Source organism: Haliotis rufescens, unplaced genomic scaffold, assembly GCF_023055435.1.
Source record: "Haliotis rufescens isolate VD_foot unplaced genomic scaffold, xgHalRufe1.0.p SCAF_7, whole genome shotgun sequence".
Taxonomy (NCBI): domain Eukaryota; kingdom Metazoa; phylum Mollusca; class Gastropoda; order Lepetellida; family Haliotidae; genus Haliotis; species Haliotis rufescens.
The window spans coordinates 35,402,314-35,474,402 of NW_025964361.1; positions in this window are offsets into that span (position 1 = coordinate 35,402,314).

The window sequence follows — 72,089 nt, forward strand, 5'->3', positions numbered from 1 at the left end:
TGACATCATGAGCATCGATCCACGCAATTTGGATACGATGACATGCAACAACCAAGGCAGCGAGCGTGACCACATGATCCCGTTAGTCGCCTCTTACAATAAGAATAGTCGCCTTTTACGGCAAGCATGGAAGACCTATTCTACCCCGGATCTTCACGGGTCCATTTCTTGTTATTACCTTAACAAGAATCTCAACGCAGTACTGTTTATTCATCAACGCTGTTTCATGATAACAATGTATTGTCAACATGCCCCATTTTCGCGCAAACGCCTTCGGAAATGATTTCTCAAGAACGGGGGGATTTGTGGTAATGGAAGCTCATTAACTCACTCACTCATACCACTCTCTATCACTCAGACGGATGTAGATAACATCGTTATCGCCCGGATCATATTTAATTAGATACGACCGACTCCAGCTCCATCCCACTACAGATATTAAAACCATAATGTCCCTTTTACCAACATCCTTCTTGTTCATTAACCGACAGTCCATGGCATGATGTATGATAGCACACTGACGGGAGAAATACTTATAGCAAATCATGCCCTAAATCAAGACCACTTTGGTTCGAAATGTTTCAGCTTCCTAAGGCTATTTGTTCTTTATAGGAAATATCTGCAAAATCAACAGTAAGAAAACCTCTTCAGAATTTTCCAGGCACGCAACTTCGACCTGACCGATAATCACTTCAATCACCGATAAAAAGACTCCTCCATACGCGAATTATCGACCCCTAGTTCCTAATAAGCGCCACCTACGCTGCCGTTAGAACCTCGTCTCTTTACGTAAAACCACGCGAGATTTGTGTACAGTAATTCTCGTGGTGTAATTGACTGAGTATCTCGGAGCTTCATTACGTCAGAACCGCTATCGTTTTCCTTCCCAAACCTATTTCCATAATCCTATCTGGTGAAAATCAAGCGGTCTGCTACAAGCTCTCATTCTGTTTGACACTCGCGATAAGTGCTTGTGACGTCACTGATCTGTGACGTCACGTGCCCACGTGCTCCAGATCGAAATTTATTGTCAAAGCTTTCAGATGTTTTATGGTCAAAAATCGATATTTCGCTGTGAAATGAATGTAAATCCCCCTCGAACTGCTAACCAAGTCTTTCATGTGTTCATGTGACCCATATTTCTGCAAAACCGATAGTGGGGGCGGTGGTTACGGAAATCGATCAGAGACCAAAGATTTAGGACTTAAGTTCATGGCCGTACTACACTATGTCAACTGCTTGCTCAGAAACAGAGACAAATGTCACCTAGAGTCATCCCGCGGCAGCAGGCAGTGCGTCTTTATCCCTGGAGTCATAATTTGATCTCAACCGAGATGAATAAAACGAATTCATTCCGAATCCATTTCGTGAATACAATGATTAGTCAAGTGTAGAATTCTATGGTCTCGATATTGATCATCCTGATTTTTGCATTTTTCGGATCTTAGTTCTCACGATTAATTCTAGAATCAATGAAAACACTTCGGTATTTAGTATGGATTATTTTTTTTTAATGAAAGAGGTTTAAAGTAGAAGAATAAGTTAGCACCAGGCAGCATCAATATGTGACACAATTGATAGAAATAGAACGGAAACAGAAAATGGGTTGGGCTGCTCTGTCTCGACAACTGTCGCCAGTGTTTGTATTTTTATTTCGTTATCTCAACCCACCTGCCGTCTCACACACAACCACTCGCCTGATTCCACATGCCGGAGTGTCCACGCCATCTGGCGGGTCAAAGATGGCCACTGGCCAATGGTCATTTGTATTTTTTTATATAAATGTTAATCAAATACAGTAGCCTGAATTTCGCTGTTTGTCCTTGGTTTGTGAGTACCACAGTCGTGCTGGTGGGTTTCACAAAGGCGACAAATGTATCCGATCTGAGGCCTTTGGCTTTCCTCCCACGTTAACCTGACAGCGATATTCCTGGAACACTGTGTAAAGACTACTACTACTACTACTACTACTACTACTACTGCTGCTGCTGCTGTTGCTACTGCTGCTGCTGCTGCTACTACTACTACTACTACTACTCCTTCTACTACTACTTCTACTACTACTACTACTACTACTAGTACTACTACTACTACTGCTGGTGCCGCTGCTACTACTACTGCTACTGCTGCTTCTGCTTCTACTACTGCTGCTGCTACTACTACTGCTGCTTTTGCTACTACTACTACTATTACTGCTGCTGCTACTACTACTACCACTACTTCTGGTGCTGCTACTACTACTGCTGGTGCCGCTACTACTACTACTACTACTACTACTACTGCTGCTGCTGCTGCTGCTGCTACTAATTAAAAGTATTGTCAGAAATGCTAGAAAACTGCTTTTTGCCTGTTAAGGATATAATTTTTCATAGACTGTTGTTATTGAAATATAGAGTAACTACCGATCGCCCTACCTGTGGTTTGAAGTATTTCAGTCACAAGGAGTCCTATCGACAAGTTTACAGGAGACATATTCGAACGAAAACAGGAAGTTCACATTTATTCTAAGTCCAATGATGACAGTCTGAAACGGACTATAGAAATATGCGAATGTGACACCGTTATAATGATAATAATGTAGACTTCATAAAACATCTAATCCACTCACAAAAATCATTTTGAGAAAATTCTAGATGTGCATCTTCTAAAATAACAAAATGACGCTGCGTTTGTTTTGTTAAAATTGCTCCCATGATGCATATTACATTACTCTTGCATAGCCATAGCCATGGTACACGATATGGAGTCTGTACTGGGAAAAGTTCTTTACACTTCAGAGAGATAGAGGGAAACCATTAGTTAATTTAGACAGGGTGAATTACCGAACTGCACAAGCTATGGGGTTTTCAATTCACACCATCAAGTCTACGGTATGATAAGAAAACAAAACAGGTATAGGGGTGTTCTCAAAAACTAAACTGGGAAGTAAAAGGATATTAGACAGCTTTGTTACAGTGTGATTAGGCGTATAGTGTACAAGCTTTATGAGCAGAAGGTAGCCCTAACTTGTAGTAGAATTTGGGAGGAATTAACGATACAATTAATGTTTCCCGGTCTGCACTAACTATTGTTCTTCAAGAGATGGGATTTCGATACACTGCGCGTTGTGATGACCGAGCACTTTTCAGAGGGAAATATTCCATCCTGTCTATGAGGTCACATTATGCGAATGAGACACCGTTATAATGATAATAATGTAGACTTCATAAAACATCTAATCCACTCACAAAAATCATTTTGAGAAAATTCTAGATGTGCATCTTCTAAAATGACAAAATGACACTGCGTTTGATTTGTCAACACTGCTCCCATGATGCATGTTACATTACACTTGCATAGCCATAAGCATGGTACACGATATGGAGTCTAATTGGGAAATGTATACAAGTTCTTTACACTTTAGAGAGATAGAGGGAAACCATTAGTTAATTTAGATAGGGTGAATTACCGAACCGCCTAAGCTATGGGGTTTTCAATTCATACCATCAAGTCTACGGTATGATAAATACGGTATGTGATCAGGTGCAAAGTGTACAGAAGGTAACCTGACTTGTTGTAGAATTAGGGAGGAAATTAAAGATACTGTTAATGTTTCCAGGACTGTACTAATTATTGCTCACCACGAGATGGGATTTCGATAAACTGCGCGTGGCGATAACCGAGCAGTTTTCAGGGGATAATATTCCATCCTGTCTATGAGGTAACATTATCTCCGGACCATTCATTACTATCATTGTCAGGGCGTCCAGATGAATCATTCCACTGACTACATGTGGCTATTGGCAGATGGACAAAAAGCACCCATGGTACCATCAGGCCAGGTAAAGGCAATCGTGTCATTGTTTTGCACGCTGCAACCAGTGATATGGGGGTTATTGATGGATGTGTGCTAGTTTTCGAGGCAAAAAGGAAAATTGGTGATTTTCATAAGGAAATTATAGGAGGTGATGTGTTCATAGACTGGTTGGAACTTCAGCTATTGTCCATTTTAAACAACGCCAGTGTTATTGTCATGGATAACGCCAGTTAATATAACGTCCGGGAATCAGATACTGTCGCCCAATCCATGAGTAGTCTGAAGGCGACCATACAGGAATATATGACATTGTCGACTTCAGACCATATGAAACGAAAGTTCAACTCATGGAGAAAAATCGGCTGAATAAGAAACCAGTAAAGTACAAGACATATGTGCTGGCGGCACAACACGGTCACGTTGTCTTACGTACGCCAGTCAGACCCTGTGAGCTCAACCCTGTTGTGCCCATCTTGGCTAAGTGTAACGGGTTCGTAGCAAGACATAACACAACATTCAAAAGTACAGATTCATCAGCGGAGATAAATGCTACCTCAAGAAACCATATGTAGAACAACAAATACTTCTGGATTCTAAAACCGCAACCTTGAGTTCCAATACTCATCCCGTTTCATAGCTCTTAACTAGTCCACCATTTTTCCAAGCAAATATAATGCAGTACATATCCTAAATTGCCATCCCATCAACGCATGTCAGTTAAGTGCAATAACAGCAATATTTTGAGACCACCCCCAACTCGGGTGACATTTGCACCTGTGAGAATGCACGGGACGGTGTGAGGTCATCACCTCGGGACAGGGGTTAGGTAGTTACCTCAGATTATAGGCTATTTCATATATGCATGACAACACACGAATATTTTCTAAGTTTATCATCATTTTACCTGTAAAAGTACATTTGAATGGTAATCACAGTGTCAGTTAGGAAAGGCTAGATTAGGTCAATTCACGTTATTTTGATATATGCTCTTTTTATAGTCATATGAAGCCAGAAAAGCAGTTTTCTAGCATTTCCGACAGTACTTTACTACTACTGCTGCTGTTGCTACTACTACTACTACTACTAGTGCTGCTGCTGCTACTACTACCACTACTACCACTACCTCTACAAGTACAACTACTACTACTACTGCTGGTGTTGCTACTACTATTACGACTATTACTATTACTACTACTACTACTGCTGCTGCTGCTACTACTATTACTACTATTACTATTACTACTACTACTACTGCTGCTGTTGCTACTACTATTACTACTACTACTACTACTACTGCTGCTGCTACTACTACCACTACTACCACTACCTCTACAAGTACAACTACTACTAGTACTGCTGGTGTTGTTACTACTGCCACTACTACTACTACTACTACTACTACTACTACTACTACTACTACTACTACTTCTACTACTACTACGACTGGTTTTGTTACTGTTGTCACTACTGCTGCTGCTGCTACTACTACTACTACTACTACTACCTCTACTACTACTACTACTACTACTACTGCCACTACTACTACTACTTCTATTACTACTACTATTACTACTACTGCCACTACTACTACTACTACTACTACTACTGTTGCTACTACTACTACTACTATTGTTGCCACAAGTACTACTACTACCACTACCACTACTACTACTACTGTTGCCACTACTTCTACTATTACTGCTACTATTGTTGCCACTACTACTACTACTACCACTACTGCTGTTGCCACTACTACTACTACTACTACTGCTACTACTACTACTACTACTACTACTACTACTACTTCTACTACTACTACCACTACTACTACTGTTGCCACTACTACTACTACCATTACTACTACTTCTACTACTACTACTACTACTGTTGCCACTACCTCTACTATTACTGCTATTGTATCAGTAATCACACTGTGTTCCACTGTTGTACTTAACTCGGCCCCGTGATGCAACAGGTGAAACACACAACTCAGTCTGTCAATTAAAGCAGTAAAAATTTAAAGGTGCAACACAAACGTTGACTATGCTTTCTTAGCCAGAGTGTGAAAGCATGCATTGTGATGCTATTTTATTGTAACGATTACTCATAGGAGACCTTGTCTCATTCAAGCAATATCTCCCAGTTTAGGATGAATGCGATCGTATCTCACTAACTAGAACTAGAAACTTGATTCCTAATCCACTAAACCTTAATCCTTTATGACGTAAATGTAAAGCGAACAGCCATGCACTAAATGCCATTGGGGAGGGATGCAATACTCAGTACGTCACAAGGTTGTCATGAGGTCATGCGCATGGTAGAGTTCGTGAGTGAGCGAGTTGGGTTCAACGCAGCTTTGAACAATATTACAGCAATATGTATATAAGGGGCGGTCGGGTAGCATAGTGGTTAAAGCGTTCAGTCGTCACGCCGAAGACCCGGGTTCGATTCCCGACATGGGTACAATGTGTAAAGCGCATTGCTGGTGTCCCCCGCCGTGATATTGCTGGAATATTGCTAAAAGCGGCGTAAAACAAAACTCACTCAATCACTACAGATATAAAATGTCACGGAAGCTTTATGTGGGAGGAAAGCCCGAAGTGAATCTGGGATTCAAACCAGCAATCATGGCGACTCGGACTATCTGTTCAGCGCTTGGTAGAGGCAGTATCCCTGAGTAATACAGGAGTCCGGCATTGCAGTGCTATATTATCAGTAAGCTTGGCGGTGTACTAAAGTATACGCAATCCTACACAGACAGGTTTGGTTGTCTTTTCGCTTCACAAATTAAATTTTCGTGTTCGATGAATATATTTATAACCGATATCAATACCGGGAAGTTATTTCTGTTGAAAAGGAACAGGCTAATAATCTATATTGTAGGACTTTTGGAAAATTGAAAAAAAAAAACTAAAACATTTTTACAAATTTGTAAATGTATTCTTGTACCTTTAAATGTCTGTTGAGCGCGTCATTAAGGTGTATGGTATCAGGACAACAAGGCAGGCTGTTGTCTCCCAACGCTAATCTACGTCGTGTAGATCAAAATAAACAGATCCAGCGCAAATTGAAACTTGTCTAACAATACTCTCAGACATTCTCAGAAAAACGAGACAGCACGTGATCGTCGTATTTGTTTACAATTGCAATGTACACGACATCCGCTAATTGAAATCCATTTGTGTCAGATTTTTTTCTTTGCTTCTTCCATATTCCAAAATAACATGTTACACAACGTGAACCCTGGAATCGGGATCCGTAGTCCGATTGGAAAAGACGTTTTCGTCGATATCCCAACCATATCAATCATACATTTAGCATATTTCACTTCACATAAACAACTTATATGTAATACGTTCCCTTGTGTTCGATATATTTGAATATAAAACGTCAACGCCAGAGAACAATCAATCTTGATTATCTGCCTGAACAGATTCCAATGGGCATAAAAGATAAACTAGGGGTGAACATTATATGAATGGATCACTGAAAATTAGTGATGACACTAGGTGTTCGCGAAAAGGGTTATTGTGTTTTGTTCTACCGGAAGTATCCGCCACCAAAACAATTTGCATGAAAAGAAAGTTTTTTTTGCATCATGCCATCAGCAGTACTCCCGCCCTACTCCTTCCATATTCCTGCCATACTCTCGCCATAAGCCTGCCATATTCCTGTCATATTTCTGCCATACTCCTACCATACTTCTGCCAGACGCCTGTCAGTACTCCTACCATACTCCTGCCACACCCCTACCAAACTCCTGCCACACTCCTACCATATCCCTACCAAACTCCTACCATACTCCTGCCATATTCCTGCCATACCCCTACCATACTCTTGTCATATCCCAGCAATACTCCTACCAAACTCCTACCATACTCCTACAATACTCCTACAATACTCCTGTCATACTCCTGCCATACTCCTACCAAACTCCTACCATATTCCTGCCATGCCACTACCATAGTCCTACCATACTCTTGTCATATCCCAGCCATACTCCTACCCTACTCCTGCCACACTCCTACCATATCCCAGCCATACTCCTACCACACTCCTACAATAATCATGTCATACTCTTGCTATACTTCTACCATAAGCCTGCCAGTACTCCTGCCATACTCATACTCCTGCCAGTGCTCCTACCATACTCCTACCATATTCCTACCATACTCCCACCATACTCCTGCCAGTACTCCTACCATAATCCTACCATTCTCCTACAATACTCCTACCATACTCCTACCATGCGCCTGCCAGTACTCCTACCATATTCCTGCCATATTTCTACCTAAGTAATGGCACCAGCAGCGCAAGGCCCAACCACAGAGGATGCATATACCAGATCCCCTGCAACTGTGGCCACCAATACTTTGGAGAAAAACCCTCAGCAACACCAGACCTCTGTCAACATACAAGACCTGAAATCCGCACTTTCCTCAACAACCAAGACCATAACATCATGTGGGAAGCCTCAAAAGTCCTGTCTACCAACAACAACACCAACTGGCGACAAAGAAAGCTACAAGAAGCCATTGACATCAGGAGACACCAGCCAGCCATGAACCGTGACCAGGGAACCTATCTGCCTAGTGTTTGAGACTTATTGCTTTGATTATTTATTGTCTGTGCTAACTATCCAGCTGGCTTCCTTTTGTCCATTGTCATTTTCATTCTGTTACATATCAGTGCCAATTATCCCCGGTATCCCCGTTTGACCATTGTCCATTACCTATTACCAGTCAGTGATAATCAAAGTCCTGGCCTACAGTCATCGTTATCACCTAACGCTAATTAACCGTTAAGAGTTGGCTTCCAATTGTCCATTGCTTATCACCTATCAGCGTTGTTGGCTTCCCTTGTTAAGTTTCCACCTTTGTTATCTTATAACTTTTGTTGTTCTTACACGTACATATAAATGTTCTATGTTTGATGGCATTTATTACTCTGATGAAGGAGTAAGTATATTTACCGAAACGTTGTATTCCTCATAATAAAAAGTTGACATCCAGATATTCTTTTCCATTTGTCTATCACTTCTAAATGCCACCGAAAGACTTAAAACACTTATCACAGCATATTACATCAATCTTAAGTCCCAATACGACGCTAAGTGCAGTAATCGTTAATCCTGATGGCACTTCCAGCTTAACAACATATCCGGATTAACGAATCGGTTTTACTGTTATGTATTTTCATAGATGTAGAATGTTTAAGCTAATCACCAGAGGTTTTGGATAAACGCACACAAATCTACCCCCATTTCGCATATAACACTGAGAGGGTCCTGAAACATTAGAAGGTGAAATTGGGTTTAACGTCGCGTCCAAGATTATTGCACTTATATAGCGACGTGCATGTACGTGTGTGTGTTTGTGTGGCTGCTTGTTCTAGTCCGGACTGATGCCGATTTATATTGCTAGCCCACTGAGATACCATGCCGCAGTTTGACATGAATACCCACTCAGACACAGTATACTGACTCCGAGCCGACCAGTCCTTGCTTTAACCCCTTAATGCCGAGCGCCAGACAGGGTAACAACAAGTACCATCTTTTAACGTCTTTTGGTATGACGCGGCTGGGGATCGAACCCTGGACCTTCCGCTCTTCGGGCGAACGCTCTACCACTAGACCACGGAGGCGGTCTGAAACATTAGAAGGAAACAAAACATTTTGAATTAACTTTTAAGAAAGTAACTGTTACATGATATTATAAACATCTTTCACCCAAGTATTCGTCCTTGGGTGAAGCAATCTGCTGTCCTTGATTCTTAACAACAAAACAAGATCTCACGAGCACGTTAATCTCGCGTTAGCTTTGGACGAGAAGGAGAGTGGTTTGTTGGCCCAGATTACAGATGATTCGACCTTGTGAAGGTGAGGACTAATCAGCCTTACAGCACCGTGGTTCACGTTGCATTACTGCGGACCCAACGTAATTTACATGATTATCGACAACATGATTCACGTTACATAATTCTTGAAATGAGTGTGATTCACGTTACATCACGAGTGAATACGGCGTGATCAGTGTTGCACACACTTCGTCAGACAGAATCACGTTGCGACCGGTAATTAGTACTTATTTATCTCGTTACGAAATAAGTACGCGTGAGTGAATGTCTGCATTACCCCGTGGATTTAACGTTAGAGACCTAATGGCTAACTCACGCTAAAATTACATCTCACTGAAAATACAGGCAGACCATATGGACCGTATTTATATTGCGTTGTTGATGGCTTGTTTCAAAGCGCGAAAATAAACCACTAGCACGAATTCATTTATCTGTTGTCGAAAAAGGAAATCTTTACAGTTGTTTCAATTACAGGTTACAGTTGTGATCATTGTAAATATTTCCGGACTGTTGGTCACAAAAGCAATGTTTATGTTTACATGTGCGATTTTGGAGCACGTGTTGCACGTGTTGAACTTATGGCCAATCCAGGACCGGAAAACAAGGTTTCCAAGCTCAGGAGTCTCGTGCTTGTTTGTGAATCGAACACAGAATTTGTATATGGTGTGTACATTGGGAAGCATTAAGAGAAGTCAACTGGTAATCCATGATAAGTTTGAGGAAGGGGTTATGCGCAGAATTACAGGTAGAGAGGGTGTACGCATGTTGTGCTCGTGCAGCCCATGACGATGAAGTTGACACCTCTCCCGAGGACACACGTGCAGCTCATACGATTATTCAGAGGTCGGTGTGACAAGTCGATACTGGAATTCCTATCCCAGACACGCATATGTACATCGTACTACTTGTCGCGGACCACCCGCTACCCCTTTCTACTCAGTGGTACGCGCCATACTCATAAGGGGTTAATTGTCAGGTTACAACTCAACTTATCCTTGCCTTCCATTAAATTGTGTGTTAGCACACACAAATCGTGTGTCGGCATCATCTATACATAAAGAACGTGTGTTATTCCAATGTGGGCCAAAATGTGGTGAACAGCCTCCCACCAATTGCATCGGAAATGATCCGTGAAGATCCGAGGTCGAATATGTCTTTAACTAAACCACCGAACAAAAGAAAGCATAAACTTGAAAATTGGATTTAACTAACAAATTACAATGTTATCAAAAAGGTTACAAGGCTGAAAAACAGTCACCAAAAACACTGCAAACGTTAGGTCCAAAACACAACTATGATACTCGTATGAAATGCATCACCATTGAATAACCATTTCTTGATTGTTTCATTTTTAGCCACCATCAAAAATGGGTGTATACTTTCTTTTGCCCAAAAATTTATTAATGATACAGGGCACGATGACACACATTAAGTCAGGTTATACATTTTAGCCGCCCAATCCTCATTTAGGTTACATACCAATGTTCTATCTATCATCTTAATTTCACGGACCCGTGAAGATCCGGGGTAGAATAGGTCTTCAGCAACCAATGCTTGCCGTAAAAGGCGACTATACTTGTCGTTAGAAGCGACTAACGGGATCGGGTGGTCAGGCTCGCTGACTGGTTGATGCATGTCATCGTATGTGGGTGGTCCAGTCGTTTAAGGGTTACGCAATTCGCTGTGCAGAGTTGCGTCCCTTGGGCACGCAAGAAACCTATGATTGTGGGTTAGAATTCCGGTTCGCCCCGATTATGTTTCAAGGTTTGTCAGCACCATACCCGTGCTCGTGGGTTTCACCGAAGTGGTAAACGTCTGATACCTGCATCACTTGGGGCTTTCCTCCCACATTAAGCTGGCACGCCGCGATATAACTGGAATACTGTTAAAAGCGGCGCTAAACCCAACTCACTCACTTAAAACACTTACACATCACAGCATCTTAAGTCTCAATATGAAGTCCCAATATGACGCTAGGTGCCATAATCGTTAATCCTGACGGCACTTTCCTTGTGAAATCTTCCATCTTAACAAAAATATCCGAATTAACGAATCAGTTTTAATGTAATGTACTTTCAAATACTGGTATTTGATAGAATTTGATAGTGATTGATAAACACCTGCTCATGTTATAGTCGGAATCAAAACGCCGACTTCTCATGGATATGGAAATACCATCCACACATACATAGAGATAGGCTGAATTGTTGGTAGAATTAGTGCTAGAAGAGTTCGGACTTGTAATGTGATTGCTGTTGTTGGGGTAGGGAAATAGTAGGAAAGTTGTAAAACTTTAGATCCTTTTAATCTAACATCATACTTTGCCAGGTACAGACAAATAAACACCAACAGCAGCAGACACGTCGTACCGCGTGTGAAGACATGGCCAAGTTCACCTCCAGCACGTCAGGCATGTTTGAAAAGATAGAAATAGATCTAAAGCGCCATGACACTGCATGGAAGTGAGTTGCTGAGATCAAAGCATCATCCCTACGAGAGGAAGAGTCGGCCCGACACCAAGAACAGGCAGACCAACATCTAACATGCAACCTGCCCTTGCCCGTCCATTACACACGTTTCTCCCCCGTTTGAGAGTGAGTGAGTGAGTTGGGTTTAACGCCGCTTTTAACAGTATTCCAGTTATATCACGGCGTGTCAACCCACGAGCACGGGTATTGTGCTGACAAACCTAGAAACAAAATCGGGGGATTCGAACCAACAATCATAGGTTTCTGGCGTGTCCAAGGGACGCAACTCTGCACTGCGAATTGCGGCGCCTTAGACGACTCGGCCACCCGTGCCCCCACCCCTTAAGGAGCGAGAGGATGAACGACAAACCGGTGTCACGAGTGAGTGAGTGAGTGAGTGAGTGGGTGGGTGAGTGGGTGAGTGAGTGAGTGAGTGAGTGAGTGAATGAGTGAGTGAGTGAATGAGTGAGCTACCCACCCTGACTGATACTCAGCATTAAGGGGATAAAATTGGCCTAAGTACAAGCAGCCACACATACACATGCATACACGTCGTAATATAAGTGCAATATTCTTGAACGCGACGCAAAACCCCATTACACCTCACCTCATCTGATATGGAGGTCAGTAAGTTTGCCACCGTCGACAACAGTTCAAGGCGTTTAGTCACACATAAACAATTATTCAGTAATAACTGCCTATCTTAACGCCATCAGTACCCCGTGTGCCAAATGTCAAGAGCTCCACACGTTCCGTACTCCAATCACATTTTATCGCCGCGGCCTCGAGTCTGCCTCCGGGTTTGTTTTCTCCGATGGTTCTGCCCCTGGCTGTGTCGTAACAAGCCGAGGCGGGGACATGGCCATGTTCTTTGATAATTAGTATTTAGGGTCACTGTTACCCCCTGGGTATGATACAATGAGCCTGACCCACACTCCTCTCTGCCGCGGGGTAAGAGCAACATATACCACCATGCAGGTCTAACCCTTAATGTGGGTTAGCAGATAACTGAAACTCAGAATTAACCGATTTTACTTTTTTAACTGGACAGCTGCGAGTAATGTTTTATGTTCTATCATCTTCGCCATCATCAACATCATCCCCTCCACTTTGATAGTGTACGGATATTTAACCAAGGGCATCTAACTCTAACCACTTTACCCCAAAACAAAATGACGCACGGCGCCCTTGTCTTTGTACATGTTTCTTTTTGTAGTTCTTTGCTTCTTGTTGGGGGAAGGGCTAGTGGGGATTAGGGGGGGGGGGGGGGGGGGGTGTTACGAGGGGATAATTAGTCCTTTTGGGCATATCCATAACAGTTGCACGCTAATGAAATTGTATGAATCTTTACAAGGGAGCTTAAATTCAGAAAGAAACTACATTTTTGGATTGTGTTTGCCCAAAACAAGCCACCTCCTTAAGGCCAAACCGAAAGACCAGAAAAGGAGCTGGCTGACCTAGCAAAAAATTGTGTTTTTATTGCAGCTTTAAGGCCAGACTGTGCATATATGTAAATGTAATGGCTGTTGAATGCCTAGTTATTTTTTAAAAAGATATAACGTTACTATAGAAGTCTATGGGAAAACATTTGGTCGTGTGTAACCTTGAACAGCATTTCGGAAACATCATAACAAGTGAGGTTGTTGTGGGTGAAGAGCCAGAATGATGTGATGCAGGTGGGATATGCAGGGTGGGAGTGATGCAGGTCTCAGACGTTTACCACTTTAATGAAAACCACGAACTCAGGTATGGTACTGACAAATCAAGAATCATATTAAAGTCTTGGATTCGAACTCTCGCTCTTCATAGGCAAATGCCGCGCCTTAGACTAGTCGACCACCCGAGCCCCCGTTTAACCATGAACTAATGCATTTGTTATAATCTTCATTTGTCTAAGGTTGGCATATATCAATGGAGAATCCCATCAAATGTCTAACAGTGAGTGAGTGGGTATGGTTTTACGCCCCTCTTAGCAGTATTCCATAAATATCACGGCGAGGAATACCAGATATGGACTTCACACATTGTACTCAAATCGAACCATACCGCCCCCAAATGTCTAGCAAAACCATAGCAATACCTGTACATATATCAAGGGAGAGTCCAATCAAACATCCAACAGTCATAGTAACCCCTGCTTATATATCCAGGGAGAGTCCCGTCAAATGTCCAACAAAACCATAACAACGCCTGTACATATATCAAGGGAGAGTCCCGTCAAAGTCCAACAAAACCATAGCAACACCTGTACATATATCCAGGGAGAGTCCCGTCAAAGTCCAACAAAACCATAGCAACACCTGTACATATATCAAGGGAGAGTCCCGTCAAATGTCCAACAAAACCATAGCAACACCTGTACATATATCAAGGGAGAGTCCCGTCAGATATCTAACAAAACCATAGCAACACCTGCACATATATCAAGGGAGAGTCCCGTCAGATATCTAAAAAAAACATAGCAACGCCTGTGCATAAACTACCGGGCAAAAGAAAGTTTTCACCGACTTCACTTGACCAAACACCAAAAACAAAGGCATATGTGAGATTTATGATGATTAATTCATAAACAGAAATCATGTTCCATAAATTAGAATGAAAATGCATTGCAATGCCGATATTGCATTCTCCGCAATACACAAAGAAAGAGTCAAGGGGTCCAAATTGAAAAAAATACACAAATCAGAGTTCATTGAAAAAGTGCATGCAGAGTCCATTAATGACACAGTAGTCAGGTAACACGTCATCAATAGCGAGTGTGACCACCCTGGGCATTCATGCACGCCAACACACGCCTCCTCATTGACGTCGTCAGTCGGCGGATAACGTCAAAAGGAATCCTGTTCCATAAGTTCAATAGAGTATGTTCAAGTTCCTGTCGGTTCGCTGGAGGCGGTACATGTTGTCTCAGCTGACGATCAAGATGATCCCAGAGATGTTCAATGGGGTTCATGTCTGGAGAACAAGGTGACCAGGGCAATACGTTGACGTTACCGTTGTTCAGGTAGTCTTGAACAATTCGGGCGGTGTGAGGCCTTGCGTTGTCTTGTTGCAAAATTAATCCTCTTGGCTGATGTTGAATAAAGGACACCACAACAGGTCTCAACACTTCATCCCTGCATCGCTGAGCATTCTGGTTTCCTCGGATGATAACCATCCGTGTTGTAATCTGGCCACAAATGCCACCCCATACCATGCCGCCTCCACCTCCAAACGGGTGAACTTCTCTAATGCAGTTTGGCGTCAGTCGCTCTCCCCTTCGTCGAAAAACTCGAACTCTGCCATCGTTCCTGAACAGACAGAACCGACTTTCATCTGTAAAGAGCACTCTCGCCAAATCACGTCGCTGCCACCGACGTAAAGTTCGTGCCCATTACAGTCTGCGTTGATGGTGTAAACGGGTCAAGGCCATTCCACGGAAGGGTCGGTAGGCTCGTATACCAGCCGTACGAAGTCGTCGAAGGACTGTTCGTTTGCTGATGGCATGCCCTAGTGCTGTTGCCGCCGTTGACGTCGCCGTCACACATCTGTTTCGGAGGTGAATCTGCCGGATGTATGGTCTTCGGCCGGTGTTGTCACTCTCGGTCTTCCCGATCTTGGCGGTCTTGAGTCTGTCCTGTCTGTTGGTAGCGGATTATCAACTTGCTGATGGTGGTCTGGGAGCAGTTGACGGTTCTGGCTATCTGACGTTGATTAGCCCCCATATTGGCCATACCGATCGCTCTGTCTCGTTGCGCTTGTGTAAGTCTGGGCATATTCTTGGTGGTTTTTTGCTTACTGAATGCCCGCTCTTTCCAACGTCGGTATTTATGCCACAATCACGCACGTGCATTTGGACCAATGTCTCAAAATCACGTTTTGCACGTTTTGATCAATGGATGATTTGGAAAGCTGCGTTCGGAAATCTGCGGTGTGGTTGTGGTCATGTTGCATTTGGGCGAATGTTTTCTGCGGGGGTTCAAACCTGTACCAGCTTTTTTGCTTTTTATACAACTATGTTTTAAGTGAAAACTTTCTTTTGCCCGGTAGGTTATATCCAGGGAGAGTCCCGTCAAATGTCCAACAAAACCATAGCAACACCTGTTCATATATCAAGGGAGAGTCCCGTCAGATATCTAACAAAACCATAGCAACACCTGTACATATATCAAGGGAGAGTCCCGTCAAATGTCCAACAAAACAATAGCATCACCTGTACATATATCAAGGGAGAGTCCCGTCAAATGTCTGACAAAACCATAGCAACATCTATACATATATCAAGGGAGAGTCCCGTCAGATATCTAACAAAACCATAGCAACACCTGTACATATATCAAGGGAGAGTCCCGTCAGATATCTAACAAAACCATAGCAACACCTGTACATATATCAAGAGAGAGTCCCGTCAAATGTCTAACAAACCAATAGCAATCTCTGATAAAATATATCAAGGGAGAGTCCCGTCAGATGTCCAACAAAACAATAGCAACACCTGTACATATATCAAGGGAGAGTCCCGTCAAATGTCCAACAAAACAATAGCATCACCTGTACATATATCAAGGGAGAGTCCCGTCAAATGTCTGACAAAACCATAGCAACATCTATACATATATCAAGGGAGAGTCCCGTCAGATATCTAACAAAACCATAGCAACGCCTGCAAATATAGCAAGGGACAGACCCAACACTGTCCGACAGTGTAGCATTTATTCGCCGACGAGAGAAATTATTTAAATACCAAACACTATGAAGACTTAATAAGGCGTCTGTTCTGAACAGACCCTGAAGGGCACCATAGCACGGTGTTATTATATAACACCACAGTACCTATCAATTCTTATACCATCTCCTCAGCGAAAGGATATGCAGGGTCTTTTATATTCCCGATGGCTATTTCTCAACTGGAATGTTTCTCTGCGAAGACTGAATGTCTTAGATTGTATATGCAATTGAACGTCTAGACAGTGTAATAGCAGAAATGTATTTAACATGGTGTATTCTGTTCGATGGTAATCTTTACTGAAATACATACTACACTATCTTCTAGCATCTGGTCTGGTATTCCTGCCATTTGGAGGATTACTTACAAAGCTCAATTGGTAGTCGTTGTATAATTTGTGATCTGGTCGAAGCTAAGTGCCTACATTCAAAATGCTGCAGACAACATACTATAACCTTATATTAATTGAAGGTGGTAAGCTTTTACGAATGCGCATATTTTTGGGGAATATAGTATATTTGATAAATGATTATCGATGTCACATAAGTAGCTTTAAATCGTTGGTATGCTTGCGTGCGTGCGGATATCTAGGTTGATACGTGCTTGCACGCATACGTATATGTGTATGTACAAATGCCGTAAAATCTTCAAGGTATTATACACTACGGCGGAGATGGGATGTGCAGAAACAAGCACGCATGTGTTCGTGTGTGTTAAGCTACAGTGGCCATTGCCATTTATCACAAGAACTATCAATTTACAGACTTTGAGTGTAGAAGAAAATGGTATGGATATTCACAAACACCAATTCGAACAATTACCGCCATTTGTAGACATGTGAAATGCTGAAGCGCTTGTGATTATATCGATGGCTTCACACGGAAACAGTTTAGTGCACTTGGCGCTTCTATTTTGAACTATGGCTAGACAGCAGCGAGAGCAAGCTTCGTCTTCGGGGACGTGGTGCGGATAATCCCACGTGGTCGTAACGGATGATGTTGCTGCAATTGGTATCAGCTACGTCTGCAAGGGCTGGTGTATCGCCGACATTGACGAAGCCGTTAGAACAGAGTAAGGGTGGGGTGTGGGGTGTGGTTAGGGCTGGTGGTTCGGGGCTGTGGGTATTGGTGAAGGATGCTGTCTAGGTGTGTGTATGGGTGGGGTGTGTGTGTGTGTGGGGGGGGGGGGGGGGGGGGGGAGTGAGAGTAGGGGTGGAACGTTTTCGTTTCTTTTATAAAACATGTTTTGCACTCATTGTGCCAGGTGTGAAATAATCACCAAAGAATCTCATGCAGCAAGAATAGTTACAACCTAAACAACGAACGTGTTTACTTGATCCCAAAGTAGAGCAAATTGTTTTTTCATTCACCGGTGGTTTTTCCGTTTCATATAAATATTAACGAATGTGAGTTAACTTTGACCAGCCTCCGTTTCACATAGAGGTTCCATGGGTATGTTCATATGTGCTTTTAATCCCGATGGGGAGATAGAATTTTAATTTACAACATAAAACATTACTCACAGATGCGTATGGCGGTAACCCTCCGTTTTATTTAATTGTCAAATCTGACGTTTTGTAATTATTTTGAGAAAACTACTAGGCCCACAGCTATGTTTTTCTTTGAATCCCTTTCTATACAATTAGCCGTAGTAGTTAGTTGAGTAAAACGCAAGATAATTCTCGTCCATATTCCATATAAATACCGATTCCGACACAGTAGCTACCAATTATGTACTCGATAACAGAATAAAACGTGCCTCGAGAAATATGTCAGCACACAATACACACCTGTCCGCAATGCATTGTGGGAAGGGGACAGGTGGTCAATCAGAAAGTGACACGTCCAGCTGAAATTGACGCTGCCTGGCAGGTGTCTTTAACAAAACTAGGGCACGGCCGTGAAAACGAAATAACATTTTAAAATCTTTTTATGGAACTTTGCTTCAGGTAAATATTATCAGAATAAAACAGAAAAAAGACTGATGTATATATCAAGACTGGGTCACTTCATGCAAAAAGAATCCTGACTGCCCTCAAGGACAGTGTTGAACTAACTAAAACAACCGGCCCAACGACACAGCAGTTAGCAGTAACAACGGAATAACGTTAAACTAAATCAGAATGTTATTTTACATCAATTAGGCCTATCAACCTTATTATCATGCAACGGTTTCCTTTAGGTTCGTTCTGTTATTCGATTTAATATGAGATCTTTTCAGACATGAGTTGGTGTTAATATGACATTGCAATTTCCAAGCACAGGAAATCATCGTTCCATCAAATAGTCTTCTTTCGATTTTCTTTCTCAGAAAGCCGATTTTAAAAAAATGCTTCAAAATGCAACCCCTTGCACACAGAAACTGCCGGGTGAAAGAAAGTATACTCTTGAAAATTTGATTTGTCCAAACAATTACAAACGTTATCAAGCGTTACTAGGCTGGAAACAGACGCCAAAACACTGCAAACGTCAGGTCCAAAACACAACTGTGATACCCGTATCAAATACATCATAATTGAATACCCATTTCTTGTTTTTTCAGGTTTATATACCATCAGACATGGGTGCAGTTTATATTCTTCCGTATATTGATTAGTTATAATGATAATGGAATTAGTTTAAACGGTAACATAAATTCCTGATAAATACATTCTTTAAAGAACATCGGATTCTTTACTTAAGTTTCTGAAAACGGAAATATTGGCTCAATATGTTGCTTTTCTTTTACCCCCCCCCCCCCCCCCCCGTTTTAATGAAAAACACATGCAAAAGAAACTGCGGGCAAGAGACAATGCATGGCCAGAGTGATGCTGGCTGAAGTGATACGGGTATCACAGTTGGGTTTTGGACCTATCGATTGCAGTGTTTCGGCGACTGTTTTCAGCCTAGTACCTTTCTGATAAGGTTTGTAATGTTTTGGTAATCCAATTTTCAAGTTTATGCTTTCTTTTTCTCGGCAGATTGTAACAGATAACTTAAAATATTAAAACTTGACGACACTTTCTCATGTAAATGCACGGTGACAATAAACTTGAGAAGTCTTCAGTAAATTCACTATTGAGCGAGTGAGTATTATTTTACGCCGCTTTTATCAATATCCCAGCAAGTTCACGGCGGGGGACACCAGAAATGGGCTTCACACATTGTACCCATGTGCGGACTCGAACCCAGGTCTTCGGCAAGACGAGCGAACGCTTTAACCACTAGACTACCTCACCGCCCCAAAGTCACTATTGAATTAGGTAAGACTGTCAAAATGGTCTTGAAATATCGATCGCTTTTTATCGAGGTGTGGCGTTGATATCAAGACATACTCATTTCTGTTGTGCGGCTTCATTAAAACCATGTAAAACTCGAGTTTAATCCCGTCACACCAATGCAAACTCGCCATTTTTATACAAAGCGCCAGCGTTCGATCTTGACTATATTAAAGCTTTTGTACAACATTGACATGTCAATGAAGAATAATGCCTGTGATCACAGTAAGGTCGGCGTGGATAGCATCATCATACCGTCTCCTACAGCTTTCAAAGCAGATAAAATGACTGGTCTCATCTATTGAACTCTGCCAGGGATCACTATGTATTAAGTTAGTGACAAGCACGGTTTGCAATTGTCTCCTATCTCATTTGAACACGAAAGAGCGATTAAGGGGCGACAAATCTTCCGACAACAATAACAGAGTAATCAAACCTATGTAAACACAGGCCGAGGGTGATACCATCTGGGAGTTGTGCGATGGTTATCTCAGACGTTTCGTCCGAGCGGTTGCGTTTCTGTGAGTTGTTCGTGTTTTTCTACACGGTGTTCTTCACCTCATTTTCAAATGTACATGTGTTCATTAGCGTGGTGAATGTAGTTAGGATAAAGCCTAATACAATAGCTACAACCTAATACAATAGATACAACCTGATACAATAGCTACAACCCAATACAATAGATACAACCTGATACAATAGATACAACCTGATACAATAGCTACAACCCAATACAATAGATACAACCCGATACAGTAGCTACAACCCAATAAAATAGCTACAATCTACTACACTAGATAAAACCTAATACAATAGCTACAACCTAATACAATAGCTACAATCTACTACACTAGATAAAACCTAATGCAATAGCTACAACCCAATACAATAGATACAACCTGATACAATAGCTACAACCCAATACAATAGCTACAATCTACTACACTAGATAAAACCTAATACAATAGCTACAACCTAATACAATAGCTACACTCTACTACACTAGATAAAACCTAATGCAATAGCTACAACCCAATACAATAGATACAACCTGATACAGTAGCTACAACCCAATACAATAGATACAACCTGATACAGTAGCTACAACTACTTCTACTACTACTCCTACTACTACTACTACCACTACTACTACTACTACTACTACTACTACTACTACTTTTTCAAACCACTCCAACCGCTACTACTTCTTCCAGCCCACATCACCATATGGCTGAAATAATGCCGACGCGACGTTAAAAAATAACTAATTCACTCACGCTTCCACTGCAGCAACTGCTACTACGTCTACAACCGCCAGCACTACTGCATGGTCTACAGCCTGGTGTCAACACTGCGTCTGTGATGCAGCAAACTCGCAAGCATTGAAGTATTTTCCAAATCCGCAAAAAACTCAATCTTTTTAATTCATCATGTGTACGTACCCACATCTGTTAAATATAACTGTAGATAGACCAACACTTCGTCAATCTATCTATCTATCTATCTATCTATCTATCTATCTATCTATCTATCTATGTTTTTTGTGAAAGAACCGTCCCTCTTCTTCATTTGTTATCAAGCAAACTCTTCTTCATGTGGAATCAAGCAAACTAGACTTAGTTAGTTTGATCTGGAATTGCCTAGGCTTTTAGTAAAAAAATACCTAAAAAATATAAATTCCACAGTCATGGTGCAGGACTAACAGTAAGAGAACGTTGTTCATGTGAAAAGCAGGCAACACAACCTAAATGCACATTCAGAAAAAAATGACCCAAATGTGTTAATACAATATGATATGCAGGAAGTCAGTTGACCCAGAACAGCGTTACCTGCCTGCAACAATACAGAATGACCCCAAGCCGAGTGCAGGATAACCAGGGTAATTATGCCGGAAACAGGGATTTTCTGAATGTCATATGTCGTAATCACACAATACATTCTTGCAACTTGGCAAGGTCGGTCTACGAGGCTAATCACGATTTTGAAACAAGAATGATCTTGTATGGGATAATGTGAAACATGATTAATGTACCTGTTGCCTTCTCGCGGAGGTAGGCATCACGTGGGTCAAGTTTCCGCCTTGTGTAACAACGAGCGGATTTTACGCCGTTTTGAACACTATTATATTACATTACAGCAGGTTCAAGCAAGACTGACTAAGTTGGGTTAAAACAACTTTGAACAATATTTCAGCGTGTCAGCTTAATGTGGGAGGAAGTCCCGAAGTGATGCAGGTCTCAGACGTTTACCACTTTCATGAAGTCCAGGTGTACTGGTATAATGCTGATAAACCTAGTGTCATAATCAGTATGAACCTTGCAATTGACCCCACAATCCGCGGATTCCGGCACCACTAAGGGACACAACTCTGCACCTAGTGTAATAACGAGGACAGTGTAATTACATTAAACTACGGTTATAACAAACACGCTTATAACGAACTGACGGATATAACGAATTATTTTTTTGGTCCCGGCCATTTGCTGTATAGATGCTGTGTGTATGCTTATAAGTAACTACGGTTAGATCGAACTAAAATTAGCCGGCCCTTTGAGTTCGTTTTAACCGTAGTTTACTGTATAACTGAAATCTCGTTTATTGTAGTCTCACGCTGGATGGAGAAATCGCTTCTTTTAAATTTGGATACCAAATTGTTAAAACAAGACCCAACTACAAAACATATTCACGTTTATCTCTGCAAGACCGAACAATAATGATATAAAATGTTACCTATAAATTGTATGTGTGCGCGTTTGTGTTTGTTTGTTTGTTGTTTAACGCCGCACTCTGCAATATTCCAGCTATATGGCGGCGGTCTGTAAATTATCGAGTCTGGACCAGACAATCCAGTGCATCGATCCAGGCAATTTGGATCGATGACATGCATCAACTAAGTCAGCAGCCTGACCACCCGATCCCGTTAGTCGCCTCTCACGGATCTTCACGGACCGTGTGTGTGTGTGTGTGTGTGTGTGTGTGTGTGTGTGTGGCTGCTTGTACTTGTCCGGATTGATGCCGATTTATAGTGCTTGCTCACTGAGATACCATGCTGCATTTTAACATGAACACAGTGTACTGACTCCGAGCCGACCAGTCCTTGTTTTAGCCCCTAAATGCCGAGCGCCAGACAAGTACCATCCTTTAACGTCTTTTGGTATGACGAGGCCTGGGATCAAACCCGGACCTTCCGCTCTACCACTAGACCACGGAGGCGGTCGGAGGTATTTAGGATTTGGAATGAATGCGATAAATGCAGTGGACACAAGTACGGGTCGACTCATGTCGCCGGGGCACGATTCTACACTCACGCTGTTTGCGGCACAGGTCGCCCTGTCGTCTAATGCACCGCAATTCGCTGTGTAGATGAGGCGTGCGATCATCATATGATCGTGGTTCGAATCCCAGATTCGCCCTGATTAGGACTAGTTTGTCCGTACCGTACCGCACCGTGGATTTCACCACGAGAATTCATCACGTGATTTCACCATGAGATTTCACAACGGGATAAAGATCTTCATCAACTTGTACTTTCGTGACACATCGAACTGATACAACTGCAAGTCGCAATAAACTCACTCACTCAATCTACTGTGAATTGGTCTTTTTAAGATATTAACCCACTTATTGCTACAAAGCCCTCTTATCATTTGAACACCGATTACAAGTCATGGGGGAATTAAGCAACCGTTCGGGCAATGACAATCGCCGGATTTGACTAGTTTAGTCTCAGTGGGGTGATATCTCTCACTGCATTATCAAACGAACAGAAGGTGTGTGCTTTTCCGCGAACAGAACCGCAATTTGATTTATGGATCAATCGTCAAAACGCACCTCGTGAAGATAAATGTCCTCTTTACTTTGATTCGTTGGTCCTTGGGGACGGTCATGTTTACCGTGTATCAGATGAAAGGGGTCAGTCTAATAAATTGATACGGATTCCAAGATTTGTCGAGATTTGCTCCAATTAATTCTCAAACATCTCCAAGAATCGATCATGGAAACTAGTTTGAAGTTTGAAATAATGGGTTGTCCTAATGATGATGAAAACATTGATAAGGTCGCCTACCCTCACGGCTTCGTGTTTTTCGCTGATGAAGTGCCCTGAAATCAGGACAAACAACCCAGATTTATCATAATCACACATCACTGTCTACGTGCACAGCATCCGTGTCATGGTGGATTATTAACATGCACTTGAAACCTTCTTACAGGATGAAGAAATACTTTCCGAATGATGAACTTGTTATATAAGAGTCATCAAACCTGCATCAGCATCAATCTGTCAGAGTGTGGGCTTACTATGCAGCCTAGTAGTGAAAGCGTCACGTCAAAGAATCAGGCTTGAATCATCCCAGTTCTACCAATCCTGGCTTTGTTGCTAAAATAATATAGCCGGCACGGGGTTGTAGTTAAAAATGCACGATAATGTGCTCAGAGAATAACAATGAAATATACATCAAAGCCAGAGAATAACCAGTCTTGATTATCTGCCGAAACAGATTCCACTGGGCGCAAAAAGGCAAAATAGTGGTGAAAGTTTTATGAATGGATCGCCAAATATCAGTGATGACGTCCAGTGTTCGTGACAAGAAGAAACAGGTCCAGCCATACCGGTAGCACCTGCCACAAATACAGTTTCAATAAAAAAAGGTGTTTGTTGTCTGACCCCGCTCATACTACTTCTCGCAAATCAAAATGTACTCAGATCAAGGCCAAATAAACCAGTGGTTGATAGTGTGAGCGTAGACAACTCCCTCGGGTTAAACCAGGGAGGCTATACAGAGTAGCCCATCAAGGCACATGTTGTTTTTCATAATAAGATATTGTGGCAAACCGGGGCCCACTTGCACAAAGCGATCTTAGCGCTACAACTATTGTAAGCCTATGTTAAAGTATGAGAGTTACGATCATCTTAGCGCTAAGATCGCTTTGTGCAAGTGGGCCCTGCTCTCACCGCGACCACCTCTGTTACTAGTGACCTTTGGACCCCGAAATGTTACAGGAGGGTGGGGGAATCTACCCGTAGCTGTTAATTCGGTTTGAAAACATAGAAGAAACTATTTGGGATTAATCAATAAGGCGCCGAAATGCGAACACAATTTGGGCATTATTTCAATGCATCAGGAAAATTGAATGCTGTGGTTTGTATTGAAGTTTGACAGACTCGATTAAAGTGGCAGTGTATCATCAAAGGAATATTCCGACCTTGGGTTGATGGTGTTATGCGCAGATTTATTGATTAAATTCCATAACTTTATGCATTATTAAAACGTCACGACGACAAGCACGAGATACATGGGTTGTACTTTAAGTCAGACGTTCACAGTGCTAATAGCATTAACAGTCAACACCAGCACACAGAGCACAACATATGTTAACCGACACAACCAACACAACAGTAACAGTCAACACCAGTACACAGAGCACAACATATGTTAACCTACACAACCAACACAACAGTAACAGTCAACACCAGCACACAGAGCACAACATATGTTAACCGACACAACCAACACAACATTAACAGTCAACACCAGCACAAGGAACACAACATATGTTAACCTACACAACCAACACAACAGTAACAGTCAACACCAGCACACAGAGCACAACATATGTTAACCGACACAACCAACACAACATTAACAGTCAACACCAGTACAACAGATCTCAACCGACACAACCAACACAACATTAGCAGTCAACACCAGCACACATAACACAACAGATCCCAACCGACACAACCAACACTACATTAACAGTCAACACAGCACACATAACACTACAGATCTCAACCGACACAACCAACACAACATTAACAGTCAACACCAGCACACATAACACAACAGATCCCAACCGACACAACCAACACAACATTAACAGTCAACACAGCACACATAACACAACAGATCCCAACCGACACAACCAACACAACATTAACAGTCAACACCAGCACACAGAGCACAACATATGTTAACCGACACAACCAACACAACATTAACAGTCAACACCAGCGCACAGAGCACAACATATGTTAACCGACACAATCAACACAACAGTAACAGTCAACACCAGTACACAGAGCACAACATATGTTAACCGACACAACCAACACAACAGTAACAGTCAACACCAGCACACAGAGCACAACATATGTTAACCGACACAACCAACACAACATTAACAGTCAACACCAGCACACAGAGCACAACATATGTTAACCGACACAACCAACACAACAGTAACAGTCAACACCAGCACACAGAGCACAACATATGTTAACCGACACAACCAACACAACAGTAACAGTCAACACCAGCACAAGGAGCACAACATATGTTAACCGACACAACCAACACAACATTAACAGTCAACACCAGCACACATAACACAACAGATCTCAACCGACTCAACCAACACAACATTAACAGTCAACACCAGCACAACAGATCTCAACCGACACAACCAACACAACATTAGCAGTCAACACCGGCACACAGAGCACAACATATGTTAACCGACACAACCAACACAACAGTAACAGTCAACACCAGCACAAGGAGCACAACATATGTTAACCGACACAACCAACACAACATTAACAGTCAACACCAGCACACATAACACAACAGATCTCAACCGACTCAACCAACACAACATTAACAGTCAACCCCAGCACAACAGATCTCAACCGACACAACCAACACAACATTAGCAGTCAACACCAGCACACATAACACAACAGATCTCAACCGACACAACCAACACAACATTAACAGTCAACACCAGCACACATAACACAACAGATCTCAACCGACACAACATTAACAGTCAACACCAGCACGCATAGCACAACACAGCTCAACCGACACAACCAACACAACATTAACAGTCAACACCGGCACACAGAGCACAACATATGTTAACCGACACAACCAACACAACAGTAACAGTCAACACCAGCACAAGGAGCACAACATATGTTAACCGACACAACCAACACAACAGTAACAGTCAACACCAGCACACATAACACAACAGATCTCAACCGACTCAACCAACACAACATTAACAGTCAACCCCAGCACAACAGATCTCAACCGACACAACCAACACAACATTAGCAGTCAACACCAGCACACATAACACAACAGATCTCAACCGACACAACCAACACAACATTAACAGTCAACACAGCACACATAACACAACAGATCTCAACCGACACAACATTAACAGTCAACACCAGCACGCATAGCACAACACAGCTCAACCGACACAACCAACACAACATTAACAGTCAACACCAGCACGCACAGCACAACAGATCTCAACCGACACAACCAACACAACATTAACAGTCAACACAGCACACATAACACAACAGATCTCAACCGACACAACATTAACAGTCAACACCAGCACGCATAGCACAACACAGCTCAACCGACACAACCAACACAACATTAACATTCAACACCAGCACGCACAGCACAACATATCTTAACCGACACAACCAACACAACAGTAACAGTCAACACCAGTACACAGAGCACAACATATGTTAACCTACACAACCAACACAACAGTAACAGTCAACACCAGCACACAGAGCACAACATATGTTAACCGACACAACCAACACAACATTAACAGTCAACACCAGCACAAGGAACACAACATATGTTAACCTACACAAGCACAACATATGTTAACCGACACAACCAACACAACATTAACAGTCAACACCAGTACAACAGATCTCAACCGACACAACCAACACAACATTAGCAGTCAACACCAGCACACATAACACAACAGATCCCAACCGACACAACCAACACTACATTAACAGTCAACACAGCACACATAACACTACAGATCTCAACCGACACAACCAACACAACATTAACAGTCAACACCAGCACACATAACACAACAGATCCCAACCGACACAACCAACACAACATTAACAGTCAACACAGCACACATAACACAACAGATCCCAACCGACACAACCAACACAACATTAACAGTCAACACCAGCACACAGAGCACAACATATGTTAACCGACACAACCAACACAACATTAACAGTCAACACCAGCGCACAGAGCACAACATATGTTAACCGACACAATCAACACAACAGTAACAGTCAACACCAGTACACAGAGCACAACATATGTTAACCGACACAACCAACACAACAGTAACAGTCAACACCAGCACACAGAGCACAACATATGTTAACCGACACAACCAACACAACATTAACAGTCAACACCAGCACACAGAGCACAACATATGTTAACCGACACAACCAACACAACAGTAACAGTCAACACCAGCACACAGAGCACAACATATGTTAACCGACACAACCAACACAACAGTAACAGTCAACACCAGCACAAGGAGCACAACATATGTTAACCGACACAACCAACACAACATTAACAGTCAACACCAGCACACATAACACAACAGATCTCAACCGACTCAACCAACACAACATTAACAGTCAACACCAGCACAACAGATCTCAACCGACACAACCAACACAACATTAGCAGTCAACACCGGCACACAGAGCACAACATATGTTAACCGACACAACCAACACAACAGTAACAGTCAACACCAGCACAAGGAGCACAACATATGTTAACCGACACAACCAACACAACATTAACAGTCAACACCAGCACACATAACACAACAGATCTCAACCGACTCAACCAACACAACATTAACAGTCAACCCCAGCACAACAGATCTCAACCGACACAACCAACACAACATTAGCAGTCAACACCAGCACACATAACACAACAGATCTCAACCGACACAACCAACACAACATTAACAGTCAACACAGCACACATAACACAACAGATCTCAACCGACACAACATTAACAGTCAACACCAGCACGCATAGCACAACACAGCTCAACCGACACAACCAACACAACATTAACAGTCAACACCGGCACACAGAGCACAACATATGTTAACCGACACAACCAACACAACAGTAACAGTCAACACCAGCACAAGGAGCACAACATATGTTAACCGACACAACCAACACAACAGTAACAGTCAACACCAGCACACATAACACAACAGATCTCAACCGACTCAACCAACACAACATTAACAGTCAACCCCAGCACAACAGATCTCAACCGACACAACCAACACAACATTAGCAGTCAACACCAGCACACATAACACAACAGATCTCAACCGACACAACCAACACAACATTAACAGTCAACACAGCACACATAACACAACAGATCTCAACCGACACAACATTAACAGTCAACACCAGCACGCATAGCACAACACAGCTCAACCGACACAACCAACACAACATTAACAGTCAACACCAGCACGCACAGCACAACAGATCTCAACCGACACAACCAACACAACATTAACAGTCAACACAGCACACATAACACAACAGATCTCAACCGACACAACATTAACAGTCAACACCAGCACGCATAGCACAACACAGCTCAACCGACACAACCAACACAACATTAACATTCAACACCAGCACGCACAGCACAACATATCTTAACCGACACAACCAACACAACAGTAACAGTCAACACCAGCACACATAACACAACAGATCTTAACCGACACAACCGACACAACATTAACAGTCAACACCGGCACACATAACACAAAAGATCTCAACCGACACAACCAACACAACATTAACAGTCAACACCAGCACAACAGATCCCAACCGACACAACCAACACAACATTAACAGTCAACACCGGCACACAGAGCACAACATATGTTAACCGACAAAACCAACACAACATTAACAGTCAACACCAGCACACATAGCACAACAGATTCCAACCGACACAACCAAGACAACATTAACAGTCAACACCAGTACAACAGATTCCAACCGACACAACCAAGACAACATTAACAGTCAACACCAGTACAACAGATCCCAACCGACACAACCAACACAATATTAACAGTCAACGCCAGCACACATAACACAACAAATTCCAACCGACACAACCAACACAACATTAACAGTCAACGCCAGCACACATAGCACAACAGATTCCAACCGACACAACCAACACAACATTAACAGTGGTTTTTACACGTGTAAATGTGTGTACGTTATTTACTCATAATGTGTGTGCGGTTATTTCACATGTAAATATGTGTACGTTATTTACACTTTATGTGTGTGCGGTTTTTACACATGTAAATATGTGTACGTTGTTTACTCTTAACGTGTGTGCGGTTTTTACACGTGTAAATGTGTGTACGTTATTTACTCATAATGTGTGTGCGGTTTTTACACATGTAAATATGTGTACGTTATTTACTCATAATGTGTGTGCGCGTTTTACACATGTAAATATGTGTACGTTTTTTACTCATAATGTGTGTGCGGTTTTTACACATGTAAATATGTGTACGTTATTTACACTTAATGTGTGTGCGGTTTTTACACATGTAAATATGTGTACGTTATTTACTCATAATGTGTGTGCGCGTTTTACACGTGTAAATGTGTGTATGTCATTTACACTTAATGTGTGTGCGGTTTTTACACATGTAAATATGTGTACGTTATTTACACTTAATGTGTGTGCGGTTTTTATACATGTACATTATGTGTGTACATTATTTACTCATATAAAGTATGTGTTTTTCCACACATGTAAGTATGTCTATGTCATGTACATACTGCAATGGATAATTTTCTCCTCAAAAGGAAACACATATTTCCAAATGAAGTCAAGACAGGACTATTTTACGTTGGAGTTGAGGAATCCCTTGGGACAATGCATGAAAGTGCACCCAAAATATATTCTAATTAGTTACATCAATAGTTATCATACAAGGGGTGGCTGAAAAGTCCTGAGCCAAACTATAATTAAGTTGATGGAGACGGTTGCTAATCATATCTAATCCTAATTGCCTCTCAGGTCCACACAATCCTGCCAACGATGCTGGAGTGCACAGGTCAGGTGCATTGTCCTTGAGGAACAACACGCACATTAGTGATTGTCCATGACGTTTAGCCTTATTCTCACTCAATTTGCCTGAACGGATTAGAAAAAATATTGACCATCAATGGTCTGACCCTTCGGGGGGTAGCCTACCATTAGGATGCTTTTGGGGTCCTGGAAACCCGGAGCCATCACATTGCCAGCTGATGAAGAGACTGTAGACGTGCACACAAACATAGACACACAGACACAGACACAGGCACACACACAGACACACACACAGACACACAGACACACACACACACACAATAACAAAAAACAACCCCAAAACCCCCCAAAACCACAAACAAACACAACACAAAAAAACCCACACAAATACAAGCAAACAAACAAACAAACACAAACAAACAAACAAACACACAAAAACATAGAACACAAAAACAACAATCAAACGAACAAACAAACACACACATACGTACATGCACATGGATGTACAACTGTACTAATCTTTTTTTTTTTTTTTTTTTTTTTTTTTTTTTTTTAACTAAGGCGACCTTTAAATCCCATTTCACCTCACCTTGCCTCGGTGATGGTAGTTGAAGGTCTTCGAGGCTCTCTCTTCCCTTCTTGAACTTCGCTGTCCACCTCTTCACAGCTGCAAAAAAGGAGCATCACCCCTCTGCAGCTGACATCCTGTCCGCATGGATGGCTTCCTTTCAGTTGCAGATACCTGATGACAGCCCGGCAACGAAGTTTGTCCATTTTCATCAACAGAGAAACTATACATGCAAATTGTTAAAGGTGTACCATGCATCCTTTGTGTTTAGGCCCAGAATCTTTCATCTACCCCTCAGACAAATGACCCATACTGCACCTCTTCGGAACTACAGCATCTTCGGAACACAAAAAAGGGGCGGTCGGGTAGCCTAGTGGTTAAAGCGTTCGCTCGTCACGCCGAAGACCCGGGTTCGATTCCCGACATGGGTACTATGTGTGAAGCCCATTTCTGGTGTCCCCCGCCGTGATATTGCTGGAATATTGCTAAAAGCGGCGTAAAACCATACTCACTCACTCGGAACACAAAAATATAATTGACAAGCTTCAATTCATATTTATAAAAGAGATACAGGACATCACATATATCGATCTTCACTAGGTAAGCTGACGTCAAACGTCTTCAAGACGTCATAGCCCCAAAGGATCCTAGCACCCGTAAGGTCCCCTTTCTCCTGGTGGGACCCATACATTAACGTTTGTTTAAAAAGTTTAATACTCCGAGGGGATTGAAGGGGAGTTTTAGTCTTTTATCGACGAGTGTTTATTTATAATTTCATATCAAGAGACAGGAGTGTGAGATTCTATTTATCAACCAAAATCAGTCTTCCATCTTCTTCCTTTCGTAAAAAGCACTAACCAGCATCTTGTATAGAAAGAATGCTAATCAGCATTAGTGGCAGAAAGATTGGTGTTTTTATTTGATTGTGACGTCATGGTAACGATGTCGTCACAACGGTCTGCAAATAACCTTGATGAAATTATATTGCTGCGAAATCTCCCAGGAGATATCACTTGATCTCACCAAAGCGATAGCTCCCGTGGAAGCCAGTTTTGCATGATAAATATGACCACTATAGAAAAATCCCCATCACAAAGGTCGTGATACTATTGCCTCGGTCAATCGATCAGAGGGCTTTCAAATGTCACTCTCCGTTCCCTGGGGAGTGTACATATTACACCACCGTAGCCCATACATGCCTTGGAATACAATATGTTTACTTCGAATAATGACTGAAGTACATGTCTAGTCAGAGCATTGCTACTGGTACCCACTATTTTGGATCAGGTTACCTGTTCAGTGATGTGATCACAACGCGATGTTTCTATGCATCAATTTGAAAATAAAGATCCATTGACAGGCACCTGCTTCGATGCTGAGAATTAAGAATTACATGCAAACTAATTGGGCCGGAAATTCTCACCAAATGCGCCGTGATTACCACTTTGAACCGATAATTCTTTCCAATATTGCCCACAATGCATTGCGAATGCTCAGGAGATGAACATGGCGTCTCCAAGAAAAAAACTATTTTGTCGTGATTTTTAAGCAGGTGCGTGTACTATCTGTGATCGTGGATCGATGTCGCCTGTTGTCCTTGATTAACCCCTAATGCCCTACACAAAGGCCCATCGATAACATTATTATATTCAGGGGTTTAGCTGAAGGGACGACGGCCAGTATGTTCACAGCGCTATTGTAATGACGATGTCCACGGGCTTACGTCACAGCGTAATCAGCTACTGCACGCGAGTTCACCCAGGTCAACACAGCGTCAATATGGCGTCAGGAAGGGATGATTGATCAAGCAAAGTAACTTTACCTTTTTCCAGGACTTTACGTGCATGGGCGTTTTGTAATTAGTAGTGATGACGTTTCTTTTCAAAATTTCAATTTCTCTTTTAGTGGTATCGCAGTGCACATAGAATGAATTTTAAAAAGAGGTTTCTGTTTGTATCAAACGTTGAGAATTTAAAAATGATCACTCCAACGCTTTGAGTGTCATAAAATAGATTGGAGTAGCCAAGCTCACAAAGGGATAGTTTTGAGGCGGCACTCCCGCTATTATTATGTCAAAATGTAAATATTAAATCCACCATCGCTCAGACAGATACTGCACTACAGATTTAGGATTGAAATACCTTATCTGGCCCATGAACAGAAAAGTATTTTTCTCAAGTTCAAATACTTAAAAGTACGAACACAAAGTTATGCGTTACCGATTTCAACCACAGTATAAGAACACTAACAATATGTTCTAAAACATCCTGACAACCGTGTTATGTATTACACCTAATTACTCGAACTAATTTTACACACTATTAACTCAGGTAATTATAGCAGTATTCTTTCTTCTTCTTTTCCTAGGTCGGGACGTTCCCTGATTGGCGATAGTTTCCTGAGCCAGTGTGCTGTAATCGTCACATCGCGTGACACTGAATCGCCGCCATGTGGTAAGTGCGGTCACCGTGACATAACTCCGTACAGCGACAAGCAGCTGTCGTTCTCTATTGTCCCAAACACCCCGAGACATCTTTGTCTTGTATATCGTCAACATGAGCGCTCCGATCTTTTGGGGGAAAGTTTTCCAATTGTTTAGGATGTTATATAAATGGCTAGTGGGAGCAGCCATACTTTGTATTGGGGTAACCTTGGACCCTCATACTGTCGTGCTTCGTATAAACCTAACACACCCTACTTTGTGTGTTTCTTGTTAAAACACTGCAGTTGTTCTCATGTTTGAAACGCTAGCAGTATGTGGTTGTGTGGTAGTAGTCGAGCTAGCGCAATGTGTAGTTGTGTGGTAGTAGTAGAGCTAGCAGTGTGTGTGTACTTGTTTGGTAGTACGTGTGTACTTGTGTGGTAGTAGTAGAGCTAGCAGTGTGTGTGTACTTGTGTGGTAGTAGTAGAGCTAGCAGTGTGTGTGTACTTGTGTGGTAGTAGTAGAGCTAGCAGTGTGTGTGTACTTGTGTGGTAGTAGTAGAGCTAGCAGTGTGTGTGTACTTGTTTGGTAGTACGTATGTACTTGTGTGGTAGTAGAATAGCTAGCAGTATGTGTACTTGTGTGGTAGTAGTAGAGCTAGCAGTGTGTGTGTACTTGTGTGGTAGTAGGTGTGTACTTGTGTGGTAGTAGAATAGCTAGCAGTATGTGTACTTGTGTGGTAGTAGTACAGCTAGCAGTATGTGCAGTTGTGTGGTAGTAGTACAGCTAGCAGTATGTGTAGTTGTGTGGTAGTAGTACAGCTAGCAGTGTGTGTAGTTGTGTGGTAGTAGTAGAGCTAGCAGTATGTGTAGTTGCGTGGTAGTAGGAGAGATAGCAGTATGTGCAGTTGTGTGGTAGTTGTAAAGCTAGCAGTATGTGTAGTTGTGTGGTAGTAGCATAGCTAGCACTCATGTTGGTAGTTACTCAGCAAACAGTGTATGTACTTATGTGGGTAGTTGCACAGCAAACAGTACATGTTCTTATGTGGTTAGTCGCACAGCAAACAGTATATGTACTTATGTAGGTAGTTGATCAGAAAACAGCATATGTACTTATATTGGTAGTTGCACAGCAAACAGTATATGTACTTATGTGGATTGTTGTTTAACGATAGTATATGTACTTATGTGGTTAGTTGCATAGCAAACAGTATACGTACTTATGTGGATTGTTGTTCTGCAAACAGTATATGTACTTATGTGGATTGTTGTTTAACGATAGTATATGTACTTATGTGGTTAGTTGCACAGCAAACAGTATACGTACTTATGTGGATTGTTGTTCTGCAAACAGTATATGTAGTTATGTGGATTGTTGTTTAACGATAGTATATGTACTTATGTGGTTAGTTGCACAGCAAACAGTATACGTACTTATGTGGATTGTTGTTCTGCAAACGGTGTATGTACTTACGTGGATTGTTGTTTAACGATAGTATATGTACTTATTTGGGTAGTTGTGCAGCAAACAGTATACGTACTTATGTGGGTAGTTACACAGCAAACAGTACATGTACTTATGTGGATTGCTGTACAGTGGACAGTAATAATTGGAGATCGCAACAACATGTTCCCTTACTCACAGCTGTTTAGAGCTATACAGTCCACAACATTATGTTACATCCTACTTCACGCACACACTTCCGAACTTTACAAAAATTACCGATCCCTCATTTATAAAGGCTGCGCGTCTGGACTCCCCAAGGACTATGTGTCTCGGTACATCCTCACACGGCCGAGTGACGATGGGGCCGGCATTGGGTCATTGGCACCACTCTCGGCCGCTGAGCAAGACAGTTTTATTCCAATCAATAAAACAGTGCAAACGTTACACAATCATAGACAAGTGAGAATGTTTCAATTACGTAAATAATAGAAGTTGGTGTAAGCCCTGCTTGTGGGGATCATGTTGACCAGAAATGTCTATTGATTGCACAGTTCGGGTTAGAATCCCACGAACCTGGTTCACTTGAAGTATCGATTTCTGTCAGGGACGCTAAGTACCTTTCTAGGCTTTATTGATGCTTTTATGTTTTAGTGCAGTCGCATGATGGCTGGATAATTCATTGATTTAAATTTGAGAAATGGAAAGTTAAAAGTACATAACCTCTCAAAGCTTATGAATATGGAATACATTTGATGCAGTGACGGAAAGATTTGATCAGGTCACTTGCGCATTTGAGAGGCTGGAAAAGTACATGAACATATCTGGATTTGAATCTGACCTTATCATAAATAGATATATCGTAAAATCAAAGCATTTTTTATGGCCAGTGTAAATTTTAAATAAAGCTCACTGATTGTTAAGAGTTTAAGGACCCGACGTGATTCATTGTTCATGACATTACCAATTGATAACGTCACTTCATTTGAAATCGGGCCTCGGGGTAGCCTAGTGGTTAAAGCGTTTGCTTGTCACGCCGAGGACCCGGGTTAGATTCCCGACATGGGTACAGTGTGTGAAGCCCACTTCTGGTGTCCCTCGCCGTGATATTGCTGGAATATTGCTAAAAGCGGCGTAAAACCATACTCACTCACTCAATCATTAGAAATCGGTTGGCATCACTGACATGTCTTTGTGCGGTTTCTTTTTCCAAAGAATGATTTATAAATTTACGAGTGAGTGAGTGAGTTAGGTTTAACGCCGCTTTTAACAGTATTCCAGTTATATCACGGAGTGTCAGCTTCGTGTGGGAGGAAAGCCCCAAGTGATGCAGGTCTCAGACGTTTACCTCTTCGGTGAAACCCACGTGCACGGGTATGGTGCTGACAAACCTAGAAACATAATCGGGGCGAACCGGGAGTCGAACCCACAATCACAGGCTTCTGGTGTGCCCAAGGGACGCAACTCTGCACAGCGTATCGCGGCGCCTTAGACAACTGGGCCACCCGTCCACTGAGTTAAATAAAGAATAAGATGCTGGAAACTTGTCAAAGAGCATTATCTGCTTCACATCAGTCGCCATTCATATAATTCGAGACAGCAATGCTGTAATGTCACCTTTAATAAGACTTCTACATATGGCCATAAGTTTGATCTAACTGTTTTTCAGTCATTATAATGTTATTGAATGTTTGCTTGAACAATATTCAATGACAGTCTTCGTTTTGACAGTCAGAAAAAAGCGCCTTTAGGAAACCCTACGTATATCAATGTTTCAAAGTTCATCAAATTCTAGTTTTACATACAGTTTTCAACATCTATATTCATATCTGATGTTCCTTGATCTTTGGACTACCGCTTTATAGGTTTCATGTAACGATCATGCTGGGGTTTCCTTGTATACACTGTCTTCAGGGAAATATCATCCTTTTGTTCTCTTCCAATCAATATGTCGACATGACAGAAGTTGGTTTTTTTCATACGGGTCGGGCCAAGTTATACTTGTGTTATTTTGATCTCTTTTTTTTGCTTATATCATTCTATGTCAATAAACGACGCAGATCTTCCACAGCGATCCTCGAAGCCAGGCACACAATGATGTATTTTCATCAGTGTGGAGTTGTCCTAGTACCCTAGTTCCTCACAGTGTGTCAGGTCAGGTTTTTATGTGTTTTGGGGATTGCTCTAATAGATTGAGCGTACTTTGATAATTTGCATCAGGGTTAATGCGTGGCTATGTGATATACGGTATTGAAGGTTGGTTTGATACGATACGTTAGCTCTCAGAATTCGGCAGATTTCTTATTTTCGGATATTTCCAGAAGCCGAGCAGCAGCTTACTACTCTTAAAAGATTTGTCTGGATTTTCAACTGAGGCTGATTAAGCTGCAAATGAGACACTTCGGCATGTTTACTACGATTTGATATGCCAGGATCGGAGATAAGAGATGCATGTAGTGTGAAAGATATTTGTAAACAGGGAGTGGGTTGGTGGGATGCTGGATTGGTGAGTGAGTGAGTGAGTGAGTGAGTGGGTGGGATGCTGGATTGGTGAGTGGGTGAGTGAGTGAGTGAGTGAGTGAGTGGGTGGGTGGGTGGGTGGGTGAGTGAGTGAGTGGGTGGGTGGGTGGGTGAGCGAGTGAGTGAGTGAGTGAGTGGGTTGGGTGGGTGAGTGAGTGAGTGAGTGAGTGGGTGGGTGGGTGAGTGAGTGAGTGAGTGGGTGGGTGGGTGGGTGGGTGGGTTGGTGGTTGGGTGAGTGAGTGAGTGAGTGGGTGGGTGGGTGGGTGAGCGAGTGAGTGAGTGAGTGGGTGGGTGGGTGAGTGAGTGGTAGGGTGGGTGGGTGGGTGAGTCAGTGGTAGAGTGAGTGAGTTAGTGAGTGAGTGAGTGAGTATTTTTATGAGTGAGTGAGTGAATGAGTGTTTATCAAGCAGGGGCGAGAGATACGTTTTACTGTGTGACACGTAGGCCCAGATACAAACGCATGTATCTAACACATATGATGCGTTGATATACATAATTTAAATCACAACCGAGCCAAAGATATCCGTGTTTCTTAAGGGAAAACTTCATGCCTTGATCCATAGGGAATTTATCACATAACGTGGCGACCATAAATACACTTACGTCTCTAATCCAAAGATTCAGGATTATCAGAAATGAAGGCAACTGTCATTCAAGTTTACTGAGAAAATAGTATGTGAAATTCCAGACTCCCTCGTGTGTAACATCTATGTAAAATGTGGCGATAGGACATTCAGGGAAGGAGTCATCACAATGGGCACCAGTTGTGTTCCCCTCCCCACAGGCCTGTTTCCTTTTGCATACGAATCGGAATCTGCTCAGATTGGAAAAATATACCAAAAACGGGCATTTGACCAAGACGTTTAGCTTAAGCTTCAGGTATATCAAGGATGATTTGATATCGCTCAATAACGGTCAAATAGACAATTCCCGCCCCTGGACTTTCCCACTTGCACTAGAAATAACAGTGACCTGTGGAATAGTGTCATATTAAGATGTAAGCATAAAGATTCAGAGTGACAAAAATTTAAAACAAGATGGATGACTTGAACCGTTAGTTCAACTTTCGCTGCATGGTGAGCAATATTCCAGCAGCTTTGATGTCTACATTTCACAACTTTTGAGGTACAAATCGATCATGCTCTTTCAACGGAGATTTCAAAGAGCGTCTACGACTCAAAGGTCGTTTGATCAGGGTTACAGCAATCAAACCCGTAGGAAAGCCCTTTCAAAAAGTGGCATGTTTGACCTTTCCAGATTTGACACATCAGTGACCGAACTTATGTCTCTTGCAATTCCCTATTTGTTCACGTTTTTGTTCAGATGAATACTTGACCTGCCTTTGCATGTGTTTGTGACAAGTGCCACCGGTGGGACAGGATAGGCTCACCTATTCGGCGGCCACTTGGTATCATTACTATTTGATTGTGATTCATAAATACATGATCTAGTCGGAAATAGTGCAATGGAGATTTCCTATGATGGTGGAAATGGGTTTGTCGCTTTTTTATCAACTAAATACTCACATTTTTATCAAGTATGTATATATACAGCCATTCAACATGGTGTAAGGGATGATTACAGAATTGGTTTTACCGTTCTGAAATGTATATCTATATCTATATTAATGTATAACTAATGCTCAATATATGAGAAGCTTACCAAATAGTTACTAAATAACTAAAAAATGTTCTAAAAATTGTTGCTGGGGATTTATATATAAAAACAATTTATGTGATGGAATATCCACAATATCCACTACACACGACAGCGAATATGTATCAATCTCAAACCGTTGTCTTAACACAACCGAATATTTTCTCTCCATGTTGGCACTGCCTCGCTGTCAATTTATAAGATGCCTCTTTCAGGGCCGTGTTGAGCAGTTGCCTAATACCCCGTCTCTTACTATCGACCAGTGTAATATTCCAGTAAACACAATATATGGATTTTGCAAGCGAACACTAGCTCCAAAGCCTGGTCGGGGTATTATGACACACGGCAATACTCTAAAGACTAAAAACACGCAATTTGCAGCATGGCTTTTAAACTCTACAGCCTTCAGTAAAACATCAAAACGCACTTCTTTAAATCTAAAATCAGATCGCGAGAGGATAGCCACGCCACTGCCTTATCGACCGGTTTGAATGTAGGGTACCTGATTTGAACTACTTCTTTATGCCATTCTATAAACATCGAGGTGTTTAGGTGTGGCAGTGGTGATCCGAGCACTGGCGGTAACGAGGTGCCTGGGACGGCCCTCGCTTGTCAAACGCACGTGGGTATTCCAGGCGTCATTGGTGCCCCACTCTCAGTTATAGTAAAGTATTGATTCTGACGTTTATGTAATTTAAAGCTGCATTGCTATTTTCGTTGCTGGTGTCGTGTTTTCCCTGAAGCAGTGAGTTTTTTCGTTTCATAAAAGGCATTGAAATATCTTTTGTTCACCTAATATTGATGACATTATGTTTTTTATATTATAAGGCTGATCATATCTATGATAATAACCCAGACTCTGAAGTTGAGTTCTTGTTGATATGAAGTTAAATGCGTACTTATGTTCTTTTTGGGAAATACCACATGAAAAACAATCGAAAACACCAGTCTCCTGACTAAACAGGGTCATGTAAGGACATGAGACAGTGGGTCACGTGACCACGCAGTCTCGCCAAGTTCTCGGAATGTCACGTTTGGGTATTTACGTTCCTAGAAGAGCCGATTTCTACCATCTCCAGTGACGCCATCCACGTGCCGTGTCGACGTCACACTGACACTGACCTTGACCTGCTGACCTTGCATATTTACCTTTTGTGCCTTCTCGTGATTTTGTTATGAAGGGGGCGAATATTTGAGATGTCTCCATTGAGAACTTCCGTACTATTTGACCTCCTTCATACAGAAATAACAGGTTGTTTGCAGACGCTAATTTGTTTGTTTTTCCCCTTCTTACAGGATTTCTCACAGTTTCGTGTGTGGAGCTATCGAAAACAAGATCGCGTCAACACAAAATACAAGCATAATCCCCGTGTAATGATCAGTATGCCCTCGTACCTTCCAACTCAGACAGTCCTACTAAAATTTGAGAGTGACCTTCAATCGGTGGCCGAAGGTCATCACACAAAAATGTAATTGTGTGAACATGTATTTGAAACAGTTTCTCCCTAACAGGTTTGTCATGAAGTCTATTACGTTGTTTGACATGACATGATCCGACACAAGCGTCACGTACATACATGAGCCACCACAACAGTAACTAAACAAACATGTTTACATAAGTATAGTCACAGATATTGCTTGACGTTGTCTCCCCTACCAAACGTCATGCGACAGTCAAATCCAAGTGTTCTCATTGCTATCAGAAGACTACCGTCAGATGATGCTACGGGGTTAAGCACACTAGCAGTAGTCCCGAAGAGTGTGCATTCTACCCTTAACTGAATTTACCGTTCCATGATCCTGCATTATGTGTGGAATTAATCTGAGAATGTCTCTTTACATTGGCGTTCCGCTGATTCAGCCTACGATTTAATTCGCTGGCCAAATGCAAGGTGATGTTAATCACTTTAAACCCACTCCCTGGGCAGACTTGTGCCATATTGGACAACCGTTGCCCATTGTGCATTCTGGTTCTCGTTTGTTTATTTGACGTCCAATACATGTATACATGTCTTAAAACCGGTTTCGGGTCTGCTGGCTACCATGTATTGATGAAAGTGGTTTTGGAACATGAGTACGCACTGAAACACGAATGTATTTTTAAAAATAAATTATTCATATGCTAAAACGTTTTATTATATCATATATTGATCATATTCTGTGATAACTTGTGACGAACATTGTCACTGTAGCAAGTTTAATAATAAGGATATTTTAAAGTGATATTCAAATTGGCTATAGAAAATATTATTTGTACTGATTAATTGAAAATAAATATTCTACTAGAAAAATTACGTATGTTGTTGACACTGACAAGAACGCATCATTCTATTTGACCTTGTATATGTAAATAAGGGCGGTAGAGTAGCCTAGTATAGGTAATGCCTACGTCCATCACAACGAAGGCCAGGGTTCGTTCCTCGCCGTGATATTGCTGTTACATTGCAAAACGTGGCGTACAACCCCTCACTCAGTATCAATCATCAACATATAATTATTTCAGTAGTAGACAGTTGCTAGAGGATTTCTATAAATGCTTTCAAAATCAAATTCATATTCGTATTGTGTTAAAATTTGAATGGTTTTCGAGATGACAATTGTTGAGCGGTTGATTATATTGGTTTTGTCAGGAAGTTTATTTCCGGCTTAATTAGCTGTGACACTCCGGATATTCAGAGTTTCCGGGTCAAGGATGTCTACACTTAAGAGGTTGTTCGACATGTACTTTGGAGGATCCCTTTACTGGAGTTGCTTTAGTTACCATCGCAACCGCAGCCGTTAATCACTGTTCATCCGGTTAGACAGGTAAATGCCTTCATTGCGAGACAGTCGTTAGTTAACGGAGACATCCAACGACCTTTGTACTGTAGGCGAACTCAGCTGTTTCATTAACACCTTCGTTAAACTCGAGCTCATCAGTGGGCCAAGGACTACTGAGACAAGAACCGTGATATGTTTTGATACAAATTGTGAAACATTCCGTGTGTTTTTTGAGCTTACGCGTCGAAGGTGGAACCACGTTATCTATAACAGCAATATGTAAGATACATTTTATGATAAATAATCAGTTCAGTTATCAATTCATGATATGATTTGGGAATTCCACATAAATCGCTATCATTCTTTTCAACACAAATATCGTATAGTGATACATTAATATTGGTCCAAGACACAAAAGTTTGAAATCATTTTTTTCGATAGAATTTTGCTGCCATTATTCATAAATAGAAAACAAAAGTTAGTGGATGGACGGATGAGTGAGTGAGTGAGTGAGTGGTTGGTTTGTTGTTTAACGCCGCACTTTAAATAATCGAGTCTGGACAAGACAATCCAGTGATTAATATCATGAGCATCGATCCACGCAATTGGGATCGATGACATGTATCAAACAAGTCAGCGAGCCTGACCACCCGATCCCGTTAGTCGCCTTTTACGACAAGCATAGTCGCCCTTTACGGCATGTATGGGTTGCTGGAGACCTATTCTACCCCGGAATCTTCACGGGTCTCAGTCAGTGAGTGAGTGAGTGAATGTACTTTTTCTCCGATGTTTGCAATATTTCAGCATGTCACGTCGGCGGATACCAGAAATAGGCTTCATACATGATACCCGTGTAGGGAATCGAACCCAGATTTTCGGCGTGACGAGCGAACGCTTTACCCCATAGGATGCCCCAGCGCCCAACTCTCGTCTAACACGAGTCGACTGTATATACATATTTTCCAACCTGCTCTCTTGTAAGCGTAAAACAACATTGATTTGTCTTGGTGTTGCGCCATAAGGAGGACATGGTTTGTGTATGAATGATATCTGATATCCGAAAACCTTAAGCTGAGAGACCCGTGAAGATTCGGGGTAGAATAGGGCGTCAGCAACCCATGCTTGTCGTAAAAGGCGACTGCGCTTGTCGTCAGAGGCGACTGACGGGATCGGGTGGTAAGGCTCGCTGACTTGGTTGATACAGGTCATCGTATCTCACTTGCGTGGATCGTTGCTCATGATGTTAATCACTGGATTGTTTGGTCCAGACTCGATTATTTATAGACCGCCGTCATATAGCTGGAATATTGCTGAGTGCGGCTTTAAAACAATAAACAAACAGACATAAGTTGAGACTACGTTTAAATCCTAGTCTACAAATATCACCTTGGCATATTATTTTCTTGTTGCTGAGCACAGAAATACGAACATGGCCGATGTATACACAGGCTTCTGTTTGCCCTTTTGTAAACATATACTGTCATTGTGTGTTTCTCCTTGGGAACATAACGCGAATGAGTTGCGAAATTATGATGCAAGGAATCGACCTTTTGATATTCTGGATGGCGTGGTGAAGCTGGAATGTATTTATTTTATTTTTTATTCTCTTGTCCTGAAAATGATGAAAGAAAATAATTTATCCTTAATATGAAAGATAAATAGTTCACAAGACATGCTGGATGATCTGAAAAAGATAGGTTGTAGGTCAAAACGATTGTTTGACATGCCATGTTTACATGCCAGGAGCAGAACACTGACTCCGAGCCGACCAGTCCTTGTTATATCTCCTTAACTGAAGGGGGGGGGGGGGGGGGGGGGGGGGGGGGGGCACGGGTGGCCCAGTCGTCTAAGGCGCCGCGATTCGCTGTGCAGAGTTGCGTCCCTTGAACACGCCAGAAACCTATGATTGTGGGTTCGAATCCCAGTTCGCCCCGATTATGTTTCTAGGTTTGTCAGCACCATACCCGTGCTCGTGGGTTTCACCGAAGTGGTAAACGTCTGAGACCTGCATCACTTCGGGCTTTCCTCCCACATTAAGCTGACACGCCGCGATATAACTGGAATACTGTTAAAAGCGGCGTTAAACCCAACTCACTCACTCACTCACTCAATTAACTGAAGGCAAGCGAGGTGAAGAGCAATGGGGTTTAACGTTGCGTTTAAGAATATTGCACTTATATAGCGGTTGCTACTAAGAGGTAGGAGTTTTGTCCATTGAGATACCATGCTGCATGGAGTGAGTGAATGAGTGAGTGATTATGGTTTTACACCGCTTTTAGCAATATGCCAGCAATATCACGGCGGGGGACACCAGAAATGGGCTTCACACATTGTACCCATGTCGGGAATCGAACCCGGGTCTTCGGCGTGACGAGTGAACGCTTTAACCACTAGGCTACCCGACCGCCCCCCATGCTGCATGGATACCCCACTGTGACACATTATACTGACCCCGAGCCTTCAAGTCTTTTTTGGTCAACTGATGCTGAGCGCCAGGCAGAGCAACAAGTACCATCTTTTGGTATGATGCGGCTGGGTATCGAACCAACGATCCGCTAGACTTCGGATTCGATCTGCACAAACCAGGTCGCATCATATATCAAAGTTTGACATTTTATTTTTTCCGTACTTAGGAAGCCACAGGCCTATATTACAACATATATACAACTTTGAGTAATAGACTATACAAATATATTTTATATTCACAGCTTCTACAGACCCCGAAGCACAACTGCTTAAGGCATCCATTATCAAATAATCGTCGCTACAACCAGAGACCATATAACAGAGAGTCTATTATATGGTCTCTGCTACAACAAACTCTAAAAGCACATTTCCCCCTTGAAATATCCTTCCTATAAGGAACCATTTATGCCGTGTAATCAGTATCTTTAGCTTCATCCTAAATATAACCCCTGCTTTTAGGTCTTTTATGATATGTGAGATCAGTGAAAGTCCGAGAGGCGCCGGATGTCCAAAGGACGTATCGTTAGCGGTCATTGACTGTCTGATGACCACGTGACCGGTGTCTCAAATGACCACGACTCCAATCATCTAAATCGCCCTAAACGAAAATGAGCCGGTATCGTGACCAGGGATTCCCAGTGGTCGTCGGATCCATTTCTATCGCTGCAAATTATATTCATTTCTCTCCATACAGAGAAGTTAAATGTTTAGTGTATTCCTATAATGATCTTTTGACGTAGGCCTGCGTTTCTTGGGACAAGCCTCCAATTGGTGTAATTACTCATGACAATTCGCATTGTCAACCTTTGAAAAGCACGGACTAAGATTACACTATCTCATTTTCTTAGTTATCTCGCCCATAGTGCCTATGGCAGTGGAACAATAGATTTACTTCACGACCTACCGTCGACCTTCACCTACTAATTACAAGGTCACCAATGACGTCACGCCGATCCAGACGGTCAAGCCAGCCTGTAGACGATGGCCAAGTCAATTTACTCGGCTCTCTGGTCAGCGCGATCGGGGACGGGGAGTCAATATCCGCTGGCGCCAAATGTGGCACGTGTGTCCGGCAATAACACGTTGTCGTCTGCTTCCATTACTGAGCGGGTTTATGTTGCTCTGTGAGCCATTTACAGACCTAAACACAGGTCACCTGGGACATTATGGACAGTAGCGCCTCTCTAAACATTAAATCGTTACATGGCTGCCACGATTGGAGGGGATCTGGTACCAGAATATCGCTTCTGCTAAATTTAATATTGATAACATGGGACTGTTTTTCTTACGTTGTGGTTGTGCCTTGTGGTTTGTGGGGCGTGAGGGTTTGGGATGGACTTGCCAGACATTAAGCCGTTGAGGCATTGACCGGCTTGTATTTGTTCTGACCCAGACGTTGCCGTCTGCTGCCCCTATACTCTGACTTGTAATTTGATTCGATGTGAACGAGTGACTGATCGCCTGGTCACACCATCGGCCTGTGTAAACTGGAGAGCTTCAGAGATGACGTTCTGAGTAGCGTTTCACTGCTGGGATATCTAAATTATTTTCCATTTCGTTGTCTGGGCGATGTGACCTCGTGGCGTTAACCTATCAACAAATTGGATATTGATAAATGGATCAGCGGTGGGGAAATATCATAAAAGAAATATACGCCGTTATTACGTTCTGACGAGAAATGACAGAACACGACATAAATGAGTTCAATCATTTAACGTATTTCCATATAACAACGGTAACGATATTCTTTAGGACAAGAAAGGGGGAAAGAGTGTTTAGAAAATAATTTGTTAAGATTTACCGGATTCAAAGTTTTAATATAACAGAGGGCTGGGTAAGAAAGTTGGCAAGTAAACTGACCAACATCAGTTGTCACACGTCCCAGTGCTTATTCGCTCGTGAGAGCAGACCTGAGTAATTTGATTACCTACGCGTCACTCAGTGTCTTAAACGATCGCATCGCCCTATCTGAACTTGGTTATTTATTATGTGTTAGTCTGCTAAGAGAGTGGGTGGCCAAGTGTGCAAAGATGCTGCTTCCACAGGTCTACAAAGTTTTGTAAGTGATGTCGGGAAAGAAAAGTGCAGTAGTTTCGATTTATTGCCCCACAAGATGGCGCTACAACCTGAGCTCTTTCGGTCTGGTCAGGTGGGAAGCGTTGAATATGGATTACATACAAGAGACCGTAAAACGACGGCGTGGAACACTCATGAAATAAACTATGTATTATGGACGTTCCGTATCTCTACCACGAAGAACCAGTTTTGGCCTTTGACTTTTCAGCACCATACCCATTCTTGTGAGTTTCGCCAAAGTGGGAAACGTCTGAGAACCTGTATCACACATAAGTGATTGACTATGGTTTTACGCCGCTTTCAACAGTTTGTCACTTATATTACGGTATGTCAGAATGCTGCGGTAGGAAAACACAGAGTGGTGCAAGTATGAGATGTTTTCCACTTTGATGGAACCCTTGAGTGTGGGTATGGTGCTGACAAACCTAGACTCATCTTCTGGGATTCGACCCCACTCTCATAATATTCTGCCATGCCCAAGGGAAAGAACATTGCGGCGCCTTCGTTGTCATAGGTCGCCATGACAACCACCCAACCACGATCTGCTCAAAGCGTCGTAAAACCTAACTCACTTACTCGCTCATTATAAACTGCATCTGTTCTGTTGTGTGTACAGATGTGACTATGTACTGTCCGTACAGTGGTTTGGCAATTGATGACACGGCTACCGGTAGGGGATTATACGATCACCATATCGCGGACACCCGGTGTCATCGATGTAACGATTGGCGCCTGGTCACACGCTCTGTCAAAAAATAGATGCTGGGCTTCTTTTAGACGCTAGGTCGGGAATACTTTGATATGTTGGTGATTAATGACGGCCGATTCCTGTAAATGTAATCTTTGTATGACCGTAGAATTGGGATTCAGTGAGGTAGTGGGTTGCCACTGTGCCAGCATTAAACAGAATAGATGTATCTGATGCCGGGTCAACAGCAGTAGCAGACAGTAGCAGACAGTAGTAGACGACCAGGCGTCTAACTGGGGAAATAAGGTAACTAGATTGTATTTGTGCGTATATGTATGTATGTTTATATGTATGTTTGTATGTGTGTGTGTGTGTGTGTGTGTGTGTGTGTGTGTGTGTGTGTGTGTGTGTGTGTGTGTGTGTGTTTGTTTGTGTGTGGCCGCGCGCGTGTGATTACATGTGTGTGTATGTTTTAATTTAACACATTAGATTAAATACAACAAACACGGGGTTTGTTGGCAATCTAGGCCTTATCCATGTCGTGTCAATTAATCACGCCCTTCGGGACCATGATAGTGTCTTGGACTCCAACTGTACATGAGGAGCTACCCCCCTCCCCCAATACACACAAAAAAAACACAGAGAGAGAGAGAGAGAGAGAGAGAGAGAGAGAGAGAGAGAGAGAGAGAGAGAGAGAGAGAGAGAGAGAGAGCGAGTCATGGCGTGGTCTGTACATGCGGGATTACATGGCGAGACGAGACGCTTGTGTCCCCAGTTGATTGACCAATCTCGATTCCATTTAGATGTCTACAGAAATTGACGTTGCCATGAAGGATACCGCACCTCGTAGTCTGTCAATAATTACTGGCTGAGATATTTCCGATGCGATGTTTTTAAAAACCATCGCAAAAATATGCATTAAACAGAATTTCCTTCGCCCTTAGCTGAAATCATTGCACACCATGGTGTTTTGGGGAATAAATACATTACTTTGTGAATTAAGCAAATTTTAACATTTCTATTTAAACCTATTTCCATTTTTTTAAATATAATAATGTTGTATACCTCATTCAAGGGTTATTGTATAAATAGATAATATATAGTTTCTGGAGTTTTGTAAGCGATGGAATCTATTGATGATCTGTTCTCTGAGGTATGTATATGCCTGTTCATTTGTATCACAGTTATCTGCAGATATCGCAGAGTGAAAGATTCCCGCGCCTGTCTCGGGCGAGCGTCAGCTGTCGCCCAATACACGGTGGCGGGAAAATATCTGCCATTAATTGACTGTCAGATCGATGAAGTACCCGGATGGACGAGCTGACTCCTACGCTAAGGTTACGCGCGTGTGTAGCAGGGGCGAGTCACCGGGGCCCTGCGCGTAGGAATACATCGATCGTTTCTCGCTTGACACGTCATGCTCGCCATAACAGGTGATGTGCCGACTACATTATTGAACATGCTATAAATCATGGACTGCTTTACCTTGTTGAAGTGACATTTTAAAGAGTACAATTTCGGTTCAAACTGAATTTTTTGTAACCTTTAAAGACAATTGACATAAAAGAATGGTTTCATATGTTACAAAACAAAAATAATAAAATATATAAGAGTTTTAAGTTGAATCGAAACAATAATATTTTTTCGTTTTTCTAACTTATTTTTTTATTCAGCCTTAAAAAAAAGGCCAGAAAGTCGTGAAGCGAACTCAAAGTACATTACTGCTTCCTTTTGCGGTATAACGGGGTTTAAAGTGCCATCATCAAGAAGGATTGAGCGAGTATGGTTTTACGGCGTTTTAAGCAATATTCCAGCAATATCACGGCTGGGGACACCAGAAATGGGCTTCACACATTGTACCCATGTGGGGAATCGAACCCGGGTCTTCAGCATGATGAGCGAACGCTTTAACCACTAGACTACCCCACCGCCCCCATCAACAAGGAAGCGATGTATCGAGACACACAGAAACACTGTGATCCAAAAGCGAAGGAAAAATCATCACTAATGAAATAAACTGCGAAAATATGTATTATTCGTGTACTGATAGTGACACGTCTAACTAGGCATCGAACGCCGACATTGTGCTCCTGAAACAGAAATCAACACTGCGACCCGTTCCTCAATGCGATATTAGCTCTGCAACTGTCGTAAGTCTATGTTAAAGTATGGGAGTTATGATCGTCTTAGCGCTGAGAACCCTCTGTGGTCCCGAAAAGATCCGGGTTAGAATTGGTCTTTAGCAACCTATGCTTTTCGTAAGAGGCGACCAACGGGATAAAATGGCCAGGCTCGCTGACTTACTTAATGCTTGTCATCGTGTTCAAATGCTAGATCGATGCTCACGATGTCAATCACTGGATTGTGTGATCCAGAGTCGATAATTTACAAACCACCGTCATGTATCGTATTGCTGAGTGCGTCATCAAACAAACAAACAAACAAACAAACAAACAAACAAACAAACGGCACGATGGAATAAACTCGGATGTAGATATTACATCGTGTGTCTGTGCTGTTCAGCCATATGACGGCGGTGTAGCTATTCTAGAATGTTGCTGCATAGAGTAGGATGTCATGAAATGTCGTACAAACGAAATCATAACATAAAATGTCGACGGAATTTTGCTTCTTGGCGATATCATAGCTGAAGACTACTGTTGATACTGGTATTACATCTTGGGTTATCATTACGATAGTAATTCTCTGTGAAGAGTTGCTGGCCTTTGACGTGTCATGATTCGCTTTTCGTGTTAATGATTTCAGATCTTCCCTCATTACGATCCTAGCTTTGAGGGGATAACTGAAACCCAAGAGGTCATCAAAGTGGTAAGCCTGCATCCTCTGGAATTCATCTTCATCATGAAGATGACAAATGCCGATTGTGGTGTTATAAAAAGATTTACGAACAGATGAATCGATGATAATTTTCTTTCAACTTCTGGAATATCCTTAATATTGTTTAAAATATAGATGCATTTTAACATATCGTAGAAATGTTTACACACGATAAGCGGGCGATGTCATACCTGCATCCGAGGAAATAGGTGTTTCCTCACAAGATTCAATGTTGTATGTTATATGCAATAATGTTCAAACTGTCTCTCCGTGCCAGAAAGAGTTATGCTTGTACATGTTCATTAACGTTTGATTTACAGCTTGCACCATTTGACTCCGAGATACCGCAGAGAGTTATTGAGTACAAACTATTATATTGCTGTGCCTTCAGTATATCGCCAATGAGTAGAACGCTTCAACAATAGCTATATTGGACGCACTAGGCGCCACAAACGCCATATGTGAACTAGAGTTACTGACAGTCACACTCAGTAGTTGTTAATTTAGAGTTGTGATATGTATGATTTGAAGCGCGAAATTTAGTTTGAAACCCAACGCATCAGTGAGTGAGTATTTAAGTTTTATAACGGCGTGAAAACTTGCTAAGGGGGTGAGATAATAATCTGGGATTTGAACCCACGACCCGCGAATCCGGGTAGAAAAAAAGGATGCGATTCACAACTGCGGATTTCGGTGCTTTAAAACACTTCATCACCTGTATCTTTGAAGGGTTATCTGAATTAAACTATAAACTATAAATAAAAAACCGGTTGGATTTATTTTACGATGAAGTTGTAGCTGCGAGACTCGATGTTTTGAGATGTTTGTGAAGAGCGAGTGAGTGAATGTTTCGCAGTCTGGACCAGACAAACCAGAGGTTGATAAAATGAGCAACGTCCCCCGTCGTTTTGGTAAGATGACATGCAATCAATCATCTCAACAAAACCATCCGATAAAGTTTAGGTTTCTGGGGGCAAATTCAAATCCGGAATCCCAGGTAAGATATTGGACGAATCGCTCATAGGGGTGGAAGAACTGTACCGCTGATCCCAAAAATATCCCCCCCCCCCCCCCCCCCCACCTCCTACTCACTAAAACAAATTACAAAAAATACAAACCATTGTATTTTAGATTTTACCAACTCCATGCTTAAAACAGAACCTAGACCCATGTTACAGTGTCACATGCTTGATTGTAATTACCTTTTTACCCCACACAAAGTGAGCTCTCCCAAAACCTATTCTGGGAAATAGGCCAGTCGGTTACAGTGACGTTACCATATTTGGAAAGCGACAGTCATGCTTGTTTTGGAGTGTGAGAGTGACACGTTTTGGAAGAACCGACGTGGAAGAAAATCGAGATGTAGAACCGAGAAGCTCAAGAACTGAGGAATATTGACGCTTTTGATCGGACGAAGAGTGTGTTCTGAATGACATCAAAGACCACGGTTTTTATGACCTGCCAGTTCGACTTTATCAAGCGTTTCAGCTCCAGAAGAGCGAGAGGGTAAACGCGGTTGAATATTATCAAACGGTAGAGTGACAATCGAATCAGTTGTTGAAGGTGTTATCGTCATTTGATTCCCCTTGCGAGTGAGTGAGTGAGTGAGTGAGTTGTAACGCCGCTTGGGACCCTATTTCCATGATGCCACGGTGAGTTATCTTACTGTGGGAAGGAAGTCCTTGGTGTACAGGGCCCACGTTTAATCGCGCCCAACGTGACGTTGAATTCAGACCAATTGGAGCATACCCATCTTCCCTAGGCAAGGGAGTTAACTGACTTTAAAAGTCCAGTTTCCACCCTTGCCCAAGTAGGCTGGAATTATGGAGTTTTATTTTGGCCGGACTAACGAGTCTATGCATAGACCAATCAAATCGTCACTTTATGGCTGAAACAGTGTCGATGCGACGTTAAATTTTAACTCACTCACCCGATCAAAGTCGCGTTTCCAAATCGACATCCGGTTCGCAAACTGCTTTGCAGATATCGGTCGATTGGTGGATTTGCAAAGCCTGTGGACCGCTAGCTTGGATATTTTACTACTACTACTACTACTACTACTACTACTACTACTACTACTACTACTACTAATAATAATAATAATGATGATGATGATGATGATGATCATCATCATCATAATAACAAAGAACTGGATTAGTGATCAGATCGTCTTGACTGGGGACCACCAATTTGTTTGAAGCAAATGCAAGTGATATGAGAGGTGGAATCTGATTGGTCAATAGGAGGGACATGAAAGGGACATTACTCGTATTAAGCAATGGTGGCGCTTCAATCGAGCCTAGAAATTCCAGCCTAGTTCGGCAAGGGTGGAAACTGGACACTCAATTGCTTTGGGAAGAAGGAGCATACCAACATCAACCATGATTTGTATACGCCAGTTACTCCAAAGAATAGCACAGTGTGTCATGACTCCTCCAATGTAAACTGTACACGTTTGTACCTATCGTTTTCAACAGAGCCCTAAAATAAACTTGAAGGCCTTAAACGCAAACCAAGCTGTATGAATTTACACGTTCGTATGTACACAACTGGCAGTCCAGGAAATGAAGGGGACCGAATGTCGCTGACGTCATCGGTTCCTTGAGGACAGACTGGGTACCTTGACTCAATGATGTATGCACTCTCCTACCCAGAGTTCCATGCGGCCGGCAGCCAGCTAGCATAGTACCTCTGCCACAGGCCAGCGCCATGTGACGATTCGTCACATCTTTCACAGTCCATTCAAGATATTGCATATGCTTTTCATCCGTATAATGTTTGAAAAGTCTACACATTTTCATAAACAAATGTCAAAGAATGGTTAACTTTCATTGAGAAAGTATGCAAATACGTAAAATTCTACTTGTTGTTGCGTAGTTATCCTATGTTTACATTGGTTGTACGGCTCCACGTGCTGTCATTGAAGCCCAACGGAGAGCTAGCGACACGGTCATTTTGATGCATAAATATATATTGTCATGCAACTCACTGTCGCAGTTGTAGTAGCATATCTATATAGTTATGCAAAACAATATGTAACGCGCCCCCAAATACTTGCATTAGTCCGTTCTATACTGATTTCTGAAAAAGCGCCTTTGTTTACAAACAAGAGAAAAGTCCGGTCATGTGATATGCAAATTAGCCTGTGGCAGTGGTGTTATGCTGAGTCACCACTGCGACGGAGTGTGTGATGTATGTAGCCCTCGTAGTGCCCAGATGTATGTCTGTAGTCGTCGGGGAAATGACACTCACGCAAATACGTCTGATGAAGACAGCATGGGCCGTTTACGTAACTGCAACAGAGGTTTCAAATTTGACGTAACGTCGTTATATTTGACGACCCGAAACGCTTCCTGTAGTATTGCAATGTCTTGCAATTGCCGTTTGGTTGACGCTGCACCGTATGCCAATATGGCGAACTTCCGGCATGTACCATGCCAACAACCTTGTTCCCCTCCACTTCGTTAAGTCGTGACATATATTTGGCACGCGACCAACCGTATGTCACATCTGCATTAATGTGGCCTGGTGCGAAATGGTTCAAACCCTTGCAATCACTGTTGTTGCGTTTGTGAAAGGTGCCCCATTTCTGAAGGTTACTGGATGTTGAACACAGGCCCGGTATCACTACAGCGATGATATGCATTATAATACATTTCCAGTTCAAGGCTTGGAACCCGACGTCCATACAGTTTGCTATTGTGGCAGTATCAAATCAGCACATGGACGACTCTTCAATAAATATGCTCAACATCAAATCTGGGCTAATTGTATCTACTGTAAAACCATACGCAGTCATATTTCAGCTATACCACAGCCGACTGGAATATAATCACGAGGACCCGTGAAAGTCCGGGGTAAGATAGGTCTTCAGCAACCCATTCTCGACGTAAAAGGCGACTATGCTTGTCGTAAGAGGTGACTCATAGATGCTCATGATGTCAATCACTCCATGGTCTGATCCAAGCTCGTTTATTTACATATAACTTGTCATATAACTTGAATATTGCTGAGTGCTGCGTTAAACAAACAAACGTTTTACACAGACACACAAGGGGTTGCCAGCATGCGCAATGACACACGGCGCCTGGACAAGATGGCATTATTGTAACCATCCAATCCTGGTTTAAACAAGCATGGTATCCTCGGGAAATATCTTGCCCACGGGGTCTTGTTGTGCAGATATGAGTCACAGATGTGTTAATTTTTGGTGTTCCTGTGTGAAGAATAGGCCCCTAGTACCCCATGATTTATATACTACTCAGAAGAAGCAAAGGCTCACCCGATTTTTTCACATTGCAATAGTCTTTCATGGCATGATATATTAATTATAGTAGTATCAAAGAATCGGGTGGTCTTTAACTTCTCTTGAGGTGAGATGAAATTGGGTTTAACGTCACGATTATTGCACTTATATAGCGACGTACATGCACGTGTTTGTGGCTGCTTGTACTAGTCCGGCTGATGCCGATTTATTGTGCTAGTGCTAATTTAACATGAATACCCAAATCAGACACAGTTTACTGACTCCGAGCCGACCATTCCTTGTTTGAGCCCCTTAATGTCGAGCGCCAGGCAGGGTAACAACTAGTACCATCTTTTAACGTCTTTTGGTATGATGCGGCCGGGGATCGAACCCCGGACCTTCCGCTCTCCAGTCGAACGCTCTACCACTAGACCACGGAGGCGGTCTTCTCTTGAGTGGTACAGTACAGACTAAAGAGGATCCAGGTTCCCTCGTCGGTTTGTTGAGTCAGCATAACTAGACGGGACGCTTACCTGGTTCAGACTCGATTAATAAGAAGATTATTTAAGATCAGACCAAATCTGAATATGTTCCTCGTGTGGAAACACAAATCCCCAGTCAGCGACCTCTGAACATCCTAGTTAATGGCTGAAACTAGATCATTGACATTCACACCGACTTCAATCAATGGACATCATGAACCATTTCCGTGACGCCTACATATTTTAATATATATATTTATTGAGTATTACATTGACCCGCACAGTATCGGGTTCACGGCTGACGTTTATACTCAGATGTAGAATGGGAGGCCTATGATCTTTGTTGATGGTATTAATGAAACTTCTGATATTGATACAACTTAACGCGGAAAGGTCAGAAATAGCTTGAAGGTCACAGCAGTAATCAACTTTTGTAACGTATTCATTATAAATCTAAAAGCGTTTTCTGTCAAGGGCAAAGATGCGGAATTATATGAAATAAAACAAAGTGCTGTTAAACTGCCCGCCATGTAAGAATGAGAGAGTATTGTTTTACGCCGCGTGTTGCAATATTCCTGCAATATTACGGTGAAGTCTTTGACAGGCATTTAGAGGATGAGAGAACATGAATACATGACACTCTTTATGGATAACAACTTCTTTTAATCGTCGTGACAAGGAATAAAAGAAGTTGCTATCCATAAAAAGTGTCACTACATTGTGTCGGTGATGCTTGTGTTACAATTTGTGTCATTGGTTGTGTGGTACGGGTTGGTGTGTCACGGGTTGTGTCACAGATGGATTGTCACCGCATGTGTAACACGCCGTACTGCCGCGGTACAATATTACTGTCATATCGCTGGTGTATGGTGCTGATATGGCGCTCATTCCGAGACGATAGATAAGGGAGTTGCAAGCTGTGGTGTGTGGGCACCGGTGGTGGAAGGCTGACCTGGAAGACCATCAAGTGGTGTATCCTGTCTGTATTATTGATGTGCCTGTCTGCTGGTGTACTTTACTGCTGGAACTGATGTACTTTACTGCAAGGATTGGTGTACTTTACCGCATGGACTGATGTACTGAACTGCAAGGGCTAATGTACTCGACTGCACGGACCGGTGTACTCGACTGTATGGACTGATGTACTGTACCGCATGGACTGATGTACTCGACTGCATGGACTAATCTACTCGACTGCATGGACTGATGTACTTCACTGCAAGGACTGATGTGCTTTACTGCATGAACTGATGTACTTTACTGCATGAACTGATGTACTGAACCGCAAGGTCTGATGTACTGGACTGCATGTACTGATGTACTTTACTGCAAGGGCTGATGTACTCGACTGCACGGACCGGTGTACTCGACTGCATGGACTGATGTACTTTACTGCATGGACTGATGTACATTACTGCAAGGACTGATGTTCTCGACTGCATGGACTGATGTACTTCACTGCATAGACTGATGTACTTTACTGCAAGGACTGATGTTCTCGACTGCATGGACTGATGTACTTCACTGCATGGACTGATGTTCATTACTGCAAGGACTGATGTTCTCGACTGCATGGACTAATGTACTTCACTGCATGGACTGATGTACATTACTGCAAGGACTGATGTTCTCGACTGCATGGACTGATGTACTTCACTGCATAGACTGATGTACTTTACTGCAAGGACTGATGTTCTCGACTGCATGGACTGATGGTCTTCACTGCATGATCTGATGTACTCGACTGCAAGGACTGATGTTCTCGACTGCATGATCTGATGTACTCGACTGCAAGGACTGATGTTCTCGACTGCATGGACTGATGTTCTCGTCTGCATGGACTGATGTACTTCACTGCAAGGACTGATGTACTCGACTGCATGGACTGATGTTCTCGACTGCATGGACTGATGTACTTCACTGCATGGACTGATGTTCTCGACTGCATGGACTGATGTACTTCACTGCATGGACTGATGTACTCGACTGCAAGGACTGATGTTCTCGACTGCATGGACTGATGTTCTCGACTGCATGGACTGATGTACTTCACTGCAAGGACTGATGTACTCGACTGCATGGACTGATGTTCTCGACTGCGAGGACTGATGTTCTCGACTGCATGGACTGATCTACTTTACTGCAAGGACTGATGTTCCCGACTGCATGGGCTGATGTACTGGACTGCATTGACTGATGTACTTCACTGCATGGATTGATGTTCTCGACTGCATGGACTGATGTACTTCACTGCATGGACTGATATACTCGACTGCATGGACTGATGTACTTCACTGCTTGGACTGATGTACTTTACTGCATGGACTGATGTACTCAACTGCATGGACTGATGTACTCGACTGGAAGGACTGATGTACTCGACTGCATGGACTGATGTACTTTACTGCAAGGACTGATGTTCTCGACTGCATGGACTAATGTACTGGACTGCATGGACTGATGTACTTCACTGCATGGATTGATGTTCTCGACTGCATGGACTGATGTACTTCACTGCAAGGACTGATGTACTTTACTGCATGGACTGATGTACTCGACTGCAAGGACTGATGTTCTCGACTGCATGGACTGGACTGCATGGACTGATGTACTGGACTGCATGGACTGATGTACTTTACTGCATGGACTGATGTACTCGACTGCAAGGACTGATGTTCTCGACTGCATGGACTGATGTACTGGACTGCATGGACTGATGTACTTCACTGCATGGACTGATGTACTTTACTGCAAGGACTGATGTACATTACTGCATGGACTGATGTTCTCGACTGCATGGACTGATGTACTTCACTGCAAGGACTGATGTTCTCGACTGCAAGGACTGATGTACTGGACTGCATGGACTGATGTACTTCACTGCATGGACTGATGTTCTCGACTGCATGGACTAATCTACTCGACTCCATGGACTGATGTTCTCGACTGCATGGACTGATGTACTTCACTGCAAGGACTGATGTTCTCGACTGCAAGGACTGATGTACTTTACTGCATGGACTGATGTACTCGACTGCAAGGACTGATGTTCTCGACTGCATGGACTGATGTACTTCACTGCATGGACTGATGTACTTTACTGCATGGACTGATGTACTTTACTGCAAGGACTGATATACTCGACTGCATGGACTGATGTTCTCGACTTCATGGACTGATGTACTTCACTGCAAGGACTGATGTTCTCGACTGCAAGGACTGATGTACTGGACTGCATGGACTGATGTACTTCACTGCATGGACTGATGTTCTCGACTGCATGGACTAATCTACTCGACTGCATGGACTGATGTTCTCGACTGCATTGACTGATGTACTTCACTGCAAGGACTGATGTTCTCGACTGCATGGACTGATGCACTTCACTGCATGGACTGATGTACTTTACTGCAAGGACTGATGTTCTCGACTGCATGGACTGATGTAGTTCACTGCATGGACAGATGTACACTACTGCATGGACTGATGTTCTCGACTGCATGGACAGATGTACTCGACTGCAGGGACTGATGTAATTCACTGCATGGACTGATGTACTCGACTGGAAGGACTGATGTACTGGACTGTATGGACTGATGTACTTTACTGCAAGGACTGATGTTCTCGACTGCATGGACTGATGTACTGGACTGCATGGACTGATGTACTTCACTGCATGGACTGATGTACTCGACTGCAAGGACTGATGTACTTTACTGCATGGACTGATGTACTCGACTGCAAGGACTGATGTTCTCGACTGCATGGACTGGACTGCATGGACTGATGTACTGGACTGCATGGACTGATGTACTTTACTGCATGGACTGATGTACTCGACTGCATGGACTGATGTACTGGACTGCATGGACTTGACTGCATGGACTGATGTACTTTACTGCATGGACTGATGTACTCAACTGCATGGACTGATGTACTCGACTGGAAGGACTGATATACTCGACTGCATGGACTGATGTACCTTACTGCAAGGACTGATGTTCTCGACTGCATGGACTGATGTTCTCGACTGCATGGACTGATGTACTTCACTGCATGGATTGATGTTCTCGACTGCATGGACTGATGTACTTCACTGCAAGGACTGATGTACTTTACTGCATGGACTGATGTACTCGACTGCAAGGACTGATGTTCTCGACTGCATGGACTGGACTGCATGGACTGATGTACTGGACTGCATGGACTGATGTACTTTACTGCATGGACTGATGTACTGGACTGCATGGACTGATGTACTTCACTGCATGGATTGATGTTTTCGACTGCATGGACTGATGTACTTCACTGCATCGACTGATGTACTTTACTGCAAGGACTGATGTTCTCGACTGCATGGACTGATGTACTTGACTGCAAGGACTGATGTACTTTACTGCATGGACTGATGTACTTGACTGCAAGGACTGATGTACTTTACTGCATGGACTGATGTATTTGACTGCAAGGACTGATGTTCTCGACTGCATGGACTGATGTACTGGACTGCATGGACTGATGTACTTCACTGCATGGACTGATGTACTTTACTGCAAGGACTGATGTACTCGACTGCATGGACTGATGTTCTCGACTGCATGGACTGATGTACCTCACTGCAAGGACTGATGTTCTCGACTGCATGGACTGATGTACTGGACTGCATGGACTGATGTACTTCACTGCATGGACTGATGTTCTCGACTGCATGGACTAATCTACTCGACTCCATGGACTGATGTTCTCGACTGCATGGACTGATGTACTTCACTGCAAGGACTGATGTTCTCGACTGCATGGACTGATGTACTTTACTGCAAGGACTGATGTACTCGACTGCATGGACTGATGTTCTCGACTTCATGGACTGATGTACTTCACTGCAAGGACTGATGTTCTCGACTGCAAGGACTGATGTACTTCACTGCATGGACTGATGTACTTCACTGCATGGACTGATGTTCTCGACTGCATGGACTAATCTACTCGACTGCATGGACTGATGTTCTCGACTGCATGGACTGATGTACTTCACTGCAAGGACTGATGTTCTCGACTGCATGGACTGATGTAGTTCACTGCATGGACAGATGTACATTACTGCATGGACTGATGTTCTCGACTGCATGGACAGATGTACTCGACTGCAGGGACTGATGTAATTCACTGCATGGACTGATGTACTTCACTGCATGGATTGATGTTTTCGACTGCATGGACTGATGTACTCAACTGCATGGACTGATGTTCTCAACTGCATGGACTGATGTACTCAACTGGATGGACTGATGTACTCAACTGCATGGACTGATGTTCTCAACTGCATGGACTGATGTACTCAACTGCATGGACTGATGTACTCAACTGCATGGACTGATGTTCTCAACTGCATGGACTGATGTACTCAACTGCATGGACTGATGTACTTTACTGCATGGACCGATGTACTCAACTGCATGGACTGATGTACTCAACTGCATGGACTGATGTACTCAACTGCATGGACTGATGTACTTTACTGCATGGACTGATGTACTCAACTGCATGGACTGATGTACTCAACTGCATCCCTTAACCAAATGATCCCGGGTTCGGATTCCTGCTGTTTTTGATCCTTGTTAGAAAGTAAAATCACGGCTTTCTTCCGACATAAAACCGACATGCGGCGATATAAAGGTAATTATTGTTTGAAGCGCTTTTAAATTGCACTCGCACACGAACACGCACACGTAAACGCACACGCACGCACGCACGCACACACACATACAGAGAGAGACACACACACACACGCAGGCACACATACAGACACACACACGCACACATACAGACACACACACACACGCACACATACACACACACACGCACGCACACATACAGAGACAGAGACACACACACACACGCAGGCACACATACAGACACACACACGCACACATACAGACACACACACACGCACGCACACGCACACATACACACACACACGCACGCACACATACAGACACACACACACGCAGGCACACATACAGACACACACACACGCACACACACACACGCACGCACACGCACACACACACGCACGCACACATACAGACACACACACACGCACACACACACACACGCACGCACACATACACACACACGCACGCACACATACAGACACACACGCACACACACAGACACACACACACACGCACGCACACATACACACACACGCACGCACGCACACACACACGCATGCACACATACAGAGAGACACACACACACACACGCAGGCACACACACAGAAACACACACGCACACATACAGACACACACACACACACACACGCACGCACACGCACACAGACATATGGCACACAAGGGGCATACAGTGTTGTACCTGTTCATTGTGTATTCCCGGCGAAACATGAGCTTCACGCTGAATGGGGATAACAACGAACACCACTCATCGCTGCTGGAAAATAGATGACTTCGTGTTCTAAAAGAACATCCTGCAGTAATCCTACCCTCGACTTCTAGGTGCCTGTTCTTTGAAAAGGTTAATATCCTCGGCGGTGTATGGAAAAGGCAACTGATGTTCTGTAGTCGAGCAAAACATCAATGCATGTCCAGATCTGCATGCTGCACCCAACGGAAACACTTCCAGGAACCATCAGCATTGCTAGAGCAGGACCCGTGTCCATCAAACTAACGAGACAGGGACAGATGTTCAAAACGGGAAGGTGGAACGAGTGCGGATATGCCTTTTCCTTTAATACACAATAATGAATATTATGGTCGTCAGTACAAAAACGAGTTGTTTGCAAAAAGCAATTATGTGCGTTTGATAGTTTTGTAACTACCCATATAAATTCCTTTGTAAAACATATGTCTGATATAAAAAAAGTAGAGCATCCTTGCGCACACACACACACACACGCACACGCACAGAGACAGACAGATCCCCCCCCCCCCCCCCCAGCACCCCCATCCCCCACCACCAAAGCCCCACCCCCCAAAAAAAATATATAAAAAAATAAAAAATAAACCCACAAAAAACAACAACAACAACAACAACAACAAAAAAACAACAAAAAAACAAGCACAAGAAATAAAACAAACAAAAACAACAACAAACAAAGACAGACACACATGTATACACATACCCCTCATACATGTTTGCGGTGGTTGTTGGGATGTTGGGTAGGGGTTGTGGGGGCATTGGGGGACGGGTATATTTTGGAATTTCACATATCACCGGATTATAGATTAACATGGGCTGATGGTGGTGGACTTGTCAGCATGAACCTCCTCACCCCACTACACCACAGACCCCTTCACCAAACTCGATCTGAAGCGGAAAACGCCAATCTTTACCTTAGCTGTTACATACATATACACTGAACCGGTCAGAGACAAAAACAGCATTGTGAAATATTGACACACAAAGGGAGAAGGTGGCTGCACACATCATTATGCCCCGCACAAGTAGGCCACCGGGTGATGCGGCACCAGAATAAACCATGATGACAATACCGCGCGTCTAATCCGGCAGGGAAGCTGTCAAACACATTGCACGTATCCTGTCAGACGAGACGAGCTCACTGTCATACTTACTAGAGACGGGTTACACGCTCTGTCTGGTGTAGCTATTCTGGAGGGAATACGCTCGCTATCCATTTCACCCCATTTAATACAATACTGCTTCTGTGTGTGTCCTCTCTGTTCTAAGTGTGGACAATGTTATAGAGGCCTTGAGTTGGTATTGGTGGTTGCGTTGGGTGGGTGGGTGTTTGGGTGTGTTAGAGATGCGATAGAGCGATACATATAATTATGTGTATTCGTCTTTGCAGAGTAAGCGAAGAAACTTTACACATGATGTCGGCATCGTCACAACCTTTGGCCCCAAAAACAAATTGCTGTAACATTGCTGAAAGTGGTACCCTGCACCAGTATCTCTCACTGAAATCTCAAATATCCAACACTCGTATCCCTCACATGTCTACAGTACCCCACACCCGTATCTCTCACATGTCTACAATACTCTATACCCGTATCTCTCACATGTCTACAGTACCCCACACCGGTATCTCTCACATGTCTACAGTACCCTACACCCGTATCTCTTACATGTGTCTACAGTACCCTACACCCGTATTTCTCACATGTCTACAATACTCCATACTCGTATCTCTCACATGTGTCTACAGTACCCTACACCCGTATCTCTCACATGTCTACAGTACCCTACACCCGTATCTCTCACATGTCTACAGTACCCTACACCCGTATCTCTTACATGTGTCTACAGTACCCTACACCCGTATTTCTCACATGTCTACAATACTCCATACCCGTATCCCTCACATGTCTACAGTACCCCACACCCGTATCTCTCACATGTCTACAATACTCTATACCCGTATCTCTCACATGTCTACAGTACCCCACACCGGTATCTCTCACATGTCTACAGTACCCTACACCCGTATCTCTTACATGTGTCTACAGTACCCTACACCCGTATTTCTCACATGTCTACAATACTCCATACTCGTATCTCTCACATGTGTCTACAGTACCCTACACCCGTATCTCTCCCATATGATTCCAGTTCCCTACAGCCGTATCTCTCACATATGATTCCAGTACCCTACACCCGTATCTCTCACATATGATTCCAGTACCCGACACCCGTATCTCTCACATATGATTCCAGTACCCTACACCCGTATCTCTCACATATGATTCCAGTACCCTACACCCGTATCTCTCACATGTCTACAATACTCTAGACACAGTTATCTTTCACTTGTGTCTTCAGTACCGTCCACCGTATCTCTCACATATCGACAGTATTCTAAACCAGCACAGCAACCTTGTCTTACTTAATAGTGATGTCACTACACTCGTGATTCTTCAACGAATAAGATTTATGACCAATCACAACATGGAACATGAACTCCTCGTGAAGCGTACAGCCCCGACTGTCTACTGCTGCACCCACGCACGCACCCACGGCTGCCTGCAACGGTCCCTACTTCACCGCGATAAGCTGCCAATCGACAAAAATATCTTGGATAAATATGAGATCACCCCTATATCCCCGCTATTTTAGAATATCGGTCGTAACAAATATACTCCTTGACAAGACAATGCGATTTAAAGATAATTTTAAAATTTCGTCACCTGCATCATCTAGACCTACACAAGACAATACGCTGTCACAAACACAGCAATGTGAATCCTGTTGCTTCATGTGGAGACGCAGATGGTTTTAAACCAAATGAAAAGGGGTGTGGTGTGTTGGCAGAGTAGCACCTGTTCATACGGACATGTTACAAAAGCGGGATTAACTAACTAATGCACTCACGCAGTAATGCTTGCTATAATGTGAAGTCCCTCAACTGAGCAAAGACCCGTTGGTTCGTAGGTTCGAACCGTGTATTCGTTCCGTTTATGACCAATGGTCAGTCAGCACCACCGTTTAAGTGCATAACGTCTATCTGTGACCTCCTCTTCCCTCTATCCACATCAAGCTTAAATGCGCGAATCCCATCACTGGTGTCCTCCGCCGTGGTATTGCTTGAATATTGCTACACAATGCGTAAAACAATGCTCACTCACCAAGCTGAAGATATAGCTGAAGTACTGTTTAGAGCCGTAATTACACTCAACTCATTGACTTACATTGTTTGATACAGGAGACTGACTACCTATCACAACTTATGAATCCTGCCTAACTCGTCCGAACTCTCTAGCCTTCGGTGAGGTAACCCCTAGGGTTAGAACAGGTCCCCAGCAACATATGCCAGTCTGTCGTCCCCAGGGGGTTCCGTTTCCGGACTAGTCCTATGCAACCAATGCTCGTCTGTCGTCTCCTGGGGATTCCGGGTCAGGACTAGTCCCTAGCAACCTATGCTCGTCTGTTGTCTCCTGAGCATTCCGGGTCAGGACTAGATTCCGTATCTCTCACTTGTGTCTATAGTACTCTACACCCGTATCTCTCACATGACTTCAGCACCCTACACCCGTATCTCTCATATGTGTCTACAGTACCCTACACCCGTATCTCCTACATGTGTCTACAGTACCCTACACCCGTATCTCTCACATGTCGACAATACTCTACACAGTTATCTGTCCACAGTACTCGTATGTCGTCCCCTGGGGATTCCGGGTCAGAACTAGTCCCCAGCAACCTATGCTCGTCTGTCGTCCCCTGGGGATTCCGTGTCAGGACTAGTCCACAGCAACCTATGCTCGTCTGTCGTCCCCTGGGGATTCCGGGTCAGAACTAGTCCCCAGCAACCTATGCTCGTCTGTCGTCCCCTGGGGATTCCGGGTCAGAACTAGTCCCCAGCAACCTATGCTCGTCTGTCGTCCCCTGGGGATTCCGGGTCAGAACTAGTCCACAGCAACCTATGCTCGTCTGTCGTCCCCTGGGGATTCCGTGTCAGGACTAGTCCACAGCAACCTATGCTCGTCTGTCGTCCCCTGGGGATTCCGGGTCAGAACTAGTCCCCAGCAACCTATGCTCGTCTGTCGTCCCCTGGGGATTCCGGGTCAGAACTAGTCCCCAGCAACCTATGCTCGTCTGTCGTCCCCTGGGGATTCCGGGTCAGAACTAGTCCACAGCAACCTATGCTCGTCTGTCGTCCCCTGGGGATTCCGGGTCAGAACTAGTCCCCAGCAACCTATGCTCGTCTGTCGTCCCCTGGGGATTCCGGGTCAGAACTAGTCCCCAGCAACCTATGCTCGTCTGTCGTCCCCTGGGGATTCCGGGTCAGAACTAGTCCACAGCAACCTATGCTCGTCTGTCGTCCCCTGGGGATTCCGGGTCAGAACTAGTCCACAGCAACCTATGCTCGTCTGTCGTCCCCTGGGGATTCCGTGTCAGGACTAGTCCACAGCAACCTATGCTCGTCTGTCGTCCCCTCGGGATTCCGTGTTAGGACTAGTCCACAGCAACCTATGCTCGTCTGTCGTCCCCTGGGGATTCCGTGTCAGGACTACTCCCCAGCAACCTATGCTCGTCTGTCGTCCCCTGGGGATTCCGGGTCCCCAGCAACCTATGCTCGTCTGTCGTTGCATGGATTGGGTAGGTGGGACGGTGTGAAAAGCTATTCATGCTATCAATCACTGGTAGCTTGAACATTGCTGGATGCGGCGTTAAACAACAAACAATATAAAGGCCTTGATTTTGGCTGTTTTTTTGTTGTTTTGTGGCGCATGCTTTGAGTAGGTTCGAACTAGGACTATATGCACACGGAGCGAACACCGCTGCGCTAAAATATATAGTAACTGTTATGTTTCCTTTGTTTCAATACGCCTACGAAATTTCCAGGGACACCATTCGCTCCACGGCTATGTAAATGATGCCTAAAATACCACATGAACTGAATCAAACATGAAAAATATCCGGTCTGGATTTGTACAAATGTAAAACGTTTCTAGTGATGACATTACGCAACACAAAACCCATGGCTACCTTTGTTCAGCGGAGTAGCGCCATGTGCTGTAAACTACATGATAACAACTGAAGTCTGATGTTAATGTCAGCATGGGGGCTTGGGTGATGATGGTAGAGGGCTTTTTTTCGAGATGAGGTGTGGATGTGGGTGGGTGTGCGTGCAGGGGTTATTCCGCGTGGGAGAGCGAAGTACCATGGTGAGGTTTGAGGGGTTGGGGTTGGGGTTGGGGTTGGGGTTGGGTGATGATGGTAGATGTTTTTTTCCGAGATGGAGATGAGGTGTGGGTGTGGGTGTGGGTGTGGGGGCAGGACTTATTCCTCATGGGAACGAAGTCGGGTGTGGTTGTTGAGGGGGTGGGGGTGTGGTGGTTGAGGTGGGTGTGGGTGTGGTGGTTGAGGTGGGTGTGGGTGTGGTGGTTGAGGTGGGTGTGACGGTTGAGGTGGGTGTGGGTGTGGTGGTTGAGGTGGGTGTGGGTGTGGTGGTTGAGGTGGGTGTGGGTGTGGTGGTTGAGGTGGGTGTGGGTGTGGTGGTTGAGGTGGGTGTAGGTGTGGTGGTTGAGGTGGGTGTGACGGTTGAGGTGGGTGTGGGTGTGATGGTTGAGGTGGGTGTGGGTGTGGTGGTTGAGGTGGGTGTGGGTGTGGTGGTTGAGGTGGGTGTGGGTGTGGGTGTGGTGGTTGAGGTGGGTGTGGGTGTGGCGGTTGAGGTGGGTGTGGGTGTGGTGGTTGAGGTGGGTGTGGGTGTGGTGGTTGAGGTGGATGTGGTGGTTGAGGTGGGTGTTGGCGTGGGTGAGTCAGCGTGGGAGAGGAGGCACCCTGATCAGAGTCGGTCGGATTAATTTCTTTATGATGTTTTTTTTCTTTTTAATACGTCTTATATTTTTATTTTCTCTTTGTTTCTTAAACATTTTGTTTAATAGAGGTCGTTGAGTGGCGCGAATGGTCAAATCGATTAGGAGGGGGCAAATAAGCGATAGAACACCGCCGTATGGTTAGACACGCAAGTCGATGACTCTCCCGTCCCCTAATGTATTACCAGACGTTTTAACAACCACGGCACCTCTGGTTATTTTAAGATCAGCAACCTACTGTCATCGACTCTGCACACTATATAATTCAGACAGCCGCCTCTTCAAGCAGTTTCTACACTATTGACCCGCCTGATCAAACATATGTTTGTGCAACCTCTACACATCGCTCTCACAAAAGCCAGCCAAATAATCAAAGACAATTTTAACATAATCTCTAAATTACGTTAAGCTATCATGTCCGATTGGCCTGCGGTGCGTTGAGACAATGTAGACATGTTGATAGTTCAAGTTCCTCAATCTGAACCAGCAGTATTGATCAAGGCGACTTGTTATGTTCTCTGACCTGCCAAAATGCAGCACGACCCAGGTCAACATGACCTAGACTACTGGCGTCGTTCCATACAGCCGAATCCTATGTGCTTTGTGTTGATATGATAAAAGGTGGGTGGTTTTAGAAGATTGGAACGTTGATTTAATTTGATAAGGAATCAGATAATGATAATTTTCCCCGTAAAATACAAAGCTCAGACGGATATTTGTACAAGATTGTATATTTACATAAAATAGTCCGTTACCCTTGCACAATAATTGATGTACTTATTTCTACTTTAAATGAGTAATCAATATACGTAAGTAATATATAAATCAATGATAACATTTATTTTACATATACATCAAAAGAGGTCACTTGAAATATTAGAATCAAATTTGCATAATTTTATAATTTTGTAACCTAACAAAAAAAACACCTCACTACCCCAAGATTATGAGAAACAGGCATATTTTTTTTAACTGGCATGAGACGGAGGCTGACAGTCTTAAAGTGCCATTGCACTTGTTGACATTGTATTTTACCAGGTTTTTTCTGACAAGCACACGTTAACGACCGCAGATCGCATCAACAGAGGCTCTTCATCACCGTCCACAAACTCTGCTTCGTCGCGGGATGTTTCGAAGAAAAGGCACAATACCCCATAACGGGGGAATGTTTGAAAGCTTAATATATATGCTAATTGTTCATTGATCGGTTTTCGAATCCTTGAAATACGAAAACAAATTTCGTCCAGGTTTGTGCTTACAATGAATTCTTCATAACATAACAGCCGGATTACTTGCGTTATTGACTTGGGACTTTATATCTGGTAATTCTATTGAAATGGACTTGATACATTTGTTAAAAGTCTCTTACATATATTTCAGGCAATAGGTTCCGTAATTGGAGTACAATTGTAGAGCTCCAACCCTGGTCAATAGTTTTCTGTGAATTCATCTAATTTGTTTACCTTTTGAATAAGGTAATATCATATTCTCATGTTAAACGTGTGTTGTGTGCTTACAGCGAGACGCACTTCAAGACAACAGTGTTATGATTATATGTCGTTAATCATTAAATACAAAAATACTTCCTACGGAACTGATCCCGTGCTAAACTTTGTCGTAAGTCGTTGCCATGGAAACAATTGCACGTGAAATTGGATATATCCGAGGGTGACCGTGACATGGTAAATACAGGTAGTTAGTTATGTTGTTCAGGAAGAGCATATCAAACATAACTGTCTGTTTTATCCATTACTCGCGTGGCACAACGCGGCTGTCATTGTTTCTTGCAAAATCTCCCCTCCCCTCTAAAACAACGAACCCCGATTAATCCGGTAGCTACAGTTTTCAATGAGTTTGTCGTTTAACAAATTTCTGGATTGCGGAGTTATGTCCCTTGAATTTTCCCACAAGCAGTTGCTGGGGAAGTAGTGTTTCCAGACATTGGGTCCTCACTAACGAGGTCTCAATTTGTAAACACAATCTATTTCAGTGAAATCAAATGATTATTGTAAATTAGGATTTATAGCCCGCAAAGATGCCGTCATTATCACAAATTGAATGAATGAATAAATGAATGAATGAATGAATGAATGAATGAATGAATGAATGAATGAATGAATGAATGAATGAATGAACCTATGGATGGTTGAATGGGATGAACTGTGGGTGCGTTTTCACGCCTCAGATGCTTTGAAGTAATACATGTATATTGACGAAGGACGCCAATAATATTCATCAAACATTTGAGGATGGGCCTAGATTTTCGAATCGATCTTAGCTAAGATAAATCCTAACAACTTACGTTCAAAGATAAGATATTTCAAGGTTAAGATAAGATAGATTTTCGAAACTATCGTAAACCTGTCGCAGATCGTTCAGAGTTACGATACCTATCGTAATTCTGACAGAGAACTCATTTGTGTTAGAGATTGAAAAATCGGGGTGTTTCCCAATGACGTCACTGGGATTTCCAAGCTGCTGACAATAACAACAACATAGATAAGTGACAGGGAATTCGTGATCACATTGTCAGGTCACATTGTTAAACATGCACATATTTGAGTGAAATTCTGTACAATCCTACATGTAGACCGTTTGTTCTTATGATAAATGATGCCATGACTACCCGAACACAACATTCGTGTGCCATGCAATAGCATTTTTCAAAACCAATAAATGTTATAATCAGTAAGTGTAGTGTTACCACACTTCAGCTATTAGAATTGAAATAATGTGCGAAACGATACTTTTAGTTTACTATTTTCCCTTCTAATGGTCCTCTCGTGAGCGCGCAGAACTGTATGATATAAACACATCGCGTACAAAGTCAAGGACGAAAGTAAGGGACGTTATTCTAAATGACAATGACGAGACCTTGGATCGAACTGCATATGCGTTCAGCATTTAACATGCGTGTTCAAGTCTGATGTTAAGTGATGTATACTGTATATTTTTGTGTTTATGTCAAAAGTCAAGTTTACAGTAGTGTAAACACCAACATTATACGTGGAAACACTCAAAACAAATATTGTTCAGGAAGCAGCGCACCCACAAGCAAGTTTTTATAACAATCTCAGCTTGTTAAGTTTGTTTTGTTATTTATGTATCCAATATATTTCACGAATTAACCAAGGACTTAAATACAATATCTATTAGTATTTAGATGATGAAATTATTTTTGACTTGGTTGATGCAGGTCATCGAATCCCAATTGCGAGTATCAATGCTCATGATGTCAATCACTGGATTGTCTGGTCCAGACTCGATTATTTACAGACCGCCGTCATATAGCTGGAATATTGCTGAGTGCGGCGTTAAACAACAAACAAAGTAGAAGAAGCTTACGGCCAATTAACGTCAAACATGTTTTGTCTTTCATCTACATTCCACTGATGGCTGACATAGCCCTGTGAACGTATTCACCTCTGTAGCATAAGAACGTGCCTCTACAAATGTCAGAATCTTCAGTGATATCTTCAAATATGTAATTAAGCTACCAATAGCATTACCCTTATGCAATATACTTTCACTTTCATTTATAGTCACGTTCGTATAATCCCAAAGCATGTACGTTCGCATTGTACCTACTGCGTATGTCACGTCACTAACCGCTGTCCGGAAATAACTCCAGTCTAAAAGCATGTGCCTATTAAGAGTTATGCAAAGCTATTACATGGCTAAAATTGATTTTACTTGCACCAAATGAGACAAAGGCCTATTCGTGTCTAATGTTTATTGATTAGCATAAAACATTACATTTCACACAGAGACTCGAACTTACACTATATATTTATTTGAAACAAACGTCTTGGGACGGATGTCTTTTAGCAATGAATAACATCAAATTCAGTTTCCAATGAATGTTTATTTCGTTATAAATTAGATATACACACGTAAAACGTTAATATTACGCCAGCTGTTGTAAGTTAACTTGTAACCAAGTAAACTGATTTGTTAATCTAGAATTAAAAGTTTAAAATCAAGCTTTTTAATTGTTCAAACTACATATCCACGTACACTAAACGCTTTTAGCTTATAACGAATTGCAATGAAGCAATGTATAACAATTTAACGTTTTACAATTAATTTCTCAAGGCTGATATACCTGTGTTAATTGCTTGCTATAAATAGTGTGCATGAACACACATGGTTGAAGTGCTTCTCATAACATGACTCACGGTGTTAGTGGTTACAACGTAATAGAGCTTGGGTTCCTGGGACTAGTCAGTACGTCTCAGCTGCCTACCCGCTCTATATATCAATTCTTAGTCACTGTGTGAATCATACCGATTGCAAATGTGAGTTTTACTCAAACACCTGCCCTAATCGACACACGAAATTACACCTCTACGCGTGCATGTTGCTTTCATTTGACCCGAAGAAGCATGAAATGAATTTAACATTTTCATTGAAATTGTCACTATACCTCGACCTTTACATTCGATCCCTGTTGACATGTATGAACGGTGCAATATAATCGATACTCAAATCAATCTTACTCTATACCTCATTTCTGGCGCAGTTCCAAGAAATCTGTTTT